This window comes from Ascidia mentula, chromosome 3 (assembly GCF_947561715.1).
Source record: "Ascidia mentula chromosome 3, kaAscMent1.1, whole genome shotgun sequence".
Taxonomy (NCBI): domain Eukaryota; kingdom Metazoa; phylum Chordata; class Ascidiacea; order Phlebobranchia; family Ascidiidae; genus Ascidia; species Ascidia mentula.
The window spans coordinates 11,707,663-11,766,148 of NC_138568.1; the positions used below are offsets into that span (position 1 = coordinate 11,707,663).

Here is a 58,486-nt window from a genome sequence, read left to right on the forward strand (position 1 = left end):
TGCCCAAGGACAACAAAAAAGCTCAAACACCCACGACAACACGCCCAATTGCCAACACTACTTTCGCGCGATTACGATTGACCGAGGTGGGTGTGTTTGATGGCGTCCCAGCAGAAGTAAAGCTGAAACTTATCACATTTCGTCAAAAAGTATGATTCGATTTCGACTTGTATTTTTTATATCTTGGTTATAAAGCCTTAACTCGTTATCAGCATGCCAAATTTCACAAAAGGCCACTCTTTTGCCGCCAACTGCGCCACTCGCTAGAGTGCATAGACATAGGCCTGTGTGTGCTTTTAGAATAGAGATATACAGCAAACACTACCGATGTTTTATTTCCAAAGATTGTATTTCAAAAATTAGGATAACAAAATATTAGTAGACTTAAAATTGCCATCATATATTGAATACGCCTTTCCCAAGACAATTCGATCTCTCAAAGTTGTAAACAAGATGAAGTAACTAAAAACAGTTTGTCATAGAAATATGTCTTCCTGTTTTTTAAACAGCAATTTTTTTAATCCAACTGGGCTATTTAGATATAAAGTCATAACTCAGTATTGTGAAATAAACATAAATCCAATAAGATACTTACCTGAAAAACTGCAAGAGCGCAGGTATGATAAGTTGGTCCCAATGAGAAGACCAAACCAACAAATGAATTTGAAACACTGCAATGGCAAAATGTAATCCCAATAACCAATTTAAAATCCTGAGAGGTTTGTAAAACATTCCCTAAAATGTGGATTAGATTAAAAAAAAAATTTAAAATGACTACATTACAATTTACAAAAAATCGCTGGTGTGTTTGATTACTGGGGCAGGCAGTGTTGTGTTTGCCAATGGCTTTGTAAATGTTTTCGTTATATTTGACATAGGCTCCAACAGGAAAAACAATAGATGGGGACCACCTGAAAAACAAATAATCCATGCTAATCCAACATGAGAATGTAAAGAAAACAAACTTAAAAAGTAACAAATATTGTAATTGCATTGCCAAAATGCTGCAGTCTGGAAAATGAGCATACACAAACCAACTTTTGACAATAGACGGCTTGCAAATGAAAAAACTCAGTATACACCACCAAGTTTAGCTTTTTATCACTATGAGAATCTGGCCCTCCGTTAGGCATTGTCTTTACATCAGTGATATATTTTTACTGTTCTTTTAAGCATCAAACTTCAGATTAATGTCAGCTGGATACACAACATTATTTAAAACAGAAAAGAAGATGTAAACAACAGAAAAATATGATATAAACAGGTCCATTTATTTAAATACGTACTGTTGGTATGTACAAATGTTGTCTATAGTTTCACAACCTTCATCACCAACAATTTGATAACCTCCCAACAGGGAGGCACATTTGTGTAGTACTTGTAAATAACGTGGTGGGAACAGGAATGAAGTCAGCATGGAAAATGTGTTAACCAATATCAGTGCTGTATATTGCAAAGACCATGCTACATCAAATGATTGATATGCCTTTAAAAAGGAACAAGTCAGCAAGATACATAAACAAGAAATTGTTTTTAACCTCTGTATAAAATATTGGTACAAGGCCAACATAATAAGCTCCAAGCAGGGATGAGAAAACAATTTCTGCAAGTCTTGAGTTAAAATCATTGCAAAGAAGATTCACTTCATCTCGTACCTAAACATGTCATATTATACAGTCATAAGCTGTGTTATGCATAAAATAAACCTGGATAAAGTATCCTCTACCTGTTCTGCATCACATGCATTTCCCAGATTAGCATAACTGGTTTTGCCATCTCCAATTTCTTCTGGTTGGTCTTGCAACCTTCCTGTTTGCTTAAATGACACACAACTTTTACCAACCCCTCTTGGTTTTAAGCATCCTAGACTGTAAGTTAAAAATCCATTTTCCGATATCCAATAGATAGGCAACCAAAATATAACACTGTAATTTAATGAATAATTTAAATCTGACGTTTTTAAACAAATACACTACTTACGGATAATATAGAAACATTAATTTTATTGATGAATATGTTTCATGAAGTGCTACCAGATTGTGAATAATTAGAACAATCCAAACACAGCTAACAACCATACAAGCCAGTACCCAAGTAAAAATATACATCATGTTATCTGAACTGGGTTTTACATGCTGTACACAAAACAGTACATTTTTGTTACCAGACAGTTGAAGAAATATTTTTGTCAGTTACAGTTATCAAGTTTTTGAAGCATAAACACTACTATACATTTTCAATAGGAAATTATTTGGAAAAGAAACAATTTGCTGTTCAAAATGTACATGATACATCAGTTGTGAACATTGAACCTTGTTACAAACTACACTCCGGAGGCAAAATGTCCACCATTTGGCTGGTTTATGAAGATGACTTACACTTTAAATGATAGAAAATTGAGGTTTTGTAGATTTTTACCTAAATGTTATTGAACAAGAAACTTCTTAAAAACAGGCCTCAAGATCACAACCTCAAAGTAACATTATAGATTATACAATACCTTCCACATAATGGTACACAAGATCCTACGAGAAAAAAATATTCCAACTAAAGCTACTAAATTTTTGTCAATCAAGTAGAAATTAATTGTTGTTGTACTTGGTGGTAAAGTGCTTGGGTACCACCAAACAGTCTGCAACAGTAAAAAGAGTATATTAGGCAAAAGTATACACCAAAAGATACTTTTGAAACATTTAATCGTAAGTCTATACATGCCATTGCAGAAAATAAAAGCTGTTGAATATATATTGGGATGTGACTGAAAATTAAATGAATATTTGATCATACATATTGATTCAATGTACAGAAGAAAAATCAGACATGCATCACCCTATTTCATATCACAATTTAATAGGCCATCAGTAACAAATGTGAAATATTTTGCAAGGATTTGTACTAACTTCAGCATTGATATCAGCATTCTAACGAAAAAGCACTATATCGATACATTAGTTCAAATTGATATATAAGTGTTAAACACAGATTTGTGAATGCAACTACCACAGTATAAATTTATTCGAATTTAATTGTTTATAGACAAGATCATGGCCAAATAGTCATAATTCTAATTTTGCAAGAGGCTCACATGCTCTAGTCCATATAAGTTATTTTAACATAATTACTTTTGAGAGTGAGAGTGACTGGCTTATGTTTTGACTTTAAATTGTGATTTCTGGCTGGCGACTCAAATCACTGATGGTTTGATTGAGTATCTATTCCATTTTATTTCCCATGCCAGTGTTAATGTGCATAAAACAAAGCATACACATGCAAAATAAATTTAATTTTTTTATTACATTTATTTAACTGAAGTACATAAAAGAAAATGCATAGTTTTGTTTTGGATGTGCATAATGTGGTTCCCAGTACAAAGAATTCATGATGAATTCAGTTCAAAACTAAGTATACATTTAAATATACAAATACTATTTCTCTACAATAATAAAAAAAGTCGCAGGTGGTCAAATAAAACTAAACTACAATTTAAATGAAACGATTAAAAATACAAAGAAAATACCTTATAAATCGACAAAAGCTGTCCGAACAAAGCCATTAGTAAATAACCCAAATACAAAATTTCGAAGCCAAGAGGATTCATTACTGGCAATTCTGGTATTTTGGGATGGTTCACAGCAACTAAAGTCATGTTATCCTGAGATAAATCAGTTAATGAAACACCTTTTTGGACATTTCCACTTGCAATTGAAAATGCTGGTATAACTCCTTTGTTCAGAACTCTGCAGTACAATGGAAGTTTTGAAGTCATATTACAACAAATTCTTTACACAATTTCCTTTGGTAAATAAAATAAAAATTAGACCGCAGTAAAATACAAATAAAAAAGTAGGCTAACATGTTTTGTCAAATCAGAAAATAGGAATACCTTGAACGCCCTCCTAAACTCGGCTGCTTTCCTGGAAACCGTCGATACGGCATGTTGTGTGTTCAAACACAATCAAAACTTTAAGATCAAAGTGAAACTGGCAATCATCCCCATCATGACCAATAGACCAAATCACTATTGTCATTCTGGTAGAATCTAAATACGTTTTTTCGTAAAAAGCGTTTTGCATCAATGATCACAATTTCACGAGAAGGTTCAACAGATACATAAGTGTTTCATCTGAGTTTAAATAACAACAAGCCTCATAATTTCAACATGAATTCTTCTGGAAAGTTAAAACACACTAGTCCTCGCTGCAAATTCCCAGGTTTTTCATCAGAAAGACTTCAAACAGAAGCGATTTTATGTATTATGCTGGGGAAGTCACGTCACATTCATCAGCAAGACAAAAAACTTTAGCCCCTACGATTTTCTTAAAATCTTTGTACCGTATTTACTGAATCCTCTGTAAGCATTCGTCGAACCCCGATAACATAAAGAGTAAGATAAGCAAAAATAGCAAACGATGGAATAAGAACTGAAATCAATTTAACACAATTTTAATGAATTTGTGTTACTGTATCCAAGCAAAGTCCTTTTCGCATGCAAGGCTGTTATGATTTTTTTTGTTTTACCCCAACTGGTATGCAATGGTGTTTAATGATGGATCGGGTAGAAATGAATTAAGTCCGAGATTTTAGTTAGGACGCCAGCGGTAAGCCCTCAAATACCAAAGTACACCAATGCCACAAGTACAGATATTTATAGTCGTTGAACCGCAGCTGAAACGAGTGCCCGTTTTTTTTGTGAACCGGACCTGAATCTGCACCAGTTATTTATGATGTGATATAACCATTTGGGTTATTTGGTACTCCATTGGGTTATTGGGTTAAGGCATTTTTAGGTAGCGTCTTGTCCAGTATCTCATTTCAAAATGTATAGCAACGGTTGCTTTCTTAAGTGATTTGATTTCGTTACTAGTGCGATATTAATTTACAAACGTTATCAGTTTCTATGCAATATCTATGTTTTCATGTGATTTTATTGGCTAGCTTAAAAGTGTCGCCCTAAGAGACGTTAGATTTCTCGTGTATAAAGTCCTTCATTGCATGTTTTGTGTAAGTGTCCGTCTTTTGTTAACTGTTCGCTGACCGTTAGTCCTTCTTTTCACAACCCTTCGATCGCTTTGTTTCTCTCCAGTTTAAATAATGGAACTTTCCGTGTGCGTTTAGGTGAGGCGAGGCGTACTGCGCGCACCTCAGTTCTTTGGTTTTGTGATTCGGTTTTGTTCAGTTCTGTCTGAGCGATTGGGCGTCTGTAAATTCACTTAGTTTCGCATTTGGTATTCTTGCGTGTGTTAAAAATGTATTTAAAACTGATCTTGATATAATAAATGTTGGTGTAGTGTTTGCATCAGGTTTTCAATTAAAGACAGGTCAGGAAACACAACAATTATAACTCACGTGCGATCTTATGTCAAATGCGTTAATCAAATAGGATTTCCCATCGACCATAAATAATATTGTTAAGACCCATCTTTAGGCTAACATTTGGCATATAGGTCGCAACAATAACATAGGGATGTGCCAAAATAGAACAGATTAGGATATAATCGTAAAAATAATCACGCGTCGTTTACATTTTTGCTATAGCAACATGATTTTATTCTGATGTCGTTATAAATGCTTTAAATATGCCAGTGTTTGCTTCGTACAATCCCTTTTTTGTGTACAAAACCCAACAAAACAATGCGCGATTCTTAGTATCGTTGCTTAAATTTGAGTAAAACACAATAAATATAGGATTCGTGAGGAAACGTAAAAAGTAAACATTAGGATTCGGTGTCGATATTCGGATTGGGTTCGGCACATCCCTCATATCACTCAACCCGAACTGAAACTGAACTTTCAAACTAATGCGTCTTTGCATTTACGTTGCATTTATTTGAACAGCCAAATAAGTCTCTATGACATCACAACACAGATTAAAATTGCACAAGCAAACTGTTGATTGATTTTCATTTCATGAAATTCTTGTCTTGTGTTTGAAAGCCAATATTTACCCAGTTAAAAAGTTTTGTTAGATATTTAGGAACTGCAGGCACTAGACGCACTGAAGGGTCATCACCGAACTTGGTCAGATATGGTCGCTCTATATAAAGCATATTAAGCCTAGCCACTAATGTCTATTTATTGCAGCACAACACGTAAAAATATGTTATAACGCCCTTTTGTGCTGTTTGTTTACGTCATCCATGACTACGTACGATTTTCAAATTCATTTACAACTACAACATGACAATTTCCACGTTTAAATATACTGATAGAGTTTCTTCAATCGCGGGGATGGTAAAGTACAGCACATGCTAAATACCAATATTACAACAAAATGGACGTCATAAACGAAATTTATACTTCTTCGCTCATTCATACATCGTCGGAACATCATTACAAACCCTTTCTGACCATTCCGAAATCCAGAATGTCATAACCGTCATAAAAATATTTGTCGCTGATAAGATTTTGTGGCCACGAACCTGTGGAAATGTTGCTTTTCGCTCGTAACATGCATGGATTAGTTGGTTAGATGCCCATTACGCAATTGCTCTCATGGCGCACACATAATGATTCTGCGGGAGGCCAAATGCCTGTTAGCTATAGCAATTGCCTGAAAGTCTTTTTCAACTGTCTCCTTTGCATGATTCAATGGCCAACAGTTTAATACGAATAAACAGTCTCAGAAAGGATAGCTGTGTCTTGTAAGAGCGATAATATAGAATCGAATTGAACATGCAAAATACTAATCTTTTAAGACTGAACTAAAAATGAAAATAAACGTTAGATTACGTGACATAACAGCGACACGAAAAGGAAGAACGCAATGTTACCCAATTACAATTAAACTTGGCTTTGTCCGCTGCAAAGTCAAGCAGCACAAAAAATGTCGTTTTCCGTCGGTAATTGCAAATGATTCAAAACAAAAGTTTAGATTTGTGTTTAACAGGTGTTGTCGGTGAGGTATTTTTTAATAAGGCACAAGCCTATTAAAAAAACTATTATTTTTTAAAAATCGCTTTAATGGTAGTGTGCAACACAAGCTAAACACAAATACCACAATAAAAGTCAAGCGGCATTGTGATTTAACCGATTTTTTTTAGTCTGGGCGGCCAAAAAGGCCATAATTCGTCTAAAAGAACACGTAGCCTATTTTACCAACACGTTGCCTATTTATCTAACATATATGTTGCTTGCAAGCAACGTGTTACTTGGCACCAGAAGGGGCAAAATTCACACGTTGCTTCTTTAAGACGCGCCTTTAATTCCAGATGTTTTTCTTCGCCTAAACGTAAGTTTTCGTTTTTTGGTGCTTGGTACTTATATGCTTCGACAATTTCTGCTTTATCTAAAGTAAAATTTGTCTGAATTTACACACATTTTATTGACGAACTCCTATCCAAACCAATACATTTTCAGGACAATCTTTACCTGCAACATTATGACGTTGACGCGAAATCGGAGCCATAAAAGACACATACCACTGGCTGCGTGGTCTCCTAAAACTGCTGGATAATGTTAAATTTCCCTCTTCGTCGGTTTTTCTGCAGAGGTTACTTAAATTTAGCAACTGGTGACACCCAACAAAGTTTTTTTTTCCTCTCATTACACAGTGGCAATAAAGTGGTTTCCGAAGTGTAAAACTAATATTCCGATTCTCAATTTTCGGCCACGTAGGCCGATAAAACGGCACAAAACACAAACAAAGAAACATTTCCCGTCTTTCCTGTTTTTCTCTATTTCGACAAATACGATGAAAAGCGCAATAAAGGTCGCCTTGGCATGATTTGCAAAAGTTGTAACGGCATAAAACACAAACAAAGAAACATTTCCCGTCTTTCCTGGTTTTCTGTATTTCGACAAATACGATGAAAAGCACAATAAAGGTCGCCTCAGCATGATTTGTACAAGTTATAACGGCATAAAACACAAACAAAGAAACATTTCTCGTCTTTCCTGTTTTTTTTGTATTTCGACAAAAACGATGAAAAGCACAATAAAGGTCGCCTTGGCATGATTTGTAAAAGTTATAACGGCATAAAACACAAACAAAGAAACATTTCCCGTCTTTCCTGTTTTTCTGTATTTCGACAAAAACGATGAAAAGCGTAATAAAGGTCGCCCAGCATGATTTGTACAAGTTATAACGGCATAAAACACAAACAAAGAAACATTTCCCGTCTTTCCTGTTTTTCTGTATTTCGACAAATACGATGAAAAGCACAATAAAGGTCGCCTCAGCATGATCTGTACAAGTTATAACGGCATAAAACACAAACAAAGAAACATTTCTCGTCTTTCCTGTTTTTTTGTATTTCGACAAAAACGATGAAAAGCACAATAAAGGTCGCCTTGGCATGATTTGTAAAAGTTATAACGGCATAAAACACAAACAAAGAAACATTTCCCGTCTTTCCTGTTTTTCTCTATTTTGACAAATACGATGAAAAGCGCAATAAAGGTCGCCTTGGCATGATTTGTACAAGTTATAACGGCGTAAAACACAAACAAAGAAACATTTCCCGTCTTTCCTGTTTTTCTGTATTTCGACAAAAACGATGAAAAGCACAATAAAGGTCGCCTCGGCATGATTTGTACAAGTTATAACGGCATAAAACACAAACAAAGAAACATTTCCCGTCTTTCCTGTTTTTCTGTATTTCGACAAATACGATGAAAAGCGCAATAAAGGTCGCCTTGGCATGATTTGTACAAGTTATAACGGCATAAAACACAAACAAAGAAACATTTCCCGTCTTTCCTGTTTTTCTGTATTTCGACAAAAACGATGAAAAGCACAATAAAGATCGCCTCGGCATGATTTGTACAAGTTATAACGGCATAAAACACAAACAAAGAAACATTTCCCGTCTTTCCTGTTTTTCTGTATTTCGACAAAAACGATGAAAAGCACAATAAAGGTCGCCTCAGCATGATCTGTACAAGTTATAACGGCATAAAACACAAACAAAGAAACATTTCTCGTCTTTCCTGTTTTTTTGTATTTCGACAAAAACGATGAAAAGCACAATAAAGGTCGCCTTGGCATGATTTGTAAAAGTTATAACGGCATAAAACACAAACAAAGAAACATTTCCCGTCTTTCCTGTTTTTCTCTATTTTGACAAATACGATGAAAAGCGCAATAAAGGTCGCCTTGGCATGATTTGTACAAGTTATAACGGCATAAAACACAAACAAAGAAACATTTCCCGTCTTTCCTGTTTTTCTGTATTTCGACAAAAACGATGAAAAGCACAATAAAGGTCGCCTCGGCATGATTTGTACAAGTTATAACGGCATAAAACACAAACAAAGAAACATTTCCCGTCTTTCCTGTTTTTCTGTATTTCGACAAAAACGATGAAAAGCACAATAAAGGTCGCCTTGGCATGATTTGTAAAAGTTATAACGGCACAAAACACAAACAAAGAAACATTTCTCGTCTTTCCTGTTTTTCTCTATTTCGACAAATACGATGAAAAGCACAATAAAGGTCTCCTTGGCATGATTTGTACAAGTTATAACGGCACAAAACACAAACAAAGAAACATTTCCCGTCTTTCCTGTTTTTCTGTATTTCGACAAAAACGATGAAAAGCACAATAAAGGTCTCCTTGGCATGATTTGTACAAGTTATAACGGCATAAAACACAAACAAAGAAACATTTCCCGTCTTTCCTGTTTTTCTGTATTTCGACAAAAACGATGAAAAGCACAATAAAGGTCGCCTTGGCATGATTTGTAAAAGTTATAACGGCACAAAACACAAACAAAGAAACATTTCTCGTCTTTCCTGTTTTTCTCTATTTTGACAAATACGATGAAAAGCGCAATAAAGGTCGCCTTAGCATGATTTGTACAAGTTATAACGGCACAAAACACAAACAAAGAAACATTTCCCGTCTTTCCTGTTTTTCTGTATTTCGACAAAAACGATGAAAAGCACAATAAAGGTCTCCTTGGCATGATTTGTACAAGTTATAACGGCATAAAACACAAACAAGGAAACATTTCCCGTCTTTTCTGTTTTTCTGTATTTCGACAAAAACGATGAAAAGCGCAATAAAGGTCTCCTCAGCATGATTTGTACAAGTTAAAACGGCATAAAACACAAAAAAAGAAACATTTCCCGTCTTTCCTATTTTTCTGTATTTCAACAAAAACGATGAAAAGCGCAATAAAGGTCTCCTCAGCATGATTTGTACAAGTTATAATGGCATAAAACACAAAAAAAGAAACATATCCCGTCTTTCTGTATTTTGAAAAAAACGATGAAAATCGCAATAAAAGGTCTCCTCAGCATGATTTGTACAAGTTAAAACGCATAAAACACAAACAAAGAAACATTTCCCGTCTTTCCTGTTTTTCCGTATTTCGACAAAAACGATGAAAAGCGCAATAAAGGTCTCCTTGGCATGATTTGTACAAGTTAAAACGGCATAAAACACAAACAAAGAAACATTTCCCGTCTTTTTGTTTTTCCGTATTTCGACAAAAACGATGAAAAGCGCAATAAAGGTCTCCTTAGCATGATTTGTACAAGTTATAACGGCATAAAACACAAACAAAGAAACATTTCCCGTCGTTTTGTTTTTCCGTATTTCGACAAAAACGATGAAAAGCGCAATAAAGGTCTCCTCAGCATGATTTGTACAAGTTATAACGGCATAAAACACAAACAAAGAAACATTTCCCGTCTTTCCTGTTTTTCCGTATTTCGAAAAAAACGATGAAAAGCGCAATAAAGGTCGCCTTGGCATGATTTGTACAAGTTAAAACGACATAAAACACAAACAAAGAAACATTTCCCGTCTTTTTGTTTTTCCGTATTTCGATAAAAACGATGAAAAGCGCAATAAAGGTCGCCTTAGCATGATTTGTACAAGTTAAAACGGCATAAAACACAAACAAAGAAACATTTCCCGTCTTTCCTGTTTTTCCGTATTTCGACAAAAACGATGAAAAGCACAATAAAGGTCGCCTTAACATGATTTGTACAAGTTAAAACGGCATAAAACACAAACAAAGAAACATTTCCCGTCTTTTTGTTTTTTAGTATTTCGACAAAAACGATGAAAAGCGCAATAAAGGTCGCCTTAGCATGATTTGTACAAGTTAAAACGGCATAAAACACAAACAAAGAAACATTTCCCCTCTTTCTGTATTTCGACAAAAACGATGAAAAGCGCAATAAAGGTCTCCTTAGCATGATTTGTATAAGTTATAATTGCATAAAACAAAAACAAAGAAACATTTCCCGTCTTTCCTATTTTACTGCATTTCGACATCTCAATATTTAGACAGGTTGGAAAATTTCACGTTTTTCCCGTTTTTCTTTGAATTCTGCATTTCCCTCTTTTAGAAATGCACAAAATTTCCCTTTTCCTGCTTTTTCTGTTTTTTCTGCTTTTAGTGTTGATTTCCTGCTTTTCCCGCTTTTTCGTTTTTCTGCTTTTATATTTACCCAACTTTTGGTCTCTGAACACAGACTGGTTGGAATCAGAACGAAGAACACATATTTAACCAGCTACGACTGAAGATCAAACGCCGGGTCTCGGAGCCTCTAATACAGGCGGTTCTTAACCTGGGGTCCATGAACCCCCAAGGGGTCCGAGAAGATACGTCAAGGTGTCCATGAAACGAAATACAATTATCCCCAAAATCCACGTATTTTCCTCTGTCCATAAGGTTTCGATGTCCACGAATTTTCCACTGTCCACGTTTCCACTTGAACGGCAGCCTAACATGCACCTCGAATAGTTTGAGCAATTGCGAAACCGCCTTTGATTAAAACCTAATTTCGACATTTGCAATGTGTACCTTGCAAAGGGTTCCATAGAGTGTTCCATAGAGGGGTTCGTGACCCAAAAAAGGTTAAGAAACACTGCTCTAATAAGAAGATGACGAACACCGGAAAATAACTGATTTGATTTGTGAGGTCACAAACTCCAATACTGTCACGGTTGATTGATCCCACTGAACAACAATAAATTCTGAGGTAATCATTGTTCTTGCTGCGAGTTGAGATACGACAATACAGTAGATAGTATATACTCTTCGGGTCTAGTGCGCATGTGATTGCATGATACTTTGGTGTTTCGAATAGCTATTATTTAAAGTTGTTTTTAAGAGTAGTTTCTTGTATTAACTGGGACAGCATGTGATATGTAATAATATATTTTACACACTTGCTTGATAAGTATCACACACATTCTACTTGTGTTTGTGTAGTCAAATGTGTGTCTTTAAGTAGGGCCTACATGCTGTGATTAACCTCAAAAAATATAACCTTAGTGTTTTATATCCAAACAAATGTAACGGATACTTGCTGTGCAATTTCACCAGTAAGGAAAATATCGGAAATATCTAAGGTAATATTACAATAAATAGGCCACTTATACTACCATAGATTTGCCTAGACCAGTATTTACCAAACACTCTGTAAAGGTTATTAAAGGGGCCTTTTTCTTATTTACCTGTTGACAAAAGGCTTAGTGGACATATTGTACAGTTTATATATAGCTCATGGAACTTTTCATACTGTTTATAGAACCATGGGGTTCTGTTGAACCCACTTTGGTAGTTACTGGTCCAAACAAAAAGTGACAATTTTGTGTTATTATTGAAAAGGCGCACAAAACTTTATTTTAGTAGTATTTTTTGCATTATACTAAAGTATATTCTAAACATTAGATCAGTAGTTTTTAAAGGTCCGGACCCCCCCCCTTTTATGTAATATTTTGGTCTGTTTTTATAGCCAAACAAACGCAACTGTAATTTTTTTGTTAAAATCCCCATGAAAACCATAAATTTTCTTTAGTGTTGAGCTAAAAAACGCATTGTGCTTGCATTCACCATAGTTTCCAAACAGGGAGCATTGTTACCGAACACTTGGCATTGTTACCAAACATAATGCATTGTTATGAAACAAGTGTCATTTTTCGTCAGTTTGAGGACGAAATGTCGTTTTTTGGTGGTCACGTTGTTGTAATGGCAAGCGGATTTCTTATGTGTAGAGTCAATTAGTTTAGTTGTTAAACACATTACCAATATTACGCATGTTGAAAACAACTGTTAGTGCACGCATAGGTGCAAAGAGGAATATAAGGCCACTGCTTGGAAAATAGTTTTTATTTGAATGTTTTCTTGATAACGTAAGCCCACATTCGATCCCTTTTGGTTACAAATATATTCAAGCCTTTCTTTTAAAGTAGTTGCAATAAAACTACTCGGGGAATTCCCCAAAAAATTTTGACCCCCTCTACAAAATCCTGGATACGCCTATGATTACATATATGCTAAAACCCAACGATATACCACAATCACCCCTCATTTGTCAAAAAATGGTAATAATCATAAACGGATCTTTTTTAATTTAAAATATATCTTTTTTATACCACTAAAAATATGGTGTAGGCGGAAAGTAAATTAAAGGCATAATTTGGAAGTTCCTAAAACTTGAACAGATGTTACAATATAAAAAGCCACTTGTTCCATTTTCTAGTTCAAACTTTAATTCATATCACGCCAAGATTTTTTATGGTGAACATATTCTGTGTACCATTTCACCTGTCAAACAAATAAAAACCCTGGTTAAGAACCATAGATTTTTATCTGGAATTTGTATATACAGTGAACACCAGTTTGAATTTGATCAATTATATTCAGCGTACTTTGACACATCATTTATTTTTTCAACACCATGGCATGGTTCCCTTGGCCAGATGCCATAAAAAAAAGAGCTTGTCGGTATTTGTTGCAGCACTATCTTGGACAATTTTTGGAGGTAGGTGAAAGTTAAGAATAATTCAAATCAACTTATGTTTCGCACATAATTTTATTTTTTATTACTGGTACTTTTATCAACTGCTTGAAGAAATTTTACATCAACAGTTCCAAAATATACTTGACCCTATCTATATGGGGTAAAATTAACAGCTTGATTGAGACTGCCACTCAGTGAATGTGGTGGTGGGCATTGAGCCCATCTATATGTTGTATTTTTGTTTTGAGGGTTAAGGGGCAGCTGTAATATGAAGAACCACCATATTTGTATTAACCTTTTTTTTTGAGATTTTGAGCAGAGTGTGATAGAATAAGGTCATTAATTTATATTTTCATTGGGCTCCTAAAGTATTTTTCATATTACCAAAATTATTGTTGTTCGAAAGAAAACAGCAAAAACTTTTGTACAATTTGTTTGACAATACTTATATTTTTGATTTTTTAAATTTTTTTTTATAAAAGGAAAAACTGAAGCTGGATCAATTAAGCCTTGATTTGTTTGAGGGAAAAGGTATAATTACCAATGTCTTATTGGATGTTTATGCAATTAATGACAAAATGAAAGATTTTAATATCCCATTTGAACTGAGTTCTGGAAAAATAAAACGTATTACTGCATCTATTCCATGGTCAACAATACTAAAGTAAGCCTTATCAGATGTTAAACATTTAAACAACTGGCAACTCATACGTGTTATTTACCAAAATATTTTCTTTTGTAGTGACAACAGTCAAATTGAAATCAGTGGGGTAGAAATGACTTTTCGCCCCAGATATGCAATGCGTGGTACCCATTCAGGAATGACAGAATCTATATACAGTTCATTGCAGAACATGACCATTTCAATGGAACTGGCACAACAATGTTTTAAGGAGGAGAAGGTAAAGTATTTTGTGCAAAAAGTGTAAAGTCAATTTTATGTACTTAGTATATCATTGCATCTTTGGAAAAGTCAGAATTTGTGTGGTTTCTGCAATACTATGATGCTTAATTCAAAAACAGTTAAAGTCACTTTATACACAGAGTTAAAGATTGTTTTTATATCCACCACTAACCTTTGTGGTTTCAGGAAAAAGACTCTGGAAATATGTTTGAAGGGTTGGAGCTTTTCTCACAAATGATTGAAACAGTTTTGGCCAAAATAAATGTGACTTTTACTGATCTTACCTTCAAGTTTGAATATATTTCCAAAGATGTAACTTCAGGAATATGTTTGAAGGTGCCCACCAAACATAAACATTTCCAAAAATATGGAGATTAATTTATTGAGAAATTTGTTAAATCCAGATTCATTGTGATAATATAAGATACTTTGATGAATCTGGTGCATCGAAACTCAAGAATAATGCTCAAAGCTGCAGTCCTGAAGAATATGTCAAAATGGTATCACTTTCAACTGCATCAAAATGTTTTGTAATAGACACCATTGACATGTTTTTAAACCTGTTTGACCCTGCTGCCACATCATCAGGTATTTATTGCTAATCAAATCCAAGCTAATTTAAGAAGAAATTATGGTAGCTGTTGGTGAAATGTTATCAACAAAAACATTAATATTCAGAAATATCAGAAACAAAGTTGGCATGTATGTATGGTGAGCAACAATTAAAACTTCGGATACAGAGAGATGAAAGGATCATTGAACCTAAGCTTGACACTGAATGTTATTTAGGTGTTTGTTGTATGTTTCTTTCACCTTCACAGGTGTGTTACAATTGACATAATGTGCCTATGTTTGCTAGTGTTGAAAACTCTTGTGTGTGCACCTTTAGTCATGTCTGTATGAAACACCTGATTTCGATTGTTTTCCCAGTCAAACTTTTTGTAAATTTTACTTTTATTGTGCTCAATAGGTCCAAACAATTTGTTTTGTTCCAGCCTTAATTAACATTGATTGTGTTTTTCTCCTTGTTTTCAATAATTGTGCTCTGTGTTATAACAACTCAAATGAATTCAAATAAATGTTAACCCCTACTATTGGAAAGGTGGATATAACTTAACATTACAAGAGAAAATTATTTCACAAATTAGATATGAAAGATATTAAAGTGCATTTTTGTAAAAGCATTGTGGCATTATGTATAATGTAAACTAAAATTTTTATTTGCTGTTTCAGATTTCATCACTATTTTATTGGACAAAGGGTTTTTTTACTCCAACTTTTGAGAAGTGTGATGACCAATCTGTTATGTCATTTACTCAGCAGAAATGTCGAGTAAAATCACACACAAAAGAGTTTTTTAGTTGGGAAGATGCATTGTTATCTCAAACACCTTTAAATAATGTGCCTTTAGCCAACAAAAAAACTGACCATTTTGAAAAAGTGGACATTGGTGAAATTGACCAGTTTCAATCAATTACCAACAGCCCAGAAGTGTCAGGTGCCAATACTAATATGTAGCAACCATAATGCACTCATTGTTTTAAAGACTACTAAAACATTTAGCTTGTTTGTCAAGTAATGTATAAAAAATCAATAGAATGCAATTTGCAATCCTGCCTATCATGCCATTGAATAAAATATTACTGTTTCTGTTAATTTGCAGGTTGTGAAGTATTTGAAAATTCAAATGAAACCTCTGGAAGCAACATGCCATTTCACAGTCAACCTCTTGTACCAGATACAATATCTTTTCACTGTGATTTAAAAGTTCGAGTCTTTATTCTGCACTTGCTTCATATAGATCCAGAGTTTAAAAAGCTTGACCAATCTACTGAAAATCAAGTTTGCAACTTTAATGATTTGACCAACTTTCACTTCCGCTATATTTCTGAAAAGGTCAATTCAGTTCCAAGTGATATTCTGCAATTGCCTCAAATGTTGTCATGTTCATGTGACAAGTACACACATATTAGGCTGGTGGCTGGTCCAGTTTTTTTGGACCTTAGAGAATCTCACAATTCTCTGTTTGTTAATACCAAAGTTTCTGGTGGTGTGGGAAATTTGATAATACAAGAATGTTTGGAGAAGGAAAATGATCACTCAAAATTATTCTCATCGGATATACTTACCGTTGGGCATGGCAAAACAGAGCCTCAGCATTTAACTGTAACTTTGAACCAGATATATAGTGAAAATTCTAATGATTTATCTTTGGAAGTCAATATACCAGGTATGTAAAATGTTCATAGCTTTTCGATCAAAACTATGATACAAAACAAATTTGTCCAGAATGGAATTAGTGAGAAAATAAGTTCTGTTGGTTGCAAATTTTGATGAATACTTCAGTTTAATGTATTTTGCAATAAATATATTGTAATTGGGAATTGTCATGCAAATATTATTTGAAACAAAAATGTTTGATATATCTGGTTGCTTAGAATCTCACCTTCGATTAGGCATTGTCTTGTAACAGTGACACCAATATGTGGAATAATATGAATTAAATTAAATTGTTGTTTAATATATTTTCTGTTTTGTTGCAATTACCAACCTGAAAGAAAATAAGTAATGTGTACATGATGTTCTGCTGACTGGTTTATCTTAACTCTGCTTATTTTGCAGAGGTCAGAGTGAGCTTTGACCTGAGCATCATTAATAGACTATCATGCATTGTGAATGTATTGCAAGAGTTAGCACATTCACAGCGGGCAAAATATTGTGCTAATCAAGATGCAAAATTTCAAGATGTGCTTTCCCAACAAGCTTTATTCCAAAATATTATAGCAGAAGTAAATGAGAACTGCCAAAACACTGTAACTATCACCATTAATTCAAAAAATGCCGAGGTAATAATGTTTTGAAAAAAAGCATTGTAAATATTCTTTCTTTTAACTGTAATTCTGTGTATTGTTATAGTACAAACATTATTTTTATATTATGTTAAATAATATTAAGTCATTAGCTAGGCTCAGAAACATTTTTCAACTGAAGATTGTGTTATATGTGTAATGTTTCAGGAGGCAATAGGCCCAAACTGTAAGCTGCACCCTCACAAAGGGCCACTGTTATTTTACACAATCCGGTCTCATTAGTGCAACTAGGTGACTAAGAACAGTCTTGCCAGCTATGGGACCTGATAGGTCCACACATTGTTTTTTTTAGGAATTTGTAAATGGTTTAGTATTCATAAGGATTCACATTGTCCATTTTTTATTACTTTTTCCTTTGCCTGACAACAGCGTGTGGCAAAGTTATTTTTACTGTGCTTTGATTTTCAAGCAAAAGATAATTTTAGGGTGATAAAAACTGTTTTTTTAAAAATAACCAACAATTTGCCTCACTAATTATTTGTTATTAGGTATTGTTCTTCTTTCCCATTCCTGATTTACGACCTAATGGAAATAGAAATCCTTTTAAAAAAAATTTGAGACCTGACATACTACACATTTATGTAAATGATCTGAAACTTTCAACCTTACAAGGTAATTTACAAGTTAAAGGTGTTTTTGTTTTTAATATTATGTTAGATATAAAATGAACTGGTATTTAGTACCTTTATACCTTGTATCACTTTTTAGGTACGAAGCCAAGCTGTTTAATGGAAACCGTGGATGTTCATTTTGTCATGAGCCAACTAAAAATACTGTATTCAAATGAAATTATAATGTATGCTATTATCTTTTTATTTGCTAATTCAGTGTTAAATTCTGAAAACAAATAGAAAAAGCACCCTGATTAAAGTATGTTAAACTGTAAATATGCAGTAAGTTCTTATTTTCTGAAAAAATATTTCTTTATTGTCTTACTGTGTTTTTATTTACTGTCATTTTTTTAGAACCCCACTGCCAATTTTATTGGTTACCAAAAAGAAAGACAACTTGGACCAGCCTGCGATTCACGTTTGTTATTATCCGTGTAATCAGGTTAAAATTGGTTTTGCATCATTTTAAAATGTTTTAGGTAAAAAGAAGCTCCAAGTATTACAACTATGACTATAATTTGGCAGCAAATATGGTCAACTTTCATAGCATGACTGATACAAAACAAGCATTTGATTTCAAAAGCAGGCATGTGCCAAAAGAATTTTCAGACAGCACTCCCTCCCCATTTTCAAAGCGCCGTGTTATTTACAATAATGAAGAAGTTAAACGACCAGGTTAATTATTTTAATTGTGTTATGCTAATTATTATGTTTGTAGCAATAATTATGTTTTGTAGGAAACCATGAGGAGATACAACAGTTTATTGAACATTCTTTACAAACAGCGCAAATAGCAGTGTATTTCAAAGTACCCTCAATTGCAATAAATTTGCAATCGAAAAGCACATTTGAGTCTCTCTATAACAGGCTTTGCAATGATTTACCTCTTTGGCAACCAATCTTTTCCTCCCATAGCAACACTGCTTTGTTTAGAAATTCTAAAAACTTACAAGTTGATTTGGACGAACAGGATGTTACAGATTCAGACATGTTTTTTACTTTTGAGTCAAAGTAAGTTTTTTTTATGCCCACATGCACTTTAGATTGTAGTGTTATTAAGATGTTATCACCGGTTTTGCCAACAAACTTAACAAATCCATGAATTATCCAAACATAAATAAACAACAATGTAAACTTTGTTGCCTTGCCTGCATCTCGCTAAATATAAACTTTGTTTAAAAAAAACAGTGTACTGGCAATTTAATTAAAAAAAGTTCAATAGGAGTTCATTTAAAAATGTGAATATGAATTTTCAATGTCTTGTAGTGATTACTTCTATTTGTGGTTGCAATAGAAATTTTCAATATTTTGTATCTAGTTAAATGCATTTTGTTTACTGTTTGTAGCCATGGTTCTCAGTTTGTTTCTGATGATGAGGATGAAATAACAGCAGATGACTCTTCAATGCACAATAAATCTTTCAGTCACAGCAAGAGTATGCTTTCAATTGTGCTTGATATTGGGTCTGGTAAAGTGGCAATTAATTGTAATAATTCAAATGAAACTGACCCAACTACAAACTGCTTACTGTTAGAGGTAAACTATTCTGCTATTAAAGTTTTAAGTACAGATAAATCCTGTGAATTCGGTTGATTGGAATTCAATTTGTCTAAGAGATTTGTCAGGATTGTGCAAAGACATTTGTTGCAAACCTCATTTTGCGTGATTAGTAAGATATTGGAAAAATCATCTTAATTCGACATAGCTGAGACATCTGTGTAACTTAAAGATCCAAAAGACCTTTGCAAGTGTGTTTGTAACTTTATGCACTGATCACCACAGAAGCATTCTGTGATAAACATAACAATGACATGTGATACTATACAAGCAGAATCAGGCAGTTGTTATTACAATCTGTTATGCATATACATGTAACTGATATGTGGTTAGGTATGTGGGTGCACAGTTGAAGCAGACAAATTCTTGAAAAAATTGCAAATCATTTGTACCTCCAGTTTCGTTGGAAATAGGCCAATTTCCAGATTAACCAAATTATAAATACACCAATTTTACTGTAATAAAACTTTTAAATCTCTTTTTTTGTACAGTTTATCATTCCTATACATTATCTTTTGTTGGTTTTATTTGATTTATGTATATCACAATTACTAAGAATATTATTAAACTTTTAAATTTGGACATGTTTAAGCTTTAGCCTAGAGATTGTTATGTTCATATGGGTGCCTTACATGTTTGGCACAAATGAATTTATTTGTAATATTATTACATATTTTAGGTTGTTGACAGTAAATTGTGCACAGTTTTACAATATCATGGAAATGAAAAGCTAGACTATGTTTCCTTCCATGCAAAAGAAATTTGTATACATCAAAAAGTAAGCACCCTTGTTTTAGCTACAGCACCCTGGCTTTTATACTATTAAAGGGGTATGTTAAAATATTTCGAAACCAATCTAAAATATGCAAATGTATTATATAGTTAATTAAGGGTTAAGGTCATTAAAACTCACGAGACAAATAGAAAAATTGGCCACAATTATACTTACTTTTGTTAACACTGAAAACTGAAAATAGGTTTTGACCATCAGGTATCATGAGTTTAGTATTCATGTTTTAGCTTGCTTCTGAGATGAAAGACCTGAACTCCCTTCTTGAAAATGAAATAACGTCTTCATTTGAGTTAATTGTTGCACCATCTACAAGTAACATTACCATTTTTTGTGTTTTCAATGTACATTTCAAAGTCTTTTGTGTAACTTATTGTAGGTGGAAACAAACAAGACAACATGCTAACATTAGCTTTAAGAATTGACATGGAAAGTAAGCAAGCCCTCAACCAATGTTTATTTTCATGTTTAATTTCACAAGCATCAATTAAGCATACGTTCGTTCCTTCTGGTGAATCTTGGTTTGAGCAGGTATTCATGATCGCTTGTAAAATAGCACGAATGTAAAATAAAACTACTAAACTGTGTCATATACTTTTAGTTGTTGCATTTTTTTGATGTTTCTGACACTCCAATAATGGGATATGAACTACCATCAGTTTTGACTGAAACCCATCTTCATGTTCAAAATTCTGCCATCTGCTACAAACCAAAATTTATGTCTCCACCTCTGTTGGCTGTGGTTACTATTCAATCTCTATCCCTCTCCTCAAATGTAGTAGCATTTTCACCACATTCCATACTGCAAGTAGTCATTGACAACATGGCAGTATATATTTGTAACAGGTCTTTTTTGTTTATTTAAATAACAGAAAGTATTTGAGTGCATCAATTTGTGTTTTCATCATTGCATTTTAGTGCTTTAGATGGAAATGGGGTGTTTGTACCAGTGCTAGATGTAAATGTACTGGAGATTGCATTGAAACTTTGCAAGCAAAATCAGACCAACATAGACCAAACTGGTAAGACTTCGGTGGTAATATTCATTCCTATTAACCCTGTATTTAAATCCTAATGGAAATTTAAGTCTAAATACATTTTTATTCTGAACAAAAACTAACTTTTCAAGTATTTTATGCCAGTGAAAAAGGTTTTGAATGTGCCTAATGTAAAGTTACAGCTTGTGTCTGCACCTAAACAACTGACTTCTTCGGCCCCAAATAATCCAACTTATGAAACAAACCTATCACATTTTTTACAAATTATTTTTTTAAATTTACCCAGAACCAGTTAAATTCCAACTACCAGTTGTGGACTTAACAATTTCCAACAATGAAGTAAATCTTCAAACTTGTGCTGATTCCTTGGCAGTGCTTGGAAGATTAATAACATATATGTCAATGGATGGTGATATTGCTTTTGCGAAAAAAGCTCCACCTACTTTTGATACAACTCAATTGTCAAGTGGTGGTACAAACAATGAGGTGATTTTTTTCTTTTTCAATTATAAGTTTTTGAAATGAGTTTTTCTATAAAATATGTACTTATACGTTTGGGAACTTATAAATTACTATTTGTAAATTTGACTAAAAAGCATTTTTGTTGGACGTACACACATACTCTTACTCATAAGACAAAAAAGTTACATATATCATAAACTTATACTTATTTTAAATCTCTCGGTGATCCACTATCTGTAAGTTGAGCATAACAGCAATGGATGTGTAATAAATGGAAGTGGGATATAAAAAACATGCTCCTCACAATGCAAGGTTTATTGATCTGGAATATTGCCAAATATAACCTGTGTTGCCAAAATATGGTGCAGTTTGTTCAGTTCCAAAACTGTTTGGGTAAATATGTACCAGAAAGTATTGTCCCAGATCTGGCCTTTTATTTACACATTTCCAGCTCTGTTATCTGTGGGGTTTATCTGTACACTGGTGCAGGTATATGTCATTTTTTTGTTCCAGACTATGTTAGAATCTTGTGATATAAGTTACAGCGATGCTGTGTCTGATTTAATGGCCGATGCAATGCAGGATGTACAGTTTAAGTCAAACATGCAGAAAAAACCAGAGAAGTAAGTGATTGTGTATTAAGAGGGCTTTGTTATTAATAAAGTTTTATTCTACTTTATATATTTACTTGCATACAAGGCAAACCTTGACATTTAAAGTTTTTTCAAAAATTGAAAAAGTGCTGAAGCCAAGGGTGGAATTCATAAACCCCGATGAAGGGTCAGATTAGTTGATCCGATTCAGTTTTCATTGATCCATGTTCATGATCAGAATGACGCGTTTTGATCCATGAAGTTGATCCACCCCTTGAATTTAGCATTTAAAATGTAAAAGTGAGTGGTTAACAAAGGACAGCAACATTTACCAACCAAATTAGTCTGACTTCCTTGTTTCCCTTATGTTCCATCTTTCAGCAAAAACTCAGACCACTACCCAGCCTGCGTAAAAAAGCTACCGCTGTCAATACAAATCGCCACAGAGACCAGTAACCATACTTCCTGTCGAAGTAGTGCAGTTTGTTGTCTGCACAATCACTGAACCGTAAAAAATATGATACAAATTCGTGTTGTATCATGAAACCCCGATTAAAACTGTGGTTGATTCAGGATCAGCTATTCTGGGTTTATGAATTAACTGATCAGGGTTTATGAATTCCATGCTAAGAGTCATTATCCACAAATAGTGGACTCAGACACCACAACTCATCCCAAGTAAAAACTTAAACCAGCAGACAGAGATGTTTTTAAACACTGGAATATAAAAACAGTTATGTGATCTCATTCTTCTTTCAAACCAATATAGCACCAGTTTCCATATAATTAGTGGTAAATACATAGATTAGAAAATTATATTTGTTGATGTAGTTAATGATTTGAGGTTGTTGTTACTTTATCAAATCTTTGGGTAGTTTTATCTGTTTATGTCTTTTTAAACATTTTGTGTGTAGTGCAAATAAAGTTTCTACATTTTGCAAATCTGACCTGCATGAAGAAACTTTCCTTTTTAACAAGGTACTATGTTTGTTGTTGTTTTTTGAAGATTTAGGTTTGCGCTTGTATGCTTTGCCTGCATTTTCTTAATATTCAAAGTAATATAAGACATTTTGATGTAAGTCGCATTGGAAGATTGTGTTCCATGTCCAACCTAAATTCATCAGTTTAACTTATGTTTAAAATTTGTATGGTTTAGTTGCTAGCAATGATACTGTTTTTATCAGAATCTGTTGAATACCAACAACTTATTTCACCTTGCTGACTTGGAGACTTTTTATACTTGCATATTTGTGCAGTAATTACAAACATTGTTACAATTTATTTTAGGCTGGTGATAACTCAAGTGTTGATGAGTTTTGTGTTGTTGTTGATTCTGAACTGGATTGCTACAATCTTGATAGTGAAAACCCAGTGGTGGAGTATTTGGTTAAATCCAATTGTATCAAATCTCCTCTCACAAATTACTTTCTTCCTGTGCTTGGTAAAGTTGACCAGCTTCAGTCTCCGGAACGGTTTCCAGTACCAATGTACAAATATACAATAAAAGAACTTTCTTGCAAGTGGTCACTTTTTGGAGGAAACGATTTTTATCAAAAACAATCCACTAGTAGCCCATCATCAAAAAAGCACTTGAAATTTCAAGACTATTACTCCCAATGCAAACCAAGGCAGCATCACAGAGAAAGGGACTATTCTCAACTATTGGAGATTAAACTATTGAAGGTTGTGCACACTATTTCATGTTTTGAGTTAACAACTGTACAAACTCACTATTTTTAGATCCGATTTCGCCATGAGATTTACCATCCCAGTGAAAATTTGTCAGTTAGAACAGTTCTTATTGTTCCTGAGTTTGAAGCATGTGATCGTTTGGAGTCTTCTCAGATAAATAAAATGCTGTATGGTTTTCACAATCAATCCAGCCCAAAGCAATCCCATTCAAATATGCTTTTGGTAAAAGCAATACACACTCTTCCCGAATCAAATGCTAAAATTTCTGAATGTCGTTTGTTTGTGTCTTTGCAACCTCTTCGAATAAATATTGACCAAGATACATTGGAATTTTTGACAAGTTTCTTTGAAACAGTGAACAAGCATTTCCAGGATCATCTATGTTCTGGGCCGCATGATGAATACTTTTTTCTAAGCGAACATAGTCAAAGCAATGGTAATTTTGTCAAATTTTTGTTTCAACTTTTTTTAATCGTCAAGCCTTTACTTATGCAGCCGAAGGCAATCAAGGAAATGCAAAAATTTTTTTCAAGGAAATTGTGTTTTCACCAAGTGTACCCATTCGTTTGGATTACAATGGAAAGCATGTTGATATTGAACAAGTCAGTATATAAATTTTACACACACTGTTATACAGTGCTTGCCATGGCTTATAAGATCACAAAGCTCCTACTATTTTAATTTAAGGGAACAATTACTGGGTTGTTGAAAGGACTTGGTCAGCTGCATTGTTCTCGGTTGACACTCCGCAAAATAGTTTACCGTCATGGAATACTTGGTGTGGACAGAATGCTAAATTTTGTCTTGAGTGAATGGACTGAAGACATCTTAAAAAATCAAATTCCTTCAATTTTGGGTGGTGTTGGTCCTTTGCACTCCTTTGTTCAGTTCTTTCAAGGGGTTCATGATTTAATTTGGTTTCCTGTCGAACAGTTCAAACGAGATGGGCGTATTATTAAAGGTCTACAGAAAGGTTCAACTGCATTTGGTATGTAAATGTAGCTTTGTCAGTTTATAAATAAATCCTTACTAAAAATTGGATATTAATGTTTTTCAACAATATGTATTTTTATTTAATATTTTGGTCAGGTACATCTACAACCACTGCTGCATTAGAACTGACAAACAGGTTTGTTTGTCTTATTCATGCTGCAGCTGAAACCACATTTAACATCGTATCCCCTGCAAGTTCAGCTGTGTAAGTTTATTAACACTATTAGTGTTTTGAACCATTTTATTATACTTAATCACTAATTCTGGTAATGTAACCCCAATTTGTCAATTGTTTTAGGAAAGCAAAAAGATACTCTTTACAGGCTACTGTAAGTAATACAAAACGAAGAAAACAACCTGTTGATTTACGGGAAGGAATAAATAATGCATTAAACCTTGTTCATCATGGTGTTACAGATACAGCAGTTACTTTGGCCCGGGTTGCACATGAGGTATTACTCTATCACACTGGCCCTTATTGGTGTTAACAGTGTTAACTCCATTACACTATTTTGGTGTAGATATTTAGGTATCTCTTTCTGGTGTGGTATAAGTGATTTTGATCAAGTCATGTTTGTACAATTGGTACATGCAGAATAATTGTGCCCCACATTTAGGGAACACCCCTTTACTTTACAAGTATTCAATATGTTCAAGCAAATAGTAGTTTCAATCATGACCTTGTGAGTGACAAAAGAACAAGGCGAGGTTAATGGCAAATTATTTTCAGAATAACAAGGCTTCATAATAAACATTTCAAAAATTGACCTGCAATTTCTAACTAAACATTATAAGGGGGGATTATTCATCTTGTGATGTGCTCTAATTAAAGTTATAGTTTAATTTCTTGTGAAAAATGAAATTTGTTTTGAATTACTTGCTTTCCAAGTAAAACTAGATTCAATACATTGAATTTTGCCTAAATTTCTTTTTTTTAATTCAGAAATATTTTTAGGAACACAATCAAAAAGGTTTGTCAGGTGCTCTTGGAGGCGTTCTTCGTCATATCCCTCCTACACTTGTAAGACCAGTAATAATAGCTTCTGAAGCAACATCCAATGTTTTAAGTGGAATGCGAAATCAAATCCTTCCAGATGCTCAAAGAGAAGACGAACTAAAATGGAGATCAAATGAATCAAGTTAACTTTGTTAATTTGAGATTTTAACACTGTGCCTGTTTTTAAGTAAAACATAGACGTGATGGTGCAATAATTATTTCGGATTTTTAAAACATTTAGTGTACTCCTTACTTGAAAACTTTTGAAAATGGCCATTTTTGCGCCCAATGACTCAATTACATTGCCCTTTGCCTAGCCCAGGGGTCGGCAATCTGTGGCCCACCTAGCAAAATTAATAGCAGCCTCTTTACAAAAGGCAGTAACCATGCGTGTATTTTTATACAAAATAAGTAGATACTTTAAATAAAATGCCCCTTATTCGTAAGGTTTAACAACATAAACAGTGGAGAGACTGATATTGTGAGTCCAAAAGACAGACCTGCTGGTTCTTTGTATAGTAGTTGGCTCTGGAAAGACCGTCCCCTGACATGGCCCCTTGTAAACTATTGACTGCTCTCACGATTCACAGCTTATATAAATATGTAAATTTTGTTGTGGACTGTTTTGGGATTATTATTTCAACAGTACGATTTGTGTGGAATAGCAATTATTGTGATCATTTTTGAGAACAGTATGATGTTAGTCCACGTTTAGCCCCCATATTACGGTCGAGTATTATTTCCTTTTCGACGATTAGGGTTCATAGCTACCTTTAAACAGTTTTGTTGACTAGAGAATTATGCAGGCCAGCTAAATTGGAAATGTTGCTTTGGTTACTGATCTATCTGAATCAGGCAAACTTGTGGCGAACAAAAACTTATTGTTTCCGACAGCAATATAACGTTTCACGAAAAAAATCAAACAATAAAATTTGCTTAAAAAAAGTTTTAAAATTTATTGTGGTATTGCAAAACGTTTGTGCGTGATCAATAAACATACCTAAATACAAACATAGATTCTCTTGACCGAAATGTAAAAACAAGTAGGCTAATGCGGCGTCGGTCGCGAAAGTTGGCCTGTGGATATTGAAAGAAAACCTTGTCTTTCTTCACTGGCTGGTTGCGATTTTTCTGTTATTAATTTCGAATTTATTCACATTCCGAACGACTTGAATTTTTTAAATTGTATAACATTAAGATAACTGGCATCGCAGCTACTTTTTCCCAACAAGTCGGAGGGAGATACAAAATACCAAGCTCCAGGTGTGGTTTGAATTTTGGACATAAGGAAGCACAGCGGTTAAGGGTTGCAATATTGTGACCATGACGCACAGGTGCGCGAGCACATAACGTGCTAGACGACCTACAGGTTTACGGAGGGGATTTGCTATTCAGACAAAATGTTATCGCTTTGCATGCTATAGGCCTACGATACGTAAATCGACAGGGCCTTTGCAGTGGCACGAAAAATCCGAAAGTGGTTGCAAAAAAAACAAAAAGCAGGCCTGACTCAAAATTCGGCGTGGTGTATTGGCGTAATGTAGAAAATTCACACCCTGAGAAAGCAATGTACAAGTTTACATCAAAAAAACATTTCCTGAGATAGTAGCAAAACGTTGCTTTGCGGACGCGAACAAGAGCAGGGTATGCATGATATACCATAATTACATGAAGTATAACAGGATTGCATGATACACCAAAGCTGCAAAATAAGAGATACAAAAGAGGAGGTAGATATTTATTGTAGAGGTAGACAGTTGAAGTTATACTACTGCTATACTAATCGTTGTAAAGAAAGTTTAACAATCACATGGAGGTTTGTGGTTGTTAGGACAGATGGCAATTAAATGTTCAACTGATTCACAGCAATAACAACGTTTTGGTAAGGGCGGACACTTGCACTCTTTTGCATGATGACCAACTTCATTACAGTTGAAACACCTGTAGACAGAAATTACTTTACTTTTTTAATTCATGTCAATTGCAATAAATGCACTTTACCTGTCAGGTCTTCGCTTTCGTCCCGTGCACGTCACACCCTTCCTTCGCTTCGACCGTCGCTTTATTCCAATGCAGTCTTCCCCATTGGGCCCACACACCAACGACGCCTCCCAACCGAGAGGGCTTTGTTTATACTCAATTTTTACCCTTTCACCTTCATATAAACTACGATGCCTCGGCATTTGAATGACAGACTGCAAAAAACACAACGCTGAAAAGTTCTTATGAACGCAGATGATTGCAGTTATTTACCTGATGAACAAAAACATCTCGTTGTTCGTTTCCTTGCTCGTGATGACAGGTATCAATCGTAACGAAGCCAAACCCTTTGTCAAACCATTTACAGTTCCCTTTACAAATTTAGGACCATATGTCATTGCAAATCAAGACCAAAATACTTGCTTAAAACATTTACCAAGACCACTAAAATGTTTCTGGTTGTGTGTTACATCATCTTGATCTTCGAGCGGAGATTTTGCGGCACAGGAAGAACTTTGCCCGGGGTCTATTTTCTTCTCTAACAAAGCAAAAATGTGGAATAGGTTAAATGGTCAGAGCCGAGTTAATACTATCCCAAATTGGCTGTATGCTATAATATTTTCGGAATTTTAAGAAGGTAATGTACCATCATCGTCTGACATTGTTGATTCAGCTATGTCATCGTCTTTTCTCAAACGATGAAATTTCCTCCTACAAATGAACAATTCAAAATTATATTACGCCGATATTTATTTTTTAGGAATTTACACGCCACGTTGTTTTTGAATGCCAAGCTGTTGATTAAATTTCTGCAAAAAACGTATTCTTACCTTTTTATGCGAACATCCCACACCAAAGCATCAAACAATAGCCTATCTTCTGGTTTTCTTCTACAGTTAAAAGTCGTGTTACCAATACATTGCAAAAGTGCAAACAATTGTTTAATTTGGTCTAACGTTAATGTTTAAAAAACAATAAAATAGGTGGATGACTATTCAAATTTTGGAATGGTACGTTTTATCAGAGCTTGTTTGACGATGTAGAGTCTTCATTTTATTGCCACCAGGGCTTGATTGACCACCAAGCAAAGCAAACACGTAAAGAGATTCATTGTTCATGTGGTGATATACAGTTTATTTGTTTGTTATGTTTTGATTTGCACATATATGGGGCATCGAAGCCAAAGGCGATTATGACATTCAAGAAATAAAAAGGATTTGGGAGATGGATCCGATACGAAGAGGGGTAGATCTAGCATTATGACGTTACTTGGCAAATAAAATCACTTTTCTGCGGCTCCGTAAATAAATAAAGGACAAGAAAATCAAATGGAAAATGCTACTACACCGGGTCACAAAGTTTTTTCCAAACTTCATCCACGTAAAAGTCTGTGTAAAAGAGAAATCTGTGTGATTTTAATGATTAGGTGTAACAGGGCCACCACCTGTTATTTTTGTTTATAAATTTAACTTAAAATACTACACAAAATCGTAGCGTTAATATCTGCACAAATTTCCATGTTAGGCCGGGTCCACACTCTCGCTTTGCGCCGTGGATTCTTTGTTTTCTCTTTTACACAGACTTATACGTGGATCAAGTTTGGAAAAAACTTTGTGACCCGGTGTGAAAGTATCTTCCCAAGCACATAGGTATAAAATAAAGAAGCACTATGAGGCGTTTTACTACCGGTGCAACATACATATATTGTTGCGTCTTGATGCGTTACATGGGTTCAAGTAAATATTTTTATAGATTTCACCACAATGAACTCACGGTTGTTTATTCGGAACAAACAAACTGCTGTCCACTTACGAACGAAAAAAGTATTTTGGTGGTGTGCAAAAGTAATGCAGGTTAACAAATAATTGTTTTAATGTTTGCTCTGCCTCTCGAGACCAGAAACTACTTCCAATAATATAACGGTCACAACACTGCTTGAAAACCTCAGTTTAACCCTTGCCTCGGTTTAAAAAGCTACAATTGTCAGACAAATGTGTGACATAATCATTGTACCAGGCTAACCCACACGGTCCCTAAAAACAATCACACACAAGTGTTTTTTTTACGAATTCAAACAATTGCCTCCAGTCTTACTGCGAACAATCAAGATGGAAAACTTTTGACTGACCTCAAGCCATATGTATAACACTGTTTTCAACCTAAGTGAACAGTGTTTTGTAAAAATTTTCCTACAGTAAAAGTCCTAGCGAATTGGGTTTCCCTATGCGACTGCAGTGCTAATATGTCGAGCAGGATCAAGCATCGACTTAAACTAAATAAATTGATTAATAATGTTTATCAATACTTCACTTACCAGCAAAAACCAACTAAGTAGCGAAACTCGGTGAACCTTACTGTAGTGACCGTCAGCTGGCAAACAAAATCGCCGCCCCGTTCTGTCCGCGACCTACTTTCTGCCTTTCTCTTTTTTTGCTTCCAGCTAAGAACATTCCCAATGGCTGGCCCTGCACCCAACGGCTGTAACTTAGTAATTCAGTGTTTCTGTTTTATGATTACTGGACAATTTTACAATAAGTTGTTTTGTTCGCTAATACAATTATTGAAAATTGAGTTTAGGCAAACAGAGATGGTATTACTAACTATAACAGTTTACAAAACAATGTTGTATTGAAATATTGCGAATAGAAAAATATGACAAACAAATACAAAGTAAGATCACTTGGGAATTGAAAAACAAATGATTACAAACAGACAGTTACATGTTGGTAAAATCTAATAGAAAACTACAAGCACCTGCTGCTGGAAATGTGTTAGTTTTATATCCAGCATCTATAATCACAATTTACAAGTGTGTTGGCATCCAGTAATAAAGTGCAACTGACTTAAGTCGTATCACCAAGTTTTTTCTCTATTTGAAGTAGAGTCTTGGAAGATTTTGGTTTACTGATGGGACTGCTTCCCCCTCTTTGAAACAAACGTTGTCTATCTCTAAAAGTTAAAGTTGAGGGATCTGTTTCCTTCCTTCTGTTTTGCGCATTTCTGTTCACAAAATATTTCATTACAGTCCCTGACGCATGTCATAGTATATACCTGTTTTTTGTTTCCTGTTTTTTGTGGTATGGGTCATTATATATCTCTTGTGAACCAATGACGCCTGAAGCTGAAGAAACTAAATAACCAGTTTGCTCATGAGAACCATTGGTTTGATTATCCTAGCAAAATAAAAAGTTGTTTTGAGAATGACTTATTTTGGTTCTTTAAGTGAGCACTTAAACATTACATGATCATTTGCCTGGTCAATCATGGAAGACAAGAAATATCCATCAGATACAGGTCGTGGATATTTACCCATTGGTCTTCGCTGTTCAAATGACCTGTTGAAACAAGACATCCTGAGGTTTTTAAAAAACTTTCATTGAGATGAATCTTTTACCGAAGTTTGCTATTTCTCATTCTCTGAGTAGTGTTTAATTCTTTAGGTGATGCAATTCGGTCACCATGAGAAGATTTGCTTGTTGAGTAGGAACGTTTTTCTCTGGTCAATGGTTCACCTTTTGCCACAATTGAATGAAATTTAGGCTTTCCGTTAGATGCAGAAATTTCCTAAAAGTTATCAATTTATTATTGAAGGTTTTTTTTTTGAAACACAACCTACAATAAGCCTACCTTTTCTTAATCACAAACATATGTTCTAAATTTCCAACCCATTCAAGGCAAAGCACTTTTTAGCATTTTTCCCCAACACAAATTTTAACAATAAAATCCAGGACAAAACATGTAACATCCTAATGTATGGTAACCCGACATTATAGTGCAACATGAAAGCACAGTTTGAATAAAAATACCCAAACTTTCAAGGTGTCTGCGAGATTGATTTTTAAGGTTTAACAAAATTTAAAACAGTGAAGGGATTGGTATTGCCTGATAACCTGGTAGAGATTGGCTTTGGCTTAAGGCTAGGAAAAGGTACCTACCACCATTGTAAGTAGTTGTATTATCATAGTTGTTATAACTCAAGTTTTGGGACAATACATCCTACTAATTGACATACTGTGGTTGTTTTTTTTAAACAAAATAGGGAAATAATGTCCATAAAAAATAGAAGAAATAGCTGCTGAAAAATGTATGAATTACTAATTATTCTAACCGTGGAAGAAACTGATGGTGACAAAGAATGAGAGCCATCAACCTTTTCTTGTTGAAGCCTAAAACAAACAACAGATAAACATACAAGCAAAGTAGGTATCATACACTCTTATATTGAGGCAGAATTGTGTAACATAAGCAAGCACTAACATAATAATTAAATATCAAACAAGCCACAAGATATAATTAAGATTTAAAAATACATATTCACCTTGAGACTGGGAATTTGTCAGTCACCAGTTTGGTGTTGTTCTAAAAAAATACACTATTACATCTTAGCTGCACTTGAAACTTGCTCAATGAAAAATACCTTAATTTTGTTCGAGGCAGTATGATGTTTTTCCCCGTCACCAAGAGCTTGGTCATCCTGTTGAAGGAAGCGGTCCTTGTCAGGACGATCTGGTATATCGTTAAAATCCTAAACAGTATAACACACCACAGTAACAAAATGATTTTTACACAAAACAGAAAAATATATATAGCATTAATAAAATTTTTTTTTTTAATGAGCTGCAGACAGGGCAACTATTTTAACCTATTAGGTTTCATCAGTGTAACTTTGGTACAGTCTTGCTTGGCTATTTAGTTCAAGATCATTGTAAGTCGCCATAGACGCACCGGTGAGAAAAGTACCCCTTTCTTCAGCTCACTAAAAACATTACTGGCTCTATTGCTCATACAACAACAAATATAAATATTATTTCAAGTACTGTTTTAACAATTATATCAAAATATGTCTCAGAAGAAGCAAAAATTTAGGAATTATATTGTTCATACTTCAACAATAATATCTTCGTCACAAAACTTCATTTTTTCCTTTTGTATTTTAGAATGAAACTCTTTTTCCTGAACGAGGGTTTCGAGTCTATTAATGTAGAAAGGTTTATATTTTTAAACTAAATTGATTTTGTGACACAGCACTTTTTTTATTTTTATCTCTTTTTGTGAATTCTCCACATGATATCAAACAAGGAAAATATACTTTGGCATTTAAGGTATACCTGTCTCTTTCAAATGATGTCAGTAGTTCAAGTCGGTCCGTCAGTTGTTGTATTTCTTCATCCCTTAGAGAATTTAATTCATCTTGAACAGTTTTTTCTTGCCTTTCCCTTTCCATTCGATCCTGTGCAGTTGTTGATTTAAAATGGCGAGGCAATGTTGAAAATTTCTTTGATTCGTTTTTCTGCACATTCTGCATTAAAACATAATTGCTGGATCTCTTGGTACACAATCACAAAATCCATGGATCATAGAATTTGTCAAACAATGCCTTACCATTGATTTTTTTATTCGCAAATCTTTTTTTGATTGCTTTTGATTGAGATCCAAGTGTTCAGACTTCTTTTTTAATAAAGGTTGTTTTTCCAGATTGTTTTCTGATTGGAGTTCATTTGTTTGCTTAGACTCGTTTTGAGGTAGTATAATGAGAGAGCTGTAGTTTGGGTTATCCAGAGATACACAAACAACATCTGCTGAAGTACTCTGTCTGTTTATTCCTGATGAGCTAAAAGTAAAAATATTTTTGCTGCTTTTCATGCATCTGGCTTGAGTTATTTCTATAAAGTTTATGATCTTGCAAAATACATAATGTGTGTAGTGGCTAACCTGTCTGGCATATTAACAAAACAACATTTTACCAATTGTTTACAATAGGGTTACTAGTTCTATTGTATCTGTTATTCTTAAAATTTGAAATACAAAAGTGTTATTGATCAACTTTTTTGAATTTTTACATGAAAAACAAATTAAAAAAAGACAACTATGACAACAAAAATTATCTAACAACAGCATAAAAAAAGAATTCATGAAAAACTGTCATGTGTAGAACATCACCAAATTTTGGGTAGCCTAATAAAACACTTCAATATATTTTTTTCTTTATCAACATTTTCATGATGATATTATCTTTTACATTCTATAATAGCTACTACTCTATTTTTACCTTAACTTTTCCTTTTTTGTAATTTCTTTAAATTCCATGCTTTGACCACCCTGAAATGTTTTGCCATTTGTTGTTTGTAATATTACATGTATGCTGGAAAATTAATATTTATAAAAATAAAATTCATTCTTACTTTATGGGTACTTGACACTTGTTTCGGGGATCCTGTTTTATTTTCCATTGTGGTTTCATCTAAAATTTACAACAGCCAATTATTTCTTCCGAATGGTGCCTTAAAAGGGTGAGAAAACAAAGCTTTTTCCTACATGTTAATATATATGGCAAGTAAGAAAACAATTAATATTTAAATAGTGCATACAGCAGGGGTCAGCAACCAAAATCATCTGGCCCACAGCCTTTTTGCAAAGAGTAACAGATGATAAACGTCAATCTATATGCTTTTTTATTAAAACAGAAATATAAAATTTGTCTACAGTTTCTGTCTAAAAAGAATGACATTAAAAAAACACAACAAAGCTCAAAAGTGAGCCCTGAAGCTTACTTGACAGACTTATAAAGTAAAAAGAGGCCATGAGAAAAATGTTATTGTAGTCTCTGACAGAGAGGAAACTAACAGAAAAAACTGAACTCAAGGTGTTAGTGGCCAAGTAGAAGAAAGGAAGAGCAGTAAGGAAGTCATGATGGCAAGTGAGTTGCAGAACTCAATGTTAAGCTTTGTTTTTTTTCTATTTCATTCTTTTTAGACAGAAACTGTAGACAAATTTTGGTGAAATTTATATTTCTGCTTTCATAAAAGATGATATATACTGACACTAATCGTCTGATATATGGCGGAGTCTGGCTTAAGCCCATGGCTGTAGAAAAGGTTGCCGGTCCCTGGCACATACAATAAAAGCTTTCTTTAATGTTTCATATTTTTAACACATTGCACATCAGCACAAATTTCTAACCCCTGTGTAAGTTTTCCAATAAAGAGTTATTCTTCTGATTGTTTTGAGGCACTAGTTCAGTATGGTTTTCATCGAAAGCAGGCTGTGAATGGTTTTTGGGCAATGGGTGATTTAGAATCATGGCCAATCCATGATAAATAGCACCTTGCTTTGCAACCTCCAAAACTGCAGTTGGGCCAGTCTTGGTCATGAGATTTGCCGCCCTAAACATTTAAATAAGATTTATAACAACCTTTTTGTGAATTTTTTGGAAACTAAATAGAGCAAATGAAAAAGGTTAAGGACAGAAAAGATAAAAAAATAAAAGCATCGTTTATCTATAAGATATTATAGTGACATAATCATTTTGATACAAACACTTAAAATACTGTATGTAATTAAATTGGAACACCAGGACCTACTCTACATTGTTAGCTTTTATAATATTCCTGTTATTTATCAACTGCATTGATCATGCAACACAAACTTTCTACAAAACACATCTTGACATGCAGTCAGTGCAACTGTTTCGACCTATCAGGTGTCATTAGTGCATGTAAACGATTGAAATAATTGCCATGTCATAAGTCATTTACTAGTATTGGCTCTAATGATTCTAAATAATATTATGGCCACAATAAAACATGATATTTGTTGCCTCAAAGGAGTACTAGTGATACTGAAGCTTTGATTTAGCAAATTTCAGCAGTTTTGACGAAGATTCAGTTTAGGCCGAATAATTTATTTTTATTTGGCCCAAACCAAACTGATGGTATCCAGGACCAGCGATGGCCAAGACAACCTTAAAACCTTAAAGAACTAAGATAATACACAACTATCCTATTGTTTGGCTGTCTGCAAAATTTTTATATCATAAGCATAACGAACAGGTTTGCATGACGTCACATGATTCGGTTGATTTGGCCGAATTAACTGCCAAATATTCAGTTTTGGTCTGAACCTAATTCAGACGATTTGGTATAACAATATGCAAAACAACATTCTGTCAAACATTAGTTGTTTAAACATTGAGACCACTTGAAAAAGATTGACATGGAGAAAAACAACCAAGCAAGCAGAGCACATTTACCAACATACCTTTCCTGGTCAACCCCAACTAACGAATGTCCATCTACACTTATTAGTTGATCACCAGCCTGTATTCTTCCATCCTGTGACAATTTTCAACTTACTTAACGATTTAAAGAACATTTTTCAACATCCTTTTGAATTATTTAAAACAAGTTGAAAATAGGGACATGTATAATTTGTCTCAAGCACAGGTGCCTAGTTTTCAGGGTTGGCAGTAATATTGTGACATCATCAGAATTTTAGTGCATGTGACATATTAAGACATCCAATAACAAAGTTTGACCAACTGTAAATATTAGGTATTTGGATAAAGGATAGAAAAAATCCAGGTTTCGGGTTGCGTTTTTGAATGATAGTTCTTACCAAATCTGCTGCACCTCCCTTGACAACAGAACGGATGTAAATTCCCATTACTGCACTGTCCACTCCCTGGCATATTTTGCAAGATATAATTTATAAATTTAACACAAATGTGGAACTTACCCTTGCAGCAACAATGCTCAAACCCATTCCTCCATTTTTCTTGTTAATTGGAACCCTGATCACATCTGTATTGTGGCTACTATTCACATTTGAGTCATTTTTATGCATTGAAATCCTCTGTAATAGTAGATGTTAAGTACGAAAACTTGACTACTTTTTGATTTTGCAAATTTACCTTCATTTCATGTGATGAAAAAAATGTGGTCCACAATCCATTTGAATTTGTTTCAACAACGTAAGAACATAACCCTGGCAGGAAAATTGTTTTGGTTCAAATAAAAAGATTACAGAGCAGGAACAACTAAATTAGGTTAAGGTAATAATTCATGCCATAAATATACATAATATGAGAAATTGGGATATTTCATAAGTATAAATGTAGGTAACTTTTTATGATGTAACTAAATTATATTAATGTTTCTCAGCTAGTTTTCTTTCCAATTTGCCTGGTACTCAATTTTAGTCTTTATGGTGTCAAGCTTAATTTTTGCTTTAACAAACAAAATCTAGTTTACAGCATGGTAAAAATTGTAACACCTTTTTGTGATAAGCTATCCATAAAATCAATTAGTCCAGAAGGGGCACCATGCACAACATCACATGAATAACCATCTTCAGGTAGTAAGAAAGGCAGCTGCAAGTCAGGATCTTCCATTAACTGAATACTTCGGCCATCAGAACGTGTTAGCTGTGTGAAGTTTAGTATCTTATAAAGTGCATCTAAAGCAGGGGTACCCAACCTGTGGCATTGTTGCATTACACAGTTACTATTGGTGCACCACACACCAGAGATAATAAAAAACAAATTCAGGTCAATCATAAAAGTGTTTTTTTTTTAAATTAAATTTTAAAAAGAAAAAAAAATAATGCATGAAAGCAAAAGTGAGCAACTGACCTCATCAGCAGAACTTTCAGCGACAGTAACAACTTTTTCAATCATTTCAAGTGAAATAACACTTTCTTGCTCTTCAGCAGAATAATTCATTAAAAGGGCTCGAAGTTGAAGAGAATTAAGCTTAAAACATGTTCCACTTATAGCTGCAATGTCATCACTTGAATATTTCGGTGCTTGAAGTAGATGTGTTGCTTGTGTAATTCTGGCAAGGTGGCAATCAGCTGCTAATTCCAAACCCTTAAAATTGGTGAATTTAAACTACTTTATTTTATCATTGATGCAAAAGGCAAACCCAACTGATATGATTTGCAAGGGAAACTATTACTGTAACCACTTTCTTCAAAATATATAATATTGGCTTACAATTTTATGGGCGATTTTTCTACTGTTTTAGCTTCAAGCAATACCTGCTTTTCTGCCCAAGCCTCAATGATTGCCAGACGCGCACGAATGCAAATTCCCCATTTCTTTGAACACAGGACCTTAGATTCAACCTCATTTGAGACCAGTTTATTAAATAACCACATGTTAATGAAGTGAAAAAGTTGTGAAAACAATTGAATGGTCAGAGCAGCATTTACTCTGCATTTGCGCAAAAGTGACATTGCTGATGACAGCATTCGCAGAATATCATCTGAAAAGAGTTTCACAACTTAATGCCCACAATTCATGATTAATCTATATCTAAAATATTGAGCATACACATAGTAGGCCCATCTGCATGATCCCTTTGTTGCTTTAAATCAACATCTACTATTCCTCCAGGTAAATCTCCATCAGATTGTGATAAGAAAGCTGACATAAGGGCAAACAGATTTCTTTGCATGCATTGCACAATATGCCTGGTAAAGTTCAAAATGGTCAATAAATAGCACACAACAAAACCAAACAAAACCTGAAAGAGAGTTGGACAATTTTGGCTAGTTCATCTTGTGCTCTATTGGTGGACATACACAGATCCATATCTTGTCGAATAAAGTTTAACATTTCTGATACATTTGCCATCCAAAAAGCAAGCTCTGTTACTGATGAGGTACATTCCTTTAAATAACAGAGCAGTTCACATTTTTATATTATTACAAGACTGTTTTTGTTTATTTGACTAATATTTATAATACAAAAATTGGAATTAGAATAAATTAACACAACTATAGTTGTGCAATTGGGATACAATACACCAACTTCATAGAAAAGAAAAATTTGTTTATTTTGTGCCTTGATTTCAATTGATTGTATATAGTTTCTATAAACCAGTAAATCCATCTGAACACAACCTAATATTAAACAAAATAGAAGATGTTAAAAAACAAAGCTTTTTAAATGATAAATGATATTATGCCACAAAGTGAACACTACATACTAAATATTTTGCATATAATTACTGCACCAAAATACCTGAATTATTATGTTGATTTTGTGTGCTACTGAATTTAGATACATATAGGTTTGATCAGGAAAATTTCTTTGAATCCACCGTGTGGCAAGATACACGACATATGCAGTTGATAACTTAAAATGCAGATTGTGTCCATTTGTTTCCAGCACAGTGGTAAAAAAATTTTCCATTGCTTAACACATATTGGTGAAAACAATAAATAACAACTTGCAAACTCAACACACTTACTACTTCCTTGCAATAGTAAAGAAATAGGCAATTGTCTGTCCTGCAATGTACCACTGGATATCCTATTTGTGTTGATAGATTGCATATTCACTTTGTGGGTTGATATAACATCATTAGAAGTCAAGCGTCTTCCCGGATTCTGTGCAATTTATAGCACCATTTGACATATTATTGACATAGGTGTTGGTAACATCACAATTTAAAAGAAACAATATCCTTACAGCATGATTCAAAGACGAATTATTTTCAACTTCTAAATTATGATATATTTTTTTTGAAACTGGTGATACCGGGTTGCAGCGATGACCTTCAACAACTGGATGGTGCATTTCTACAACAAAATAATTGGTACAGTCTAGGCTTACTTATTGGCAATAAAAATAAGCAAGAAAACATCAAAATTATTAGTTTATGTCTGATGGTTATACATTTAAAACCATTTTATCTGTTTGTATGTTGACTTATTGGTTGAAGTAATTCAAGCTTGGCACAAGACGTAATTATTCCAGGCATGTTGATTTACCAGTTTGTACTCCAATACTTTGCTGTTGTGTTGTGTCACAGAGAAACATCAAACATTGTATTTATGGAATCATATATTACGTCAGAATTTAAGGATTTATATGAATTAAGCCATATTAGTTTTTATGTAATGCGTGTTGCAATGCAGTTTATTTAAGTATTACAAAAGTCACATTTTGGTGTGCGTATATATGTTATTATGCGAAGATACTAACACTAATACATTAACCGGCACATGGCCTTCAAAAGGTGGCAAACCCCTGGGAAAGTCAGAATAAATGTGGCACTAAGTCCCTTTACATACCGCTGGTGGTATGCATACCATAGACTAAGAACCATTAGTCTAAAGAAAAGACAGTATATCAACTTTTATCTTTATGGGGCATTTCTTCAAGCACTAAAATTAGAAAGAAACATTACGAAGAAATTCAAAAAATTGTTCTGCTTGTTTTTTTATTTCATTTGTTTGATTTAAATATAATAATGACAGGCCAGTGGAAATAAATTTCCGACCACTTGATTGATTCAAAAATCGACATTCAAATTTGCGCAAAAATGCTGCAAAATGTGCAACACTACCGGATAGTGGAATTGTGTAAAATGGTGCAAAACCTATCATTGCATATTTTACACCTATTTAATTTGAGATACCGGATACCTGAAATATTAAGTGTTGGTTGAGAGTGCATCTTTGAAAATTTATCAAGCTTGGCATGAGCAGCATTCTCCTAACAATATGCAAAGTTATTCTCTTTCACACAAAAACATATTTTGATCATCTTACCACGTATTTATATCCAACTTCACAAAAGACTAACATTTTTTTGCCAATTTGTACGATATTATTTTGTTCAAGCACTGTTGTTTCATCTATGGGCTTTCCATTCACATAAATTTGATTTTCTTCATTGTGTGGTGTAATCTAAAAAATTATATATATTTGAGGTTAGTTACGTTTTAGTTTTTCATTGTGCAAATACTAAATATATTTGTCTAATTGAAAATTTGGGAAAAAAAACTCTGAGTTAACTGGTCGGAATAGAAAGGCCAAAGCTTGTATGCTAATCATGCTGAAGCAGATGTTTCAAACACTACTGTGTTCATCATCAGTGCTTTGAGAAGATTAAGTTGCAACAATGCACGCACAGAGGTAGGTAAGCAGGCAACTAAACAGACAAGCAAAGCAACATGACTGAAACTCATAATGTGACAGCATACTCGGAGGTCCAAGGCAGTGACGTTATCATTTGAGATGTGCCAGACTGCAATTCAGGAACTAGGTGTTAAAGAGGTAAAGTGGTCTAGAGCTGTCATCTATGTTAAGTGATGGTTTGTGTTTTATTCAAGATTAATTCCACAGTGGAACTGTGCAAAATTCTAGGCGAGTTAAATTTAACAGTATGATCTGATTTGTCTCACAGGTGGTTGCTGACCACACTTTTAGCCATAGTCGATGGATGATCTTCTCTCATGCGCACCCAGAGGTTACCTCTTTAACACCTAGGTTCTCATTACAGCCCAGCACATCTAAAATAATGATGTCACTACTTTGGACCTCCGAATATGCTGTCACATGATGTGTTCCAGTCATGTTGCTTTGCTTGTCTGTTTAGTTGCCTGCCTACCTCTGTGCATGCAACATAGTCTTCTTTAAGCACTGATGATGAAGACAGTAGTGTTTGGAACATCTATTTAAGCATGATTAGCATATTAGCTTTGTTAATACTGATACAATCTATGGTGTAACTATGAAGGCACAATGGAATATGCTCCTATCATATTATTCAATAAATTTGTTTTATCATTGCAACATCTTATTTGAACACTATTGTAACCAAAAGGTATTTTTTTCACATACTATCACATATTTTACATAAATGGTTTAGGTCCAACAAGGCATCATCAGTTTCTGCAACTTGTTCAAATAGCAACTTATTCTATTTAGACTCCAACACATAACAAAACCTTTTTGTTTTAAACAATTTAGTTTGAAGAATGTTTGAATCTGTATCACTTAGCCTGAAATCCATTTTGCAGTTTATGGTGTACATAGGAAGGCACCAGAATGAACTCCATGCCAAACCATGAGTTTCATATTTAGAAAATTTTTCATGGCGAGAGAAAACATAATTTTTGCTTGCCGTGTGAAGTCAATTATGAATAATTTCTAAACACTTTATGTCTGCATATCATACCATTTCCATACATTTTATATATACGAACATCATTAGTCACTTGAAATTACAATTACTATTTACAATTATTCACAAATACCAAAATTCAAACATACTGTAACTATTCCATCCATATTGGTTACAACACAGATGATCTCAGCATTACTGTCTGCATTCCACAAAAAAGGAGATTTACCGAAACAACTTTTGCTTGCAACTTCAGACACATTGGGTTGAATTTGATGTACAACTACTTTATTTCCTGGAAGACAAAACATATTACCAAATAAAATATAAAATGACAAAAAAGTAAAATATTAAGGTCCTTAGTCTGTTAATGATATTTTGACAGAAATATTTTGTTTATTAAAATGTTGGTACTTATTTTACTTTTATATGCTAAAGTTCTTCAATACGTCACTTGATGCCTGACAAAAAAAGTTTTTACTTACAGATTTTTAATCATTAGTTACAGATAATGACATATATACAGAATTTAACACAAAAAACATTCATAATTTTACCAAATGCAAAGCCCCACCCTGTCAGTAACCCTGTTTACATGAAAGTTTAAGACAGTTTCGAAGCTGACACAACGATCTGATTCTCTCATTTTTGGTGAAGAGAAAAAGGTAAACAGCTTTAGCTAACTCAGCCTTCAATCTAACATGGAGAGTGGTTTACGGGACAGCTTAAAGCAAATAAGTCTGCTTAAAGGCAATTGCGACAATGGATGCGAAGAAGTTAGGCTTCGGTAATTTGAGTAAAATTTGTTTTCACTACAACTTTAAGCAATAAACTAGTTCTAACACAACTACTTAAGTCTGCTTTATGCTACAGGGATTTTTTACTCTTGCTAACACTCCAGATTTAGCACACTAATTTTGATAGGCTTATTGTGCAAGTGTTGACTACTAGAATGGCTTTTGCACAGAACAACATAAAAAAAAGCACAAAACTTGTGAATATTCATTTTGACAACCTAAATTGCATTTTGGAGACATGTAGCTTACAACCGCAATGCAGTTTTGTTGACACATGCTTGACACAAAAATGAAGTATTCATGACTTTTGTTTGTTTCTAATGATATGCCATGTATATTGTGTATTCAAACCAAGAACTATTAATATATCCGGCAAAGTAAATTTGCATGAATTTCTGAATAATCAAGGACCTATTTACTTGAAAAACTATACTGCTGTACCAGTACCTCATGATTGTATACCAATATCTGAAATATTCATTATTTATTCTGTAAAGATTCTGAATTTACATCCTGTCAGTCCGGAGACAGCAAACGTAAGCTTGCTCAAGTGTCGACTTGGTCAAGTAAACATGATTAGTGTTTGCTGGTGACACATTGTATTATTGGTTAATAGCTACAAATATGCAATTATTGTTTCCAAAATATTTATAATACTTACTTATCAGCTCAACTAACTTGGGCAATTCTTTTTCATTCACATTTTCTTTCTGTTGAAGTACAAAAGATAACAGTTAATGATGGACACTGCTGACAAAACTAAATGCAGCAATGGGTTGCATTTTATTTATTACAAAAATGTTTGTTTTTAAATCATATGTACCTAAGACACCCACCATACACACAGACAACAGTTTTATGCTTTTATGACTGAAAATATAACATGTGCAATGAGGTACAAAATCTAGTTGCAATTCAGAAGCAGGCAAATTTTGAAAAAAAACAATTAGAACTTGCAAGCACTTGAGATGCTTAAGAAATGTATATCCAATACATATGCACCAGAACATATTTTTTACCTATATCAAGACATACAGATGTTTTCAATAAAATATACTCTTTTTTTTGTTTAATTTTTTTATTCACATCAACACATTTTATGACATTAAAAATGTAGCTAAGCCTTATGCAAACATTATATTTGTGAAGTAAGATTGGTCATTCCATGTCAAATTACACAAATTACCTAACCTAAACCCTTACATACCTTTTTCATTTTGATGAATTTTTGGCATATGTGTTCAGTACTATGACACAGTCACATAAGCCAAATTTAACCAATCTGACAAGTGGTTTGGGACTTACGCTCCCTCAAACTTACCGTTTTGAGACAAAATTGGGTATGCCTTTTGTTTTTAAACCCCTGTATTTCGAAAACTACTGGGATAATTTTGATATAATAAGAAGTAGCCCAACAGCTATGTTTGTCACCACAGCTTGTTAGAAAACAATCATATAACATTTAAATCCATTTTCAGGTTTTAAAATGACATTTTATTCCCAAAATCACTCACGCACAACTAGAACGATCACTTTTTTGCCAAGATTTAGTTTTTAAAGTGATATTGCAAAAAAAACTAAGAAATTTTTTTTGATATGTTCAACTTTATATGGCAGACCTAAAAGTTGAACAGCTGATAACTCTCATATCAAGCGTCCGGCAAGGTCAAATTCGGGGTCAAAACAAAGGTCATTGTAAATAAGAAACAAAAATATTAACAACTTATTACAGATTAAAAATCTGTGTTCAATTCTCTTTAAAAAAACCCAAATTTTATCAAAATTAAACCAGTAGTTTTCGAAACACAGGGGGTTTAAAAACGAAAGGTTTGCATCAAAATGGAAGTTTGATGGAGCGTAACTCCCAAACCACTTATCTGATTATTCCATACTTCGCTTGTTTAAGTGTGCCTTGGTACCTAACACATATGCAAATTTTTTTCATTAAAATCAAAAAGGTAAGGGCTTGGAATATAAATTTTTGGGTGATTTGCTGTGCCATCGTGTTCAAGATTGAAATTAATTCGCTTTATTTGTATCAAATAGATGCACCATGAGCATAGGCGTATCCAGGAATTTTCAAAGAGGGGGTCCAATTTTTTTGGGAATTCCCTGATTTTCAGGTGTGGTCGATAATCGCAAAAAAAGAACGCCTGTGTTCGCACCAATCGTCACATAAACGGTGGCCTACTGCCTTGCACAATCGCGTAACGCTATGGAACACTCGATGCGAGTTTTTGCGGTAGTGCTTGCGCTGTAGTTTTAATACTACTACTTTGAAAGAAAGGCTTGAATATATTTGTAACCAAAAGGGATCAAATGTGGGCTTACGTTATCAAGAAAACAAACCAATTAAAACAAACAATATTTTTTAAGCAGTAGCCTTATATTCCTCTTTGCACCTATGTGAGCGCTAACAGATGTTTTCAACATGAGTAATATTGGCAACGTGTTTAACAACTAAACTAATTAAATTTCACGCAAGTAAACCGCTTGCCATTACAACGTGACCATTGAAATACGACATTTCGTCCGTGGACTGACGAAAAATGACACTTGTTTCGTAACAATGCAACATGTGTGGTATCATTGCCAAGTTTTCGGTAACAATGCTCCCTGTTTGGAAACAATGGTGAATGCAAGCAGGATGCAGTTTTTAGGTCAACGTTAAAGAAAATTTCTTGTTTTCACACGGATTTTGACAAAAAAAATACAGTGGCATTTGTTTAGTTATCAAAACAGACCAAAATAAAGGGGTGGGGGGGGTCCGGACCCCTCGAACCCCCCTGGATACGCCAATGACCATGAGGATAATATTATTTTAAAACCTTTACTACAGCCATATTTAACATCTACATAAATATGAATGTACAAAAACACCTGTAAGCTTTTGACGTCACTTGATAACTGCTGTTTTTTGGCATCATTATCAGTTATATCTCCTAAGGATTTTGAGTGTGGCATAACTTTTTTTCTCAATTGGAACATCAATGTACCTGTTTTGAATGTCACAGTAAAACAACTTTATAAAGGAGTTTCTGCTATCCACATTTTATGTTTTAGTGTACTTTATGATATCATTTTGGCAACAAAATATATTACAAAAACTTATTGAAGAAAAACAAGAACATGTGTCCAAGCTTATCCTGTGTTGTTATATAAAAACATTGGAAAAGAACAAATTACATACACTTACCAACACAGCAAAAAATTACCTTGATGTGGTTGCCACTGGTCAAAAATTGTAAGTGGGAGGTCGTTGTTTCTAAGGATAGTTTCTTTGCCCCAGCCACCATCAAAACACTCTTCAGGTTTGGAGCCAGGGGGCAAAACAATCTGGCAAAATATCAAATTGGAAGTCTATAATCGACAAACCGTGTACATATCCAATACAAAATGAAAAATTTAATCAGATTTTAAAAATGGGGCTAAAGGAGTTCTTTATATTTTTACTATTAAACAATGCATGTCGTATTTTAAACAAACAAAATACATAAAGATTGAATAATAAGGTATATATATAATGTTTTTGTTGCTGCCAGGCATATTGTAACTTAATAATCTGTTCTTCTGGCATATATGTTTGAAAACACTACCTATTTCAGATCATTATTCAAAATTTGAATAGGCAAATCTATCACCAAAACAACATCAATACAAATAATTAAAAACTTTTGATTGTTGGCAATGGTCAAACACAATTTGGGTACACTTCAAATATGCCCAAACTAGTCATGTCAGTTACCTGTATGAGGTGATAAATAGATGGCACTTCATGGACAAAGCCATATTTGTTTAAAGTGTCTCGGATGACTGTTTCTGTTGTGTCACCAGGCAGAAGAAGTAATGTTTTGTATGGGATTTCTGGATTTAAGGTATCCGCATATATTTTCAGAGCTTTTGCTAAAAAGTAAAGATATGTTTATTACATAAACAAAAATTGTTGCTATTTTTGTTAAACTTGCGCACCTCCACGTTTCTGTAATTTTTGTTCCCTCCGCTTTTTCATGACAGCTTCTGGATTGGAGACTGTTCTGGTAAATGTTGATTCGGGTACTTGATTGTAAAGTTGCTTAGCAGCAGATGCCTAAAGGCATAGTTTACTAACAACAATCCGAAATATAAACATTTTTTTGCCTTACCTTGTTCTGAGTTGACAAAACTTCATGTTCAGAGACTTTTGGTGCTAACTTGTCACGCTTCTTTTGGAGTTTTTTTTCTTTTTTTGTTAAGTTTCTAGTTAGCTTAAACCCCTTTATTGTGTCTTCACTTTCTTCATAGAGACCTTTGCCCGCAATATTCACCTGTAATGCAGTAGTGACATACTGGAAAATTTTTGTAATTCTTTACATTTAGAAACAAATTGACATTATTTAACCATTGTACATGTGATGCTTGTTATGTTTTGTGAAAAATGCACATCATCATTATTATGAAACAAATTATCCAATTTATATACTCTATTTAATTAAAACGATGTATTAAAAACAATGGCATCTACAAAATATGTTTGAAGTTTGTCACTTTTTTCAAATCTGCCTGTCACAAGTTTACATTACTTGTTTACCCACTTACTGATTTTACATTCTCTTCATGAAGTAATAAAAACCTTCCTTCTCTGTCATCTTTAATCCAGTCAAGCTGGACCAACAATGGATATTCAGCATCTTTTAATTTTCTCGATTCTGTAGGTATAAATAATATTACACTAGCCAAAAATAAAAACTACAACAAACTAGCTATGTTTTCTTACCTAGTGTTATGACACAAAATGAATGTATATAAAAATATATGTTGCATGCCCGTTGCAATTTGTGAGAGTAAATAATATGATACACTTAACACAAATATAATACAACCTTGATGAGTTAGTATGTATTACCAGAATATACCCATAAAAAAATAAATTAATCTCACCTCCATCCATATGAACTTCATATAAACCATAAAACGGTGTGCTCAACATTCGCATGTCAGATCTAAACTTTTCTGCAAGTACTTCAATAACGTCAACAGTAGTGGCAGAACTGCTCACACGCACACACTTTGTGGCATATTTGGCATTGTTTGATGTGTCTTGGTGATAAAATCTAACTATTCCATGGCATTCCTTTCTCTGTAAAACACCATGATCTGATATTAAATAAAAAATCAACAGTACATGTTCAACATCGTTGATTTGGTGACCAGTCAAATGTCAGACTGTAAAGTTCAAGAAATCCTCAATAACTCTATTTTTTTGGTAAATATGATTTGACATTGCAATTCATTTTTCACCAACTTATCCACTTTAACATAGTTAGGAAGTTTTAGTGGGTTCCATAGAAGTTTATGTTTCGTACCTAATTAATGAAGCCGTGGTTAAAATTTGTTCGGACATTTACTATGCAAATAAGGTGAAATATCGAACAACTTTCGTCCAAGATAACACAAGACTTTTTAGTTGCAAGCGCTTGGCCAAGTTTAACAAAAAATGTAAAAACAAACCCTATAATCCGAAACAAGTCTGTATCCTCGATTACTTCAAGTAATGCAGTGAGATTGTTATTTTACTTTGCTGATTAAAAACAAATCTGCAATAGTCCAGGACATGGCTTTGCACCGCTACATGCACATCGACGTTTAGCGGTAGGATATAAATATTTGCGAAATATATTGAAATGAGACGAAAATCAAAATACTCGTTTAGCTGCATAAATTTTGGTTGAATCTTGTGGATTTGTAACAGAAATGAATTCATAAGGTTGTGTTTTCAAAAGCGGTATTGTTGACAAGTTATTGACCAACGGCCCGATAATTGATTGTTTTATAAACAGTCATCGCAGCGTGAATACAACGAGCACGACGGATAAACAAAGAAACTGCACAGACGAACACTAGGTCGCAGTGTTCCTTTCACACCTCTCAAAACAATGTGCCAAAATGCTGAGGGGGGTGTTCTGATACGAAAACACTCTACCCCTAGATCCGCCACTGTAATGACATGGCACAAAATATTATTGCCCACACCATGTATATGGAAAACAAAAAACAACTGCTTTGATACATAAATCTAGGTCCTCAGTAAAGCTGCGATTTTCTTTTGCAGACATTTAATCATGAGGAGCAAGAACAGAAATATCCAGTTGTGGTGTTCTACCAACAACCTCAGCTATGCAAACATTTTTTTGTGCAATGCGGTTTGGGGAATCTGTTCTGATGCAATACTCTCATTAACTAGTAGAAAGGGTAAAAAGGACGAAGGCAACTTACCTCGTCAAAATCAGAAATGTGGAAAAGATCAAATCGGCTTTCATTCCAAAGCTTTATGGTAGCTGCAAGTTTTTTTACAGTTTTATCCATCATTTGCAACAAAAGTAAACTATGTTTTCATCTTGAAAAATGTCATAAAAATACCTACAAAATGTAATAATATTTGACTTTTAGTTACAAATATTAGGTACAAATGATTACACTCATGCAAAAATTCCTGCTTACTGCATTTTTTTATAAATTGTTGAGCAACTTAAAATGCAAATTCAGTGAAAAATCTTCAATGCCACGACAGAATCAGGCTACTTTGTTTGGAAACCTGTTAATATTTAGGTTGCATAGCATAACATTTCTCTTTGATGCTGAGCAGAATTGTAGCCACCACACTAAACTCCTCCACATTCTACATGACCTCATTGGTCAAAGGGGATACAGTGGACCACTGGACAAGTTTCACCAGTAAAATACAACTTGCCCTACCAGTTTCATAGGAAATCAATACCACAATATGTATTGTATAATAGCAACAATGTAAATATTGTTCTGGCCCCAAACTTCCCCAACAACTTAAAATGTTGTCTAAAGGAGGAACAACAAATCTATTATTATATGTGAGAGGTGCTGGACTAGTTGAAAGGCTTATACATCACTGTTGTAATCACAAATAATAGCATCAATCTATTAGAACTACATAGCAGATAAGTTTTTTACTACCCTATTTCCCCATCTGGAGTACTTATTGAACATGTGTGGGTTAATTGTTGATGGTAAACTGGATGAAGGCCCTTTTGTTCAATAAGATGTAAATATAAAGTGTAGACCGAAACATTCCATACATTTCTGCAGTTTTACTTATGCTTGTCACTGATATTTTTTATATACACAGAAAGGCAATATAAAACAATTCTATTCCAGAATAGTTAAATCAAATCAAAATATTGAATTATATTTTTGCTTCTTGCATTGCATTTTTCTTTTTTTCAAAGGTCTGTGAATGTAATAATTGTTTGATCAAATTGCCTGCCATTAAATCCATGTTTATAAAAACAAAATATGTGAACAAGCAATGTGATAAAGTATGCGAAAAAGTTTTCCGTATTATTCAATTTAAATTAGAATTTGTTTAGGATTAAAATCCTACAGATTTGTTATTCTGAATTGCCCACCCCCATATTACATATAATATTGGTTATAACCAGTTGAACACTTTGTATTACCCATCCTTTTTTGATCGTGCATGTCTGTTAATAAAGCTTTAACGAGGCTTAAAAACCCTTGTTTAGAGGTCATGGATGCCGAACATGACATTACACTCAAGCTGTCCCTGTTTTAGTCAACTCAGACATGTTTGTGCAAAAGAAAATCACAGCATTTGAAACAAGTTCTTCTATGTCGCTTCGGCCTTGGATCAAGCCACAGCAGCAACATTAATAGACTTGATCGAAAGACATCCTGGGGAAAACAAGTAAAAAGCCTTCAACGACGATTGCTGCAATCATTTGCCCATTTTCACCAAGTATGTGCAGCATGTCTCCTAAACATGCCTCCCTTGGGTAACAAAGAAACCATCTGCTTTCATGAACTTTTTGTCTTGACAGGTGACCAGGCACTTGCTTTATTTTCGAATACTAGTTCCTGCAGCACATGCCTGAATACATTAGATCCGTGAAGATAAAATGGGCTTCGTGTGCTGGCAATCATAATGGAGAATTTGATGTCAACTCAACACAACACATACGCCAACTCGATGCAGCACCCGCAGGCATGTGTTTTTACCAGGGAGCCAAGTCTAAACACGTACCCTCAAACTGTTTTATTTTGTGAACTGGATCAAAACTTGAACCGGTAATTTGTAATTTAAAAAACTCAAACTGGAACAGAACCAATAAATTGTAATCTAATCAACCCTGAACTGTAACTGAAAACCAATTCTTTCACAGCACAAGCAAATGATTCATTGACATTCATTTGATGAAGTTCTTGTCATGTGTGAAGAAGTCATCATTTACTCAGTTGAAAAAGTATTGTTGGATGTATAAAAATTTAAAATATGCGGTATGTATTAGGCTCCGGTAATTTATACTTCCGCTAATATGAAAAAAAGTGCTATAGCCAAACCTAACAGATCGATTCAAAAAAATTTCTTCCTGATGTTAATTTACGTGCATTACTTATTAACAAATTAAAACATCCCATGAATTCTTTTGACATAGTCCTTTAGTTGTTGTGCAGAATACTTGCTGGTGACAATTACACTTAAAATAGTTCTGAGCGTTTAAATTTTAAAGTTGAACATGCGACGCAACTGTTCAACGAAAAATGTTAAGTTACCGGTAAACAGTACCACGAACAGACCAACGCTATTGTTATCTACAAAAGTCCACACATCGAATTACTATAATAACTTAATTAGGACTAACATATAAGTCACGCCAATCTTGCAACATTCACATCGATCTTACTAGTTTTCTTTTTCAAGGATTGGATGCCAACAATTTTCCTATTGACATGTATTTGTCAATTTTTTGGCGTAGATGCCGGTGGCAAAAGTGGTTCAAAGACGTTGGTGTCAGTATAAGTCCTGCCAGCTATTTAGCTGCACTGATGTGAACTATTAGACTAAACAGTGGCCCTGTCTGCAACTCACTAAAAAAACATTATCGGCTATATTTACGACTCTTTAAGTCTGTTCAGGGCGTCGGTTTTTTTCTGCATGTCGAACATCTTGAGAAAAATTGTCGAGCGTGTCGAATAGTAAAAATGTCGTATCTGGTAACTATCGCATGAGAACGGCCAGACTTTATTAGATACAGGATTATTGTATTTGCATAATTTGGAATACACGTTAAAATAACGACAAAGCAATTAAAACATTGCATGTTGCAGGCTGCTACGTCTCTTTTAAGGTCCGATTGAAAGAAAATTGGTACTAGTTTGGTAACAATGCCACGTGTTTGGTAACAATGCTCCATGTTTGGAAACAATGGTTAGTTTAACTCGCTTATTTGCTGAACGTTAAAGCAAGTGCTTGCTGGTTTTGGCATGGATTTTGTCTAAAAATTTAGTGCGGTTGCGTTTATTTAGCTATCTAAACAGACAATTTTTTCAGGCCGCCTGTGTCGAACAGTGGTGCGAGTGTCGAACACTTAGAATGGCGAAAAAGGCATAAATTGATACCCTGAGCCTGTTCTTTCTTTGGGACAAAGTTTTTGACAGCAATTCTTTTGACACTGGTGCATTTACTAGCTTATTTAATATCTAAATTAAATGTGAAATTCTGCTAATATTCATAACATACTTGAAAGTGAAACTTAGTATCACCCAACTTAACTATAGTTCATATATTTAGCCCAAAAGTAAAAATTTCTCAAAAATTTGATTTCCTGCTGTGCTACACTCATTTTACTGAAAAGCTTCTATCTAAAGCAATAACATATATATACCAATGCGTTCTTCGCCAAACTTTACCTGCAGCATTGTGACATCAAATGTATTGTTGTTAAAGTTGAGTCGGAACCATAAATTGTATCAGCGTTAGCAATTCCCATAGAACTGAACAAAAATTAAACTTGAAAAATCACGAAAATTATTTTATGCATGACCGAAATCAATTTTATTTCAATTTAAAAAATAAAATGAAACAGTGTTTTGAAGCCAACGTGCCTTAGAACACTGGTCAAAATTAAACAATATAGAGATCTGTGGTCAAGAATGTGTTGCAACGTAGCGACCATTGAACACTGGATAGTGCAACCAAATATAATTGGCTCGGAGCGCATAAAAAGAGAGTTGGACGACGCTTTTTTCTAAACATCTTGCAAAATTAAATCAAATCATGTTTATTTTGCGAAAAAGGCAACTACGCGTATGAACAATATACAAAGAAACAAAATGGCATAAAACCATAAAGGTTATCGAGTCATATAAAGGTGATATACTCATGGAGAATGACCGTCTGTAGTAGGATCGCAGCAAGTCGCATTGGGAGGTGATGGGTTGCGACAGGTTGCTTGTGACGAAATGTGGCCACCCGGCTGTGCTGGTCAAGGCAAAACCCATCGAAACGCAAACGCCAACTAGGTTCTAAGATTCAGAACGTTTCCTTTGATCCACATCGATAGACCTTTAACGTCACGAAGACAGTACAATCGTGGTGGTTTTGGTTGGAGATGGCCGGGATCGTATGGAGATTGCGCTTGTTGAATCATCGTAGGTCTTGCTGATGGACTTGAAAGAAAAAGGGAAAACGGACTGCCAACAAGGTGGATGAAAACGGATGTTAGTACTGAGATGTGAAAGATAGGCGAATTTTATTTTAAATGATGAACGGGAGAACGATCTAATGGAAGGGTTTATTTCCTCCCATATCTGTGGGACCCTATATTTTTTTTGCAGTCAGCGACATTGGCATTTCTGAAACGACCAGGTTTTGTGAACCAAGCAGTCAGAGTCCATCAATTGGGCTGGTTTTCGACATCGAATTGCGGATTGCAGCTTTTGAATAGGTTTGGCCGGCAGCTATAACTGAAGCTAATCTCTGCCATGCGTGTTCTTGCTGTAGTATACTAACTTGAACTCCGTGAGCAGACTTATTTATTATATGAAAGATACGTGGCAACATCAGGCGGCGTAACTTTAAATTGTCCCAAGCGCGTTAGTGACTTAAGCGAGTTACTTCTACGGCGTGCCAGTTGATTAGTTAGTGTCAGAAACTAGTTAGGTGGCAGAGAGGAAGTGCGAACAGTTTACACATATTTAGTTACGATGAGTATTAAAAGGCAGGACCTAGAGAACTTGTAGTATTAGAAGGTTGGACATAGCGGACCTGTAGTATTAGAAGGTACCAAGCGCACAGATAACATAAAAACTGACCAGAGTTGAGACCTGGCCAAAAAAAATAAGACAAAAGTTGAAAAAACAACTGAATTGTTAAAAATATATGAAATGCTGTTTTAGAAATCAGATATCTAACACAACATCAGTAATGCCAAAATTAAAAAAAAAATAAAACCAGTGGCGATGGAAACGTTCGACCAGACCATTTGACTGGGCATGATAAGCCGAAGCTTGACACCAAGAAACTGTAAATAACTCTAAGGGTCTCAGAGATATTTAACAGTGTCTCGATGGCCTGAGCGGTTATTGAGTCTCTTTGATGGTTAAACCTGCTTCTGACCCGTCCTATAAAGCACCCAGAACCAAGATCTCTTCCCGAATAATTGTATTCATTTCTGTTATCTTCTTCATTACGACGGTACATTACAACTTTCAATACAACGTTGTTAGGATGCCAGCAAATAGAATCAAATAGAATCAGATAGAATCAAAGAGAATTAGAATGAATTTACCGGTCTAACCTGGGCTTTTTAACGCTCTCCATTATGAGAGCTGATTGGTCAATAATGTCACGTGATATCATGAGGCGCTTGAAGTAATATAATACAAGAACATAGGTGTAATGTGACATAAGCATAGGAGAACATTTTATGTGGTAAACAGAATGTTGAATAAATCACTTTACTCGAGAATATTCGATGGCTCAATCATTTGGGTCACATTGTGGGATTAAGCAGTACATGTGCAAAGCTGCACGCAAAACATTACGCAATACAAGCACTGGTTTCTGTGACGAATGTTACACACGCAAAACATTACACAATACAAGCACTGCTTTCTGTGACGTATGTTACAAAACCTAGTTGTTACGACGATTTTTTAATTTCTGGAACTGAAAAGGAGGTAGATAAATTTTCTAAACAAGAATCAGGAATAAATTTAGGAGGTTATTTACGAAAAATGTTCGAGGGGGTTGGTAACTCAAGATTTTAATTTTGTGGATTTAGGCTGCTGCTGCTGATGCTGCTAGTTGCAGTGGGTCTCTTGGCTTGGGTAGAAAACGCTGAACACACGAAATAATGGCACGTCTTCTTCTTCAGCTTCTTTTGTCCTCAAAATAGCACGTCAGTACTTCTTCAGTAAACGAATGATTGACTGAGCTTTCCATCTGTTTCAATGCATACCTGTCTTCTTTCGATAGTGTTGTTCCAGGTGACAGCGTGGTGGGACCAAAATCGCTTTCCCACATGCACTTTATTTGTTGGTGCAACATTTCGTTCTACGAGTTTACAAAATTCTCACATACCTGTGAATCACCTGAACCACGACCATGGCACGGACCCAAAAGTGACCAACCAAGCATAGAACGCACGGCACTTGGCTCCTTTCGTCCGCCTCTTCTTCCAGCGACCTAACTTTTCCACGTACGCACGTGCGATTACAAGAGGACGACCGTATACCGTTCGTATAACAACTCTCGAGCCTTTCGGTAACCATACGTAGGTTCCAGACCAATACAAAAGGAGATCATGTCATACGCTTCCTTACGACAGTATTGAATCAGGTAATTCAGCTTTGCACTATCACTGTCTACGCGACGACCAATATTTTCGTCAAAGCTTATCATGAAACGCGTATACATTAGTGGATCATCTTCGAAATACAACAATTCCGGTCTGGGAAGGTCCATTCCTGCCTTTAACGCAGCAGCAACACGGAAGAAGTCACTCACCTCCGGTTCATGATTCGGCACATCCGTTTTTGACTTAGGTTCACTGCATGAAGAGGTTGGACGGTCCATTGCCACCTTCACTTTGGCGTTACTGTCGTTGACATCGTCGGACTCAGTCGCTTGATTTTCCTGTTTTATTGCCGGCGTTTTGGCCTGTGTAGAGGTCGGGGAAAACTCAACGTTCCGATTCTCATGAGAAAATCCATCTAAGCACGATCCCGACGATGACTTTCGTTCCCACATTTTAGCTTCCATCGTGGCAGCCCTTACTTTATGATCAGCTTCAAGAATTTTTATCTCATTTTCTGCTTCCATCTTCTTTTGCAGAAACTCCTTTTCCAAAAGCGCAACCTCTTTTCTTACAAGAGCTTCAGTACGCCTGAAACTCGAGCTCGAGCTTACCCGCGCGTGAACTAGCTTTGCTTTTTGAACCAAAATCGCTGACAGACAGTGCCTTGCTGTCACGTTCAGTTGGCCTTGGACGCATTACTTGCTCCATCCATTCATTTACACGTACATCAAACTCTTGTTTGCCACTTCGTAAACTTGCAAGTGCTGCGTTAATTTTTCTTTTATCCCTTCTTTTTTACTGTGTCCAAACGTGTTGCATGTTTGTCGACACATTCGTCATACAAAAAGTCGATAGCTGAAGTTACCTCCTTTAACTTTTGTACATTCGAGAAGTCCATTATTATTTTCTCAGCATCGTGATTTGCCAAGTTGAGACGATCAACTAAATTGACAAGGGTTTTTTAGGATTCAACCATCTTAGAACCTCTATCGACACGTTACTCCGTAGTTGTCCGAGTAGGAACGTTGTCCCAGTTGAAAAACTTTAATGTTACGACCGCTTGTGCGCAGCCTGGTCCTGCGCCGTTCGTCCCACTAGGCAAAAACGCGCCCACCCAACTTTCCAAGAAAACCCACTCCTGGTCTGACTGGGTCTTGTGTATTCTGAGTGTAGCGGCAACCACAACATTCATAATAGCAGATTGCTACGACATAATATAAGTATTGAAATAATGCACACGAACATACGCTTCCCACCACAGTTTCAAATTGCATCTGCGTTAATCATTAACCTTTAAACTACGTCGCCGAGTCAAGGCACATCACAAGATCAAAACGCAAGTAAAAACTGAACATACTAACTGTGGGGTAATCCAGGTCCTTACTAACCTGCGGCTAGTGGCTCCATCAACGTTCCAAAATTCATATGCATTAACACACGTCTTACTGTTGTCTTATTCAACTTATTCAAATAGAAACAGGATAAATTAGTTGTATCTTAACATAACAAAGGTTTAACAGGTAAACTAATTTATCTTCACACCCAACGTCGTCCTAAAGACGCATGCGAGGATGACTACGAACGCTTTACTGGTTAAGGGTGAAATCAGCCAAGCGTGAATTCTCGCTGCAACACTAGTGAAAGATGTCCATAAATCAGACGTGAATTGTGGACCACGGTCGGAGGAGATGTCCAAAGGAACACCAAAACGCGATACCCAGTGGTAAACAGATGCCCTGGCACACGTTGGCGTGGTAGCAACAGGACGAGGAACAGCTTACGGCTGCATCTATCAATCTCGTAAAGCAGTCGACCATTGTAAACAAATATGTAAAACGTACCTGTTGTTGGATACGATATTGTGCCAGCTAGTTGGTTCCAAATTCGTGCGGCGAACGTACCTGTTGTTGGATTTTCAATTTTTGAAATTGTATTGTAGATGCGTGTTCTCAGAAAACTCTGTATAGATCTGACACCATTTCAGAATAGACAATCTTTCATTAAGATGGCAAAACTTGATAGTCATCAAAACAGCAAATCCAAGAGTTGAGTTATCAATTTAAGCGTTCGGTATCGAAATAGTCAGAATGGCATTGAGTTGAGTAATCTGGTCTGAATGACTGAATGACGCGCAGTGGGGCGATCCTGCCTTGCTATGCGAAAGCATGGCATTACTTCTGCGTTGTCTGATTACGGTGGTGGAGATCCTCTACGCATGTGAAGGTCGCCTGACAAGTTGTGCGCTTGCGCATCAGAGTACCTTGGCCACAATATACCCCGTGAAGCCACTGAGCTCCTGTAGCTCAGTTGGTAGAGCGTTGGGCCTGGTTAGCCCAGGGTCGTGAGTTCAAACCTCACTGGGAGCTTGATTTTTCAGATCTCGCTCCGACTTGTCGGGAAAAGTGGCTGATCCAGCTTGGCCGCAATGCCTTGGATGCGAACCTTATGTCAAGAAATATACGTTTCTTACTCGTCGACGTCACCAATAAAGCGTTTTAGAGTTTTATTGAATTCCAAAGTTAAAACTGACTCCACGAGTTCACGCAAAATCAGCAAAAGAGAAACGCGGCGAAAAAAAGCAATTAATCCGCTTCGTTAAATTGCGGTAAAGTGAGCGCTACAATGTCACGGTTTTTGTAAGAGGTTGGTACAAAAACTTTGCCCCCTTCATATGGGGACCTACAAATTTCTTCAAAGAACACGGACTAAATAGAATTTTACTTCAAATTGCAACATGTGAACTTGAGACATAACATCATATTCTAAAACTTTTGTTTGGTCACTTAGTTTTTGGAGTACATTGATACTGACCCAAAACACCAAAATCACAGTAACTTTTCTTAATATTGAGAGTCAAGATACATGCAAATAAATATGCAGCACATTTGCAAACCCAACAAAATAATTTAAAAAAATAGTCTACTTGTGGCAGCTTACGTTTTTTGCCTTGTATGTCTTTCTACTACATTCAAAAGCAATTTTATCCATACTACTACTCACAAACTACGTCAGGATAGCGTATCATTACGTCAGCACATGCATTCTGGGGCACATTCAAAACAAATGTGAGTTGAATCATAAAATGCTAGAACAATTCTATGGTGGAAAACTTTTTTTTTTTCATTTGCACATGGTTTGAAAAAAAAAACTCTTCAGAACAACATAGTTTTATTGCGAAAAAGGACATGAATTATTTATTATTTTTTTTATTCATTCGAATCACTATATTA

The 58,486-nt window shown here is 34.8% G+C and overlaps 4 protein-coding genes across 5 annotated transcripts; 1 reads left to right on the forward strand and 3 right to left on the reverse strand.

Moving 5' to 3' along the window:
• Positions 1 to 325: 325 nt before the first annotated feature.
• Positions 326 to 4,019, reverse strand: LOC145894382 (transmembrane protein 39A-like). The gene is made up of 10 exons (XM_082982951.1): positions 3,884 to 4,019; positions 3,518 to 3,737; positions 2,501 to 2,632; positions 1,981 to 2,135; positions 1,727 to 1,925; positions 1,539 to 1,655; positions 1,287 to 1,486; positions 791 to 911; positions 596 to 735; positions 326 to 462 (listed from the first exon to the last, which is right to left on the reverse strand). The coding sequence occupies exons 1-10, from the start codon at positions 3,934 to 3,936 to the stop codon at positions 360 to 362; spliced, it is 1,440 nt and encodes a 479-aa protein (XP_082839077.1). The 5' UTR covers positions 3,937 to 4,019; the 3' UTR covers positions 326 to 359.
• Positions 4,020 to 12,169: 8,150 nt separating this feature from the next.
• Positions 12,170 to 27,430, forward strand: LOC145894094 (autophagy-related protein 2 homolog B-like). The gene is made up of 31 exons (XM_082982548.1): positions 12,170 to 12,311; positions 13,609 to 13,726; positions 14,188 to 14,369; positions 14,448 to 14,607; positions 14,796 to 14,945; positions 15,014 to 15,197; positions 15,288 to 15,430; positions 15,843 to 16,107; positions 16,273 to 16,839; positions 17,232 to 17,455; positions 17,968 to 18,091; positions 18,188 to 18,275; positions 18,445 to 18,508; positions 18,570 to 18,765; positions 18,828 to 19,101; positions 19,437 to 19,626; positions 20,327 to 20,425; positions 20,668 to 20,752; positions 20,817 to 20,968; positions 21,039 to 21,283; positions 21,356 to 21,459; positions 21,722 to 21,921; positions 22,411 to 22,520; positions 23,405 to 23,468; positions 23,778 to 24,173; positions 24,231 to 24,618; positions 24,678 to 24,784; positions 24,870 to 25,170; positions 25,272 to 25,380; positions 25,474 to 25,627; positions 26,131 to 27,430. Exons 2-31 carry the CDS (start codon positions 13,643 to 13,645, stop codon positions 26,317 to 26,319), a joined length of 5,598 nt encoding a protein of 1,865 aa, XP_082838674.1. The 5' UTR covers positions 12,170 to 12,311; positions 13,609 to 13,642; the 3' UTR covers positions 26,320 to 27,430.
• A 541-nt stretch (positions 27,431 to 27,971) lies between these two features.
• On the reverse strand, positions 27,972 to 29,270 carry LOC145895614 (protein lin-28 homolog A-like). The gene is made up of 7 exons (XM_082984415.1): positions 29,167 to 29,270; positions 28,983 to 29,042; positions 28,799 to 28,863; positions 28,589 to 28,690; positions 28,426 to 28,523; positions 28,174 to 28,367; positions 27,972 to 28,113 (listed from the first exon to the last, which is right to left on the reverse strand). The coding sequence occupies exons 1-7, from the start codon at positions 29,268 to 29,270 to the stop codon at positions 27,972 to 27,974; spliced, it is 765 nt and encodes a 254-aa protein (XP_082840541.1).
• Positions 29,271 to 30,762: 1,492 nt separating this feature from the next.
• On the reverse strand, positions 30,763 to 49,036 carry LOC145894695 (afadin-like). 2 transcript variants are annotated; one of them, XM_082983333.1, is made up of 37 exons: positions 48,898 to 49,036; positions 47,563 to 47,761; positions 47,221 to 47,330; positions 46,788 to 46,949; positions 46,615 to 46,732; positions 46,391 to 46,548; positions 45,861 to 45,981; positions 45,526 to 45,641; positions 43,307 to 43,355; positions 41,998 to 42,143; positions 40,492 to 40,629; positions 40,366 to 40,435; positions 39,407 to 39,516; positions 39,186 to 39,324; positions 38,957 to 39,129; positions 38,457 to 38,602; positions 38,264 to 38,403; positions 37,969 to 38,195; positions 37,562 to 37,798; positions 37,204 to 37,354; positions 36,842 to 36,915; positions 36,667 to 36,783; positions 36,547 to 36,612; positions 36,190 to 36,263; positions 35,113 to 35,315; positions 34,335 to 34,393; positions 34,202 to 34,251; positions 33,535 to 33,763; positions 33,261 to 33,451; positions 33,037 to 33,124; positions 32,570 to 32,677; positions 32,471 to 32,511; positions 32,261 to 32,318; positions 31,547 to 31,716; positions 31,394 to 31,487; positions 31,204 to 31,325; positions 30,763 to 31,152 (listed from the first exon to the last, which is right to left on the reverse strand). In XM_082983333.1, exons 1-37 carry the CDS (start codon positions 48,988 to 48,990, stop codon positions 30,996 to 30,998), a joined length of 4,704 nt encoding a protein of 1,567 aa, XP_082839459.1. In that variant the 5' UTR covers positions 48,991 to 49,036; the 3' UTR covers positions 30,763 to 30,995. The 2 variants fall into 2 exon arrangements, with proteins under 2 accessions (XP_082839459.1, XP_082839460.1); XM_082983334.1 differs by having other exon boundaries at positions 46,773 to 46,949.
• Between the last annotated feature and the right edge of the window lie 9,450 nt (positions 49,037 to 58,486).

Bases quoted from the DNA above. Each gene is read 5' to 3' on its own strand.
- LOC145894695 (XM_082983334.1), bottom strand. From the start codon at position 48,990: ATGATGGATAAAACTGTAAAAAAACTTGCAGCTACCATAAAGCTTTGG. The intron at 45,642-45,860 runs GTAATTTTTTGC...CATTCAAAACAG, and splicing joins CCAGTGGCAACCACATCAAG to GTACATTGATGTTCCAATTG. The intron at 38,603-38,956 runs GTATTTTGGTGC...TGTTATTTAAAG, and splicing joins AAATCAACATAATAATTCAG to GAATGTACCTCATCAGTAAC.
- LOC145894382 (XM_082982951.1), bottom strand. From the start codon at position 3,936: ATGCCGTATCGACGGTTTCCAGGAAAGCAGCCGAGTTTAGGAGGGCGT. The intron at 3,738-3,883 runs GTATTCCTATTT...ATTGTACTGCAG, and splicing joins AGTTTAGGAGGGCGTTCAAG to AGTTCTGAACAAAGGAGTTA. The intron at 463-595 runs GTAAGTATCTTA...AACTGTTTTTAG, and splicing joins GCGCTCTTGCAGTTTTTCAG to TTACTTCATCTTGTTTACAA.
- LOC145894094 (XM_082982548.1), top strand. From the start codon at position 13,643: ATGGCATGGTTCCCTTGGCCAGATGCCATAAAAAAAAGAGCTTGTCGG. The intron at 23,469-23,777 runs GTACTATGTTTG...AATTTATTTTAG, and splicing joins AAACTTTCCTTTTTAACAAG to GCTGGTGATAACTCAAGTGT. The intron at 24,619-24,677 runs GTAATTTTGTCA...TTACTTATGCAG, and splicing joins CGAACATAGTCAAAGCAATG to CCGAAGGCAATCAAGGAAAT.
- LOC145895614 (XM_082984415.1), bottom strand. From the start codon at position 29,270: ATGAACAATGAATCTCTTTACGTGTTTGCTTTGCTTGGTGGTCAATCA. The intron at 29,043-29,166 runs GTACCATTCCAA...TTTTAACTGTAG, and splicing joins CAAACAAGCTCTGATAAAAC to AAGAAAACCAGAAGATAGGC. The intron at 28,114-28,173 runs GTAAAGTGCATT...TTCTGTCTACAG, and splicing joins CGAAAGCGAAGACCTGACAG to GTGTTTCAACTGTAATGAAG.